General features: G+C 36.7%; 2 protein-coding genes across 3 annotated transcripts; one reads left to right on the top strand and one right to left on the bottom strand.

The window, feature by feature from the left end:
• The first annotated feature begins 12,532 nt into the window (after positions 1-12,532).
• Positions 12,533-35,490, top strand: LOC145663831 (uncharacterized). Of its 2 annotated transcripts, none has more exons than XR_014127279.1 (2): positions 12,533-12,646; positions 29,020-29,735. XR_014127279.1 is itself a non-coding variant. In XM_081729934.1 (2 exons), exon 2 carries the CDS (start codon positions 33,862-33,864, stop codon positions 34,378-34,380), a length of 519 nt encoding a protein of 172 aa, XP_081586060.1. In that variant the 5' UTR covers positions 12,539-12,646; positions 33,797-33,861; the 3' UTR covers positions 34,381-35,490. The 2 variants fall into 2 exon arrangements, 1 of the variants encoding a protein (XP_081586060.1); XM_081729934.1 differs by lacking the exon at positions 29,020-29,735 and adding an exon at positions 33,797-35,490 and having other exon boundaries at positions 12,539-12,646.
• A 7,563-nt stretch (positions 35,491-43,053) lies between these two features.
• LOC145663530 (neurocalcin homolog) lies at positions 43,054-57,850 on the bottom strand. The gene is made up of 5 exons (XM_081729638.1): positions 57,733-57,850; positions 56,024-56,141; positions 50,848-50,963; positions 49,794-49,982; positions 43,054-43,821 (listed from the first exon to the last, which is right to left on the bottom strand). Exons 2-5 carry the CDS (start codon positions 56,091-56,093, stop codon positions 43,618-43,620), a joined length of 579 nt encoding a protein of 192 aa, XP_081585764.1. The 5' UTR covers positions 56,094-56,141; positions 57,733-57,850; the 3' UTR covers positions 43,054-43,617.
• Between the last annotated feature and the right edge of the window lie 14,239 nt (positions 57,851-72,089).

Genomic DNA, 72,089 nt, shown 5'->3' with positions numbered 1-72,089 from the left:
TTGATGTTCTCCCAGAATAAGCCTCAAATCTGCCCGCCTCCCAATGTTGAAGAAAAATTTGCACCCATTATCATCCACAGCATTATTTTGCAACTTCATAAACGTTTTGAACATCGCTAAAAAAAAAAAAAAAAAAAAAAAGTACGGTCGCACCCGCTCTTCCCCCCTTCCAATGTTGAAGACAGACTTGCGCCGCTGGTTGAGAGACTGCAGTTCCTTCGTTCCTCTGCTACACAGAGAGTAATGGACATACAGTAATCCATTGTACGTGTGCAAAACATCGCCGGCTTACACCGATATTAACGGCCTTGTGTGCAAGGATCTGCTTAAAATTGAAGGGAAACTTCTGGTAGCTGTAGTGTTACAGGAAAGAAAAGAAAGGAAAAAGCGAAGGAGTGGTAATATAATGCTATTAGATATCTTAAGAAACAATAAGCAAAGCACAATATTTGATTGTTTAAGTGAACTGCATAGGCTACGTCACTGATATAAAGGTATCTTTGGGGTCAACAGTTAGTGGACGTATGACATCAGATAATGTTCTCTAACAAGCGTTGAGTGCGAACCGTGAAATTGTTTTCACACTTAGGTTTGTTATTGCTGTAGTCATGAAATCGACTTCTCAAACACCAAACGACGTAACTATATATATATTATAATGTCCCACGTGGTGTTGTATACAAACAACTTCACGCTTATGTTTTCAAACACCATCACATGGTTTAGCAAGAGGATTCTACACACCAGATGAATCCACTATCACCTGCAGACGACAGATTTCTGGCTCCTCCCACGAAGCAGACGACAACTACAGAGCAGCAGCGCCACCGCCGTCCGAGGACCCCTATAAATTTGATGGACGACAGCAGACCTGTACCAGTTTTCTGGTGTCCCTCCTACTGTTTTTAACGGAACATTAGGAGTAACCTAACACCAGGCCTCTAGTCTCCAACGGGACTCTTGGCTTTTCCTGTCTCCTGGCCTAGCCTGCTACGGGGCTCTGTGGTCATCTAACCAACCCCCTGCTTGCCACGGAGCATTGAGATCCCTAACACCACTCTGCTTAGAATGTTACGGGGCTCTGTGTAGACCCTGTCTGCGACCTTCCGGTCAAACACTACCTGTATCTCACCTTGCAAACTTAGAGAAATTATCTGTATAGTATTTTGTAAAATACTGTTTATAGTGAAATTTTTTTAATAAAAGCCGGTAGTGGGAGTCGGTTCTGGACGCTCTTTTTATTAACGCTCAACCTACAACCTATATGGGACAGAGTTTTATATGGTCGAGGCTTTGACCGGCTCAGTTTTGATCTGAATACTTCCCTACCGGATGGTATTTTTATTAACTGGAAGTGAATTTTTTTCATAGGTATGTGGTTTTCTTTATCTGTGAAATTAGTAACTCGGACTTGACTCTATTTTAGTGTATGCCTCATATTAGATCAGGGAAAACACTTTTCCGGAGGACAGTGCAAACATGGAACAGAATTCCCGCCCTTCTTTTAATATTCCACACCTAACTAAATACTCTGGATACGTTACTGAAGACCCTGATAAGTTTTTATGCTATTTGACCACCTTGCGATATTACATTCTTGGAGTGCAGAGAAAAAGAAAGAACTGTTACCTATGTGCATTCAGGACGTGGCTCTTGATTTAGTGTTGCAGTTAAAAGCACAAAACCAATTGAATTTACTCAATTATGAACAAAACTAATCGATTTAAGTAGGCCAAAATTGCCTGCATATAGAGCTGAACTTGGAATGTTTCAGATTCAACAGGGCGAAAACAAACCAATTGATGCATATTTTTAAAGAAAATTAAGAGTTATCCGTCAAGTTATGACTCATGCCATCGAGGAACAGAAAATAAATTATTTATCTTTGGGGTTAAAAAAAATATTTTTACAAAAAGTCGCATTAGAAACATTTACAAAAGTTCAGGCTTTGCAGTTACACTTGCATAACTTGGAAAAAGCGCACGATCTCATGAAAAAACGTGTTTATGTAGAGTTACACCAAGAATTACAGAATCTATTCACTTTGTGATCAAAATCCGCCGGCCAATAGTTTAAATTCGTCGCCAGTTGCTCACTTATCATCAACAGCCAGCTTATTCCTTATGGAATCAGACATCCAATTGCCATCACTACCAACAACCTTCAGCACCACAACTACAGGGTGCCTCACAAACTCAATTATCTTCAAATCCTCCCTCTCAAGTTGGTAATACGCAACCCCCACCCGACCCCCCTGCGCCTAGCACATTTAGTACAGCGAACAATAATAGTTCATTACAATTTACTAAATTAGCTAATCAAATTGCCGAATTATCATTTCTAGTAGCCCAAAATGCTATTAAAAATTCACAATTTAGACGGAGCGGCCGTAATAATTACAAGTCAAGAAATGCAAATAATGGCAACAATAACCAGCACAGAAATGGGAAGAAAAGCAATTCTAAAAATAATAATACACCTAAACCAGAAACAGTCACTGTTTGCGGTACGTGCTATAAACAAGGGCACTCTTCTAACATATGTTACAGGAATAAAAGCAGATAAACGCATAGGGGAGCCCCAGGACAATTTCTCACAAGAACATGTTCTGAGGGCCGTAGCGCAAGAAGTAAATGAACAAGAAGTCGCAAGTACTAGCTCTAACAAACAAGCATTGACATCACTTTATCATGTGGCTCCAGTGAGCGACAGGAGAGAGAGAATTAAATTATTAAATCAGGAGTATAAGCTGTTAATGAATGTAATAATTAACAAAGAAAAATAACCTGTAATAATTGATACAGGGAGCTCGTTGAGTCTGTGCCCGAAATCGATGATTCCTCCAAACACACAATTAATTCATTTTAACACCAACCTTCGAGGAATTGAGACTTCCATCGTAAATTTGCGTTACATAGCTTTAATCAAATTCAAAATTGGCTCAACATTTTCTTACTACTTCCCAATTTTAGAACACGGAGAATTCTTGCCGTTATCTGGAGAAGATATTCTAAATCCTTTGAAAGCTAAAATTGACTAACAAAGTAATACATTGTCTGTATACAGGAAACAACGGCCACCGCCGTATCCAATTCAAGTTAATGCTCAGGAAGAATTACCGGCAAGTGCAATTCATTCAATAAAACAGCATAAGTCAGCTGATGTATTTACTACTGGTAAAGTTACCATACCAGCTATGACACATTTCTTTCTACCTATTAATATCAAGAATCGAATAATGGATACGGAGTATTTCATTGTCTCTCCACTAGAAAATTTATTAGATAAATACGGATTACAGACTTTCCTACTAAAGTACCTAGAAACAATTTCACGCTCCTAATATCTAATCCGACTAACAGGCCAGTAACATTAGCGAAAAATACACCGATCGCATAGGTTGAGGAGGACTTGCAAGGAGTCGATATACAGGGAGATCAGCAAATAGACGAACAAAATGACGAAACATTTTATAGAACTGAACAGGAAATTCAGGATAGACTGGACAAAACTAAATCACTTTTTGATATTAAATGATTTAACATAAACCCGGACCTATCGGATGAACAGAAAAAGGCTGTGCATAATTTGCTTTTTAAATACAGGGATGTCTTTTCATATTCACCAACAGACATAGGACATTTTCGTGGCTATGTTCATAAAATAAGAATAAACAAAGGAGCTTTTTTTCATCAGACGTCACCTCCTATTCTTTTGGCGCTAAGACCGCAAATTGATCTGCAAATTAAACAGCTCTTAGAAGCTAATATCATTAAAGAGACCAGTGACAGCTCGTTTTCGTCGCCACTTCTCATAGTGCGCAAACCAAATACTTCAGAATTTCGCCTCGTTTTGAATGTACAGGCATGCAATAAATTTACAAAATATCTTAGCACACCATTCCAGTCCACCGGGTAAATCTTGCATTTCGACCATTGACATAAAATCCTGCTATTATTGCACCCTAAAAGCCAAAAATACATGACTTTTGAACTTAATCGTACTAGGAAGGCGTAACAATTTTTACGCTGCGTTATGGGACACTCCACTTCATTTGAAGCCCTGACTATAGCAGTACACATGCTTTCAGATTGTTTATCACCTCGTATAATTGCATTTGCAGAGAGCAAAAATTGGAAACAGCAATTATCGGACTTGGAATTACTCTTCAAGAGATTAAGAAAATACGATTTTAGAGCTAGCCCGAACAAGACTCACCTTTTATATTCAGAATTAGATGTATTAGGATTTACAGTTAGTGGCAAAGAAATCAAAATTTCTCCCAAAATTGCCAATAAAATACGGAACTTTAAGAAGCCAACTTCTAAGCGGGTCTTAAAGGATTTTTAGGACTGTTCTTATTTGAGGGCTCATATCAAAAATTTTCCCTAGAAAGTGGAGCCATTTCAAGTTCTTTTGGAAAAGAGTTCTAAATTCAAGTGCACAACACAGCAAGACGAGTTATTTGAGAAACTTGAAACGGATATTATTCAAGCCCCATCCTTGTTTCATTTCGATCCATGATTAGATTCCGAGTATACTCTGATGATCAGTCTCAGCAGGCGGAATTTTTGCATGTTATAACCCTAAAACTAATCAGGAAGGTGTTGTTTTCTATTGCAATAGACGTTTTACCAAGACCGAGCAAAGGGCCTCAACATGGCAGAAAGAATTATATGCCTTAATATACGTCCTTAGGAAATTTCGGTATTTTCTACTGAATAAAAAATTCAAGTTATTCATTGACGCTGAATGCCTGGCTTGGTTGAACACGCAACCAGACAAGGTAGGAAAATTCACTCACTATAAGATATTCTTAGCAGATTATAATTTTGAAATTCACCACATTAAAAGTCAACAGCATTCTGCAGATATTTTTAGTCATTTAGAAGGAAAACAAGACATACAACGGGACGAAGAACACGAATCTGATAACTTATCGGACCCGGAGGACGCTGAAGGTTTTGCTTCTCATTGGAACAGACCTTTCAAATTGATCAAGCCGTAACACTACCCAATTTGGCTGAAGAGCAAAGGAAGGATACTTCATTTTCGGATATTATCACTGTTTTGGGAAATAAGAAACCTAATAAATTGTCTACACTCCGTGCAGCAAAATATTTTTCTCTTAAAACTGGATTGCTATATGGGACACACAAACATCCTCAATTAGGACTACTATATTGGCTCTGTATGTCAAAATCTTTACTAAGCATATGATTTAATGCTATTCATAACAACCCGTTTAGGATATACTAAGACGTACCAAGCGGCACTGAGAAAGTATTATTTTCCTAACATGAAACCTTATATAGCGAACAAGATAAGACTGTGCAATCTGTCGAAAACTCAAAGTTACAAACCAAGCCATCGGGCCAATTACTCCATCATCCTCCTTCACCTATTGCTACTGCGTGGCAATATGATTCAATTCGGAATGTGCCGGTCGGACAAGGAAAATTTAAACATATACTGGTGGCTATTGAAATGTCCACACGTTTTTGTGTGGCGAAGTTCGTAGATAACATTGCAGCCGAAGAAATTGAACAATTTCTTATATATGAAATCATTCTTAAATATGGAGCTTTTTCCTACTTGTATTTAGATAGACACCCTGTGCATAACGCAGAGACTACATAACCTAGCAAAGTCCTACAACTTTGAATTTAAATTTTGTCTAGCATATGATCATAAAACTTTAGGTGTATGGAAACATTTCACAAAATTATACAGAATGCTCTTAAATTTTTCGTGGAGGAAAATCGAAACCAATGGCCGAAGCTTATTCCATACATAACCTTTGCGATTAACATTCATCCAGGCTGGAACCAAGTACTCAAGTTTTTTCTTAATGCACGGTTACGAACCTGACTATTTCTGATATTGCGCTTGCGTCAACTCCAACATTATGTATCGACAGAGAACACTTGAACAAGATACGGGGAATTGTGCAGGACAATTTAGCTGCAAGCTACAAGAAGCGGAAGAAATATTATGACGCAAAGTATAAACAGACTAGTTTTGACAAGGAACAGAAAGTACTTGTATTCTATCCGAACCGTTAGATTGGAATACCAGAAGTTTTCTCCTCTAAATTTATCGGTCCAGTTACGATACTCGAAAGAATCAACCTTTATAGGATCAAGTTTTCTAATTCATATCGCCAACCCATACAGGAAATTTCTGTAGACAGAATTAAACCGAATTATGAAAACGTAGACAAAACTCAGCAATAGGATAATTAGCTGCTTCTTACTACACGAACGAAGGCATTTAAACAACAACAACTACATGAAAAACAATGACGGCAGAACGCAAGGTACACGATAGGATCTGGCATTTACAGCTCATCTTTTAAATATTTCCCTTCTTTCAATTGGCAGCACGAAAAGAGAAGACGTTACTAGTCTTTCCACCATGGTCCATTCGTTGAAGAATGTCTTATTTTTTGAATTTTCTTTACTAAAGAAAAGATGTTAAGAATCGGTGGTGATTCGAGTTGATGACCAGTAAATTTATTGCCGAAAAATGAAGCGCAAAAAAAGACGTTAAGGCCTATTAAATGCTTTAAAAAAGACCAATAAACAAAAAAATGCCCAAAATGGGAAAAAAGTACATAAAATCCACCATTTTCTGGCCTACAATGATTCAAAATGAATTATATTGTGTTAAGCCTCGTCTTCGGGCACTCGTAGAAAAGTGGATTTTTTCTCAACTTCCGAGCCCTAATAATGATATACATTTTTACACAAACTCAAAGAAAACACTATTTTTATGCCCAGGGGTGTGCGTAAGGAAATTTGGGGGGGTATTAGGGATTTGAGGATGTGGGGAATACTCCCGGGAGATAATATCTATTTTTACAACAAAAGTTGTAAACGTAAAAAATAAAGAAACTACTGTGGCATTAAATTCAGAAAATATTTCCTCATGTCCAGAAACTTAATACAAACTATTCATTTACTTGTTAGGGAGAGGCCATACATACCCTCCCTTGTGGATTCCATATGTATCTGGTATAACAATTATGTTGTTATGTGTATTTGACATCCGAGAGTAGTAGAGCCATCTTAACGGTACCATAGCCAATTGACCGGGTGGCCCACGAGAAGCATGGCACATATTAATTACATGTATTAGGAGCAAAATTTAGTAATAGGGGCAACAACACATTTGATTACTCTGGGGCCTAATATGCTGTTAAAACGGCACCGGAGAGTAAAGCGGACAGCACTAACGCGGGGGCCCTCTTAGGTGCATAATCATAATCATAATCATAATTTATTGCATCCTTCATCGTCATACAACGAAATTGGACATGCCATTTATATATATACCAGTATACATAAACATACATACTATTATTACATATAGATTCTTATGGTTTCACTAATTTACTTACTATACATTTAATTTTACGTATACGAATTATTTTCTACATATTCTTCAACCGAGTAAAAGCAATGTTCTATCAAGTACCTTTTAAGTTTGGATCTAAAGCTATTGACAGAGACCTGATTTTTTATACATGATGGAAGTAAATTGTATAATAGAGTACCTTTGTGCGTAACTGATTTATTGTATATATTTGTCGTATGTGCATGCAAGTGAATGTCGTCTTTACTTCTTGTGTTATAACTGTGAATGTCTTTGTTAACAATAAATTCACTACTATGTTTTTCAAATACATTGATATTTCAAACAAATACATTGAGGGAAGAGTCATTATTCCAAGTTCCTTAAAAATATTTCTGCAAGAAGAGTTCCATTTTACTCCTGCAAGTATTCTTACTACTTTCTTCTGTAGCCTAAAGATAGCAATACTTTTGGGTGCATTTCCCCAGAACATCAAGCCATATTTTATTGTAGAATGAAAATTGAGTAATATATACACTTAGCTGTTTTTATATTAATCTTATCCCTTACACATCTAATTGCATAGCATAGTTTGCTTAGCTTACTTCTTACATGTTCTATATGTGGTTCCCAGTTGAAATTATTAGATATTTTAACTCCGAGAAAGGTAGCGGTTTCTACATATTTAACTGTTTTATTATTTATTTTTATTATTGCATTGGCTTGATTACTTTTACCATTGTTAAAATTTAAGGCACATGTTTTATTTACGTTAATGATTAGGTCATTTTCAAACCTTTTATTTGCTAAGCCTCTAATACCATAGCAACTAAGTTTTTCTAGCAATATATGATGATTTACTAAATCGAAGGCTTTTGTTAGATCTAAAAATATTCCTATAGATAATTTTTTCTCATCCAGTAACTTTCTGCAGTTTTCTAGAAAATGAAAAATTGCTGTCTCAGTAGATTTACCTTTCAAGAAACCATGTTGTGCGTTGGATATAATAGAATATTTATTAATGAAATCCATAACCCGATTGAACATTATTTTTTTCCAGAATTTTACCTGTAATGGGTAGCAATGATATCGGTCTATAGTTTTCTATTTCATTGAGTTTACCTTTTTTGTGCAAAGGTTTAACTTTAGCAATCTTTAGTTTATCAGGAAAGGTTCCTGTGGCGATTGAAATATTTGAGAGATAACATAATGGTTTAACTAAATATTTATAACAACTTTTTACTAAATTGTTAGATAATTCGTCCGACCCAGCCGAATTCGAATTTTTCATTTGTTTTATTATGATGATTATTTCACTCTCAGTTACTGGTTTCAAGAATATAGATTTATCACATTTTTTAATTTTAAGTTCCGATAAGTTAGTTTTACTAGTTCCTTTGTTTTTAATAAGAGTTTGCCCTACATTTGTGAAATATTTATTAAAAGACGTTGCTATGTCCTTTGGATTTGTCATGTTCACGCCCTCATAAATTATGTTATTTATATGGGTACTACGTGTTTGCATGTTGAGCTCTTCTTTAATTATTTTCCACATTGCCTTTGTTTTATTGTGTGACTGAAGAATTTTCCTACTGTTATAATTTTGTTTCGCTATCTTCAACAATTTTTTTATAACTAGTTTTGTGTTTTCTGTAAATTAATTCATTCATCCCGGTAGGGTAACGCTTCCTAGTTTTATTTAGTTGTATGTTTACCATGTTTGCTTTTAAGATTTCAGGTGTAATCCATTTTATTTTTTTCTTCTTTATTTTACTAAAATTATTTTTTATTGGAAATGCTACTTCAAAACTATGTTTTACAGTTTCATATATTTTCTCATATACGTCATTCACGTCGGTTAGTTCATAAATATCATCCCACGTCTCCAAGCTAAGCAAATAAACAAAATAACTAATATTATTTGAACTAAAACATCTCGTTATTATAGGTGTTTCATTGGGTTTCTCTATAGTTGCAGGTGTTTGTTTTAAAATGTTTACTTTTACAATTTGTGCTTCATGATCTGAAAAACCTGTATTTATAACTTCTGAATCATAATTCATGACTAATGGATTTACTAAAATCTGGTCAATGTTAGATACTGAGTTTTTTGTTATTCTTGTAGGTAATTTAATTTGTGGGATTTAAGTTGTATGTTTGAAGTAAAGATTCAAAGCTTTCATTGAGTTTTTCACTTAGAAAATTTACATTCAAATCACCTACAATAACTGGAAAGTATTTTTTAACATAAAAATACGCCAAAATTTTATCCATCTTATTGATAAATATTTCAATGTTACTGTCGGGCGTCCTATACACACAAATAATACATATTTTTTGCAGAGGTATCTCTATTATACAACATTCAAACTTTTTCTTCATTAAGTTTTTCAAACATAATACACTTTTTTACTTTCATTTCATTCTTAACAAAAATACATGATCCACCTCTTGATAAATTAGTTCTACAATATCTTGCTGCACAGGTAAAGTTTGGAATTGCAATATAGTCAATCTCATCATCTCTATGCCAATGTTCTGTTATGCATATAATATCAACATCTCTGTGCAAATCATGTAACTGTACTGTTAACTGGAGTTGTTTATCTGTATTAAAACCTTGTGTATTTTGATGGAACAGTGTAAGTGGGTTATTTTTATTAGTGCGGGGCCCGATTGGGAGCAATCGGTCCAATCGGGTTAAGACCGGCCCTGAGTCCAAGAACAAAATTGGTTCTTCAATTCTTCTTCTTCTTCTTCTTCTTCTTATTATTATTATTATTATTATTAGTAGTAGTAGTAGTAGTAGTAGTAGTAGTAGTAATAGTAGTACTAGTAGTATGAAAAGTATTTTTTGCTGTCTAGTAGGTTACTTTTCGTGTATAATTTTTGAAAGTGTATAGAGTTGTTTATCCTTTTTCTCCCACTTTTTGTGTCTGTGCTTCCCAGGAAGGGCGCCGATCCTGGGCGGGCCCCCCATAGCTCATGTAGTGCCCCTATTATATTTATGAATATACAATATTTGCCATAATTTGAATGCAATTTGTCTTAAAATCCTCATATATATATATATATATATATATATATATATATATATATATATATATATATATATATATATAACCTCTGCATCTGAATGCCCCTCCCCCCAAATTTACAGAGAAATCGGCGCCAAGGTGTATACACTTAAAGTGTGGTGCTTTTTTAAAGAGATCATTCTTTGCGTTGGCACATTCCCTTTATGAGAAAGTACAGCTTATTATAACAGAAATACCCAAATCTGACAAGATTCTATAGGGTCTATGTAAGCACGTAGACAGGATTTCGTAAAGAGGAGGGTCCGTAACATGAAATAGTATGATCATCACAAAAAGGGGCTCGATCATTCTAAACTATTTTACTGGCAACATATATTGGTTCGTTTAGCCAGGATTTCGTAATTGCGGGGGGGGGGGGTGACATGAATCTGTGGTTATCACACCAGAAGCTCGATCAATCTAAACAATTTTACTGCCAATATGTTGGTTTGTTAGGACAATAAAATGAGGATATGTTAGTAAGTATTTTAATAATAAAGGTTTTACAACATTTACGTTCCTTCCTTTGTTCATTCAAATATAACATTCGTCCTTTCATTATGACCTCTACTATTATACAAAGTACATTTCCTTTAATATCAAAAGTATATTTTCAATAATGCCTTGTAAAATATTTTACAATATCTGCGTTCCTTTCTTTGTTGAATCAAATATTAACAGAACTTTCCACATACACTTTTTTGTTTTCATTATTCCATCAACTGCGGTCTGTCCAAATAACAAGTTAAAGGAGCAGTACAAAACTATTTCTGAAATTACATGTTTGATACTGCGGAGAAGCGATTACGAAATATTATGATTAAAAATGTCCACAATGTTACAGAACGGCATTATGCTTTCGAAAGCTTGAAATTTCCCTGATTACTAGCAGAAATTCTGAAAATTCCGTAACTTTTCTAGAAATTTCAAATTTCCTGACTTTTGCAGGATATCCCGCTTATTAGTCACCATGTATTGCAAGTAATACACATTTCCTCATAAGAAAGAGTAACCAAAAGCTTGCTGTAGCTTTTTAATTTTAACATTGATTCTTCTTTTTCCCGTTTCTTTTTCTTTCATCGTTCCTTAAAATTTTCATTTCTGGTTTCGAAGGGGGCCCGGATCCCCGGACCCTCCCTTGGCTACGTGCCTGGTCTATGCTGTCATCCAACATAGTTGTCTACTCTTATCTATCTCAGAAGATAATACTAACTCAACCTTGAGGTGGTATGGAAACCTACTTTCATCTTTTTGCAAGTTTAGCACTGTCAATGATTCTGTTGAGGAGTTTGAAGCTTAAAATACTGTACAGAAAACGATAGTCATACCTGTTGTTCTGTATGGTTGCGAAACATGGCCGCTTACTCTGAGAGAAGAACGTAGACTGAAAGTATTTGAGAACAAAACCCTCAGACGAATATTCACACCTAAGAAGAACAGGAATGGGAAATGGTGGAAACTTCAAAACGAGGAAGTACATAATTTATACGGTTTACCAAACGTTGTTAGGTCTATTAAATCTAGAAGGCTCAGGTGGGCAAGTCATGTAGCCAGAATGAAAGAAAATAGGATCGCTTTCAACAGCTTTAGCAGGAAGTCCAATCGGAAAACCATTAGAAAGACCTAGGCGCAGATGGGAGGACAATATTAAGATGGATCTCGCAGGAATAGGGATACAAAGTTGAAACTTGATCCAGTTGGCTAAGGATAGAGGTCAATGGAGGGCTTCTGTGACCGCGGCATTGAACCTTCAGGTTCCATAGGTCATAGAGTTCGTTAGTTAGAACTTTGAACGTAGTCTAATACTGATTTCTACTTGAATAAACGCTTACTATAATATTGTCGTGTGTAAAAGTTGCACCGCACGAATACTGTTTCGATTCACTGTAAATAAGTTGTCAAATATAATTGTTCCTTTGTAAATTTACACACTTCTTAGGTTTCTAAAGAGTGGCGCCCATATTCTTAATTTGCATATATTCTTTCGTCGGCAGGCCTTTTGTTTGCATTACTTTCAAGGTATAAAATATGTATCGATTTATCTAATAAAACATTGATCTACAATTGTTATGCTGTAATAATCAAGTAGCTCATGGCAACGCCGCTATATAGCCAGGCAGTGTGAAGAAGAAATGATATTGAAATACGAAACAGACGTACAACAATAAAATTTAGTTCTAATAATAACTTTCTGCAGCTGGATATTGTAATCTGTAGGTATAAAAAATGTTAATTAGAATATAGGTAGATAGTTTCCACGAAAGCAACAGTGCTTACTTAGTTTTATATTGTCAGAACAATTACAGGTAAAATCATTTGCATATGAAAGGAATTTTTTGTCAAGGTATGACAATCATATCTTGCTCAGTAAATGGACTAATCCAAACCAGGGTGCTTGTTTATTTTTAACGCACCGCATTTTGGAAGATTTACAGGTAAAATTCAATACCGGTACTATGCATGAAAATACATTTATAAAGAACAAATTTCTGCAGGCGAGATACTACAAGAGACGAGTAGAGACCTACATAATATCCTAATACAAGTTGATGTGACGAAATTATGGGTAAACTATCCAATAGTCGACCGAATTTGATTACGAAAAACGTAAGTCGTTATTTTGTGTTCTTTCTTTAATTGAATATATCCAAAAAATGTGTATAGTACTCTGTGCACTCTCTAGAATCATGGGATTAGGTTAGTTTTCAAAAATGTTATTACCTTAATTTATTACACTTTTTTATTATAAATGTGACAATTTTTGCTGTAGTCGACCACCCAAAATCTAAGTTCGACCACTATGTATACCAGTAGTCGACCAGGACTTCCAAGTTATAAAATTGTCCAGCTAATCTCAGAAATTGATATAAAAATACATTTATAATTCACAATATTCTAAATAAAAATTGTGGCTACCATTGGATCTAAACCACAACAGTTTTTTTTAATAAATACAGGCCTATTCGACAAATTTGTGCAAATTATAGCTGAATGTGCGAAGATAGGCTATTTTTTAAGTTGAACAAGAAACTAACATAGAATATTATAAATACAGTTTATAACAGCAACTAATGACTTCTTCTCTATAGAGTAGTTATAGCCTAAATTAATAACAGAAATAGGTATAAATAGTCATTTCGAAGGACAACATTGAATCAGAAGAAAATCCTCATCGCTGCTGTCGCTATCTTCGCATTGATGGAAACAGCTTGAGCATTGGAAATCTTCATATTGTTCTGCAGTATGTGCTTCCAAATCAGGGAAGAACGCTCTGTGAATTTTGGGAATGCATGGAAGATGGGGTTTGCACAAGCAGTCTGCACAAGTTACACATTTGGGCTGTACTTTATTGCTTTCGTCGATATTTCCTTTGCATTGACTGCAAATTTCCTGTTTAATTATAGCACGTTCCACTGATTCAAGAATACAAGAATAATTCTCAGGGATATCAAAAGCACTGTTTTCGCATGGGTTGGATGTTTCTTGCTCTTGATTGCCACTATCAGGAATGCTTTTCCGGTTCTCAGAACTTGGTATCCCTTTGTGTACTTTCTTTCTATTGCCAGAACACTTGTTGTTTTCTTTCGCTGAAAACTTCTCAAGCCGAGCCTTTTTTCGATTTTCTTTTTCTTCCTTCCTTCGTTTCATTTCTTCCTTTCCCTCATAATATTTTTTTCATTTTGCTGAAGATATGGCAAATGGAATTTTGTTCGAAGATCTCGATCTAGTTCCCCGGCAACGTGTTTTCTCAGAGTCTACCTTTGTTGGCCACCACAGATGCTGCTCAAAATTTTCCAATGAAGCCTGATTACTTCCACATTCTGGAGGAACATCTTGCCCGCTGCTGAGAGGAGAATCATTAAATGTCAATGGACTAGTGCTTGTATGCCTAACATCAACTGCTAAAGCCTCAGGAGTTGAGAGTAAGGAGCATTGTTCATTCGAAGTTTCACTGTTGTGTTCAGTTTGTTTCTTTGCTTTGTGTTGTACTGTCAGCCAGAATTGAAATAACATTGTTTCTTCATCACGTACACCTGATTCGCCCTGCGATTCTCTCACCATCTCAAATTTGTCCAATGTTTCCAATCCTAGTTCATACTTCATCACTTCAAGAGTATTTCTATGTGCCGCAACTGTTGGCTCACAAGCTGATGGCGTTTCACTCGTAGATTGAGGTGGTGGGATTTCCCATACACTTACCACGTGACTGGATTGTGAGGCGTTTGGTGGGGCAATGCATTTTGTGTAATCAGCGGCATTTGGGTCAAAGGGAAAGAATCCACACTTTCGAAAGGCATTCCTTATGATTTCAGGGCTGGCACGATTTTGTATAACTTTAGCTAGAAGTGGACAAAAATCTAACTTGGTGAGGATCTTATACGAACTTTCGGCTTGCCATTCGTGGACAGCTTTCCGCCAAGCACTCTTTAAACTTCTAAATACACCTACATCTACCGGTTGTAATATATGGATCGCGTTGGGATACAAGGCATACAGAATAATGCCATTTTCAGAGCACAAGTTACTAGTGTTCAAGTTTAAGTGAGTTCTATGTCGTCAACGAGGAAAAGCACGGGAAACTTTGTATTTCTTCTTTTCAACCAAGGGAGCAAACCGTTAGCAATGTGTTCATAGAATGTTTCAGATTTCATCCACACACTATAAGATAATCCTAATCCCCATTCTTTTGGTACAGTATTTACCAAATCTTTGGGTGGCTTCACATAGAGGAACACTATCATAGTTGGCAAAATGCTTCCTGCAGCATTAAATCCAGCTATAACTGTGATTGTATCCTTTTCTGTTCCAGGAGCCACTTCATATAAGTTTTTCCAACCTTTGGGTCCCAAAATTACTCCAGCTCGAGGACACAGTTGAAAATTTGTCTCATTAGCATTTAGAATTCTTTCTGGATCCCCCAGCAAATCACGACAACTAACACTAGTTAGGTACTCCTTCAGTTCCTGAAACCAAGATCTGATTGCAGTCTCTGTAACACACTCACTTGCTTTAGATACTGTTCCCGCTGTTCTCTCAGTCACTTCTGGGTGCCTTCCCAAAAATGAATGATACCAGGCAGGATCAGGTCTTCCATTCCTGAACGGCGTCGTTCTGTTATTGTGCTGAACAATGAGTTGAACGGCATATAATAAATCGTCCTTCTTCCTTGTAAAGCCCAATTTCGCCACGGATATTAACCACTCAGCAAGCTTATTCTCCTCTTCTTTGGACAAGACTGTTTTGGGTCCCATTTGTCGACCTTCTGGATGTCGGCCACTGAGCTTATCGAGTAGCGTTGTTTTTGGCACACCGTATGATGCCGAAGCTTTACGCACACTCATGTGCCTTGATCGTACAACGTGAAGAGCATTTTGCAATGCTTCCTCATTATATTTGAACAGTTGTCGTTTTTTGAATGGAGCCATCACGTAAGCCTCTTGTAGGTTAAGTTATCTGTAATGAAAAAAGGAAGAAAAAACATAAGTGGACCCTCGGCATCTCACATAAAAATATAGCTACACTAATTCCGTCGGCTTTCATATCAGGCCTGCAAAGGAAGAAAACTAACAAGACTGGATATGACTTCAGCTTCTTGGCAAAAAATAAACAAATTAATGAATTAATCGAACAAGTAGCTTCATAGTGTGAATGAATCTCTTTCTCCCTCTTAGCAAGTCAAATATGGATCAATATTCTACAAGGAGAGAACACTCAACATTCTTCAGCACCTAAATCAAAGGCATGAGATCCAAGTCTGAATAGAATATTCAAAACTACAATATCAAATATTGGCACGCAATAGGTATTTACAAATATCCAATACTAATCTCTCTCTCTCTCTCTCTCTCTCTCTCTCTCTGTTTCTAGTTCAACTTTCTTCATGTGCCTTTTCAAAGTTCTTCAAATTCATTTTATTTCATTTTCTTATCACAAATATTACTCTTCTCTAAAGTCGACCACTTTGTTTCCAGTACTCGACCTCCCCGGTCGCCTACTGCTTCCGTTGCTTTAAATTGATTCTTTTGTGATCTAAAGAGCATATTAACTTCAAACCTTTCAAGCCATATACTTTGTTAATTAATTTCTTACGAATTTTCAAAATGGCATTAGTCGATCACCGTGGTCGACTATAGAAATTGATCGTTTGAAAGAATGCAGTAGTCGACCTCCCCATTCTTTGTCCCAAAAGAAACAAATTTTATTATATCCAAGCATTAAACTAAAGAACTAACCCAACACAAGCTATTTGAATATTAAAACCTGAATTAATAACGACCATGATTGTATAAACACATTTTTCCTACCTGTTGTCAGTATTCCAAAAAAATATGATTCTTCTGTGTTTCTTCCGTCTCCTGCTATAGTCCTAAACACTTTGGCGCGATTCAGGCTAACCGTGTCAAACAAAACAATATAAGTTTGCAGTGATACCAGACAATGTTTAAAGTTTTTACTAAGACATTCACTGGAATTCACAATGGAATATATTTAATCTTAACAATGGATTTTTTCCAAGTGGTCGACTACTAACCTAGGTCGACTATAGCCGGTTCCACCCTAGTATTGCGAATATATTGGAAATGAGTTGTCCAAGATAGATTATTAGCAAAAAGTATTGAAAAGACCTTCATCCAGCAATTGATCGACGGTTGTGATAATGGTGTTTCAAATATAAATACCCTCACCATTTCACTCATACCATATAATTCTAGTTCTCATTCTTGATATTTGAGAATCATTCTTGATAAAATTATCTTGCGCGTGCAAGCGTGTGTGTAAAAATGTTCTGGTAAAAATACTTTCCCTGTTCATTGCTTAGAGCAGCTAATTTTCAGAGAAATAACTCGAATGGAAATGCAGACAGAGAGTGAATTTTAAAATACATATTTCACCCTTGTGCCTCGCAACTTTTCAAGAAGGTTCTGTACCAATATTTCATAGTTTTCTTCTCTTACAAGTAAACCTATCGATGTCGAAATCTAGTTTCTTGACCAAACTTGGCAGAGAAGTGTTTAATATCAAGAAACGAGCGTAAGCAAAATTTAAACTGTTTCGATCCATAAAGACGGCCACAGTGGCCAAAAACCTGATTGATCAGGATAAGCCATAACAATGTGTTTCAAGTTTAAAAATTTTACTTTGTAAAACGGATAAAGAGATGAAAAACGAAAACATAAACCAACACAGGGAGGAAGTAGACATCTATTTGAGGCAGTGTTGCCAGTTCTACTGATTTTGCAGGAGATCTCCTGTTTTTTGTACGTTCTACTGATCTACTGCGAAAGAAAATGAAAAGTGAACCATCTCCTGATTTTTCCTTACTTCGAGAAGTTGAAGAAATATTATTATTATTAATATTGAATTTTCAACGTTTCCTCACATAAAAAATCGAAATTTCTCTGTTATAATACACAAAGCTCTGTAGAGCATATAGTTATGAAGCTTTACTGTATGTAATATGAATCCAAAGAATACAACTGTACGTCATTCTCTATATGCATTATGGTTCGCGTTTTTATGACTTTCTGTAAGATTTAGAAGTAAGTGTTGTTTAAATTGGGACTTGGGCTGGAAGAGTGGCTTAGATCGTTTCTCCGCGATCGTCAGCAAGAAATCGTCTTACGCCACGGTCACGTGTGACTGCACCATGTAGCTACGTTATCGCTACGTGCATGAAAAGACATTTTCCCACTCCACTTTGCTCTTTCACTACGTTTTACTTCACACATGTTTGTATTAAATAATATTAATATAAATCGGGACTTTTCACTTTCATTTGCTCATTGTAGTTCATCGGAAATGAATTCTGGATTGCTTGTTTTGACTACTGCCCCCTTAATAATGGCAAATTTTATTGCCCCCCCGGATTTACATTCAAACGCCACCACTGTATGTGTCTACTGCTTTCTCCTGTTTTTTATCTTCGAATCTCCTGCTTTTCCGACTGACTGGTCTGGCAACACTGATTTGAGGGGATGTTTATCATGGCCACCATCTTGATGTCGGCCATCTTGTATCTCGCTAGACTTTAAAATAGGAAGGTCATGTAATATGTCAAATTGGGCTAGGAGTTTACGGTAAAAACAATGGTGAAGTCTTTGTTTTCATAAGTTTATATTTGTAAGCCGTAATGAAATGTACGTTGATATGGATTCGTTGGTTCAAAGATTTTTAACAGCTACATCTTTTTGAAAAGAATTCAAGTCAGTAGAACCTAATGTACGCTTGTGAGAACATCGTAGGTAGCTACTTATGAAAGGTATAATCATCATGAAATCGTTATCGAAAGCAGATAAAAGAAAATGGCGATGAGACGAACACAAACCTTAAGGAACTGATGGAAGATGGATGACATATATTTGGTTTTCCTGACTTGATTTCTTTTTAAAAATACATCCACTTTTTTTTTTTCAGGAGCGGGCTTTTCTTCTCTGGTTTTATATTTTTAATATAGCTATAATAAGAGAAAGGATATGCAAAGAAGTCGCACTGACGCTGATTTACTTGATACTATCTCGATTTTCACGGGAAGTAATCAGTAAGAATGCCAGGAACTTTAGTTAATGGTGTTCAAAATAAAAGGGAGGGTGGACCCAAAACAATGATATACATTTTTACACAAACTCAAAGAAAATAATAATTATTTTTACGCCCAGAGATGTGTGTAAGGAAATTTGGGGAGTGTTAGGGGTGTTGAGGGTGTGCACAATACTCCCTGGACATAATATATGTTTTTACAACAGAAGTCATAAACGTAAGAAAATAAAGAAATTTTTGCAGCACTAAATTCAGAAAATATTTGTTTATGCCCGGAAATTTAATACAAATTATTTATGTACTTGCTAGGGAGAGGCCATACTCTCCCTTGTGGAGTCCATGGATGTACCTATAGTGCAATATGTTGGTATGTGTACTTAACAACCAAGAGTAGCAGATCCAACTTAACGGTACCATACGGGCTAGCTGAATGGCATGTATTAATTACACGTATTAGGAGCAAAATTTAGCCATAGGGACCACAACACACTTGTTTGCTCTGGGGCCTAATATGCTGTTAAAACGACAGCAGAGAGTAGATTAGACTGGAGATAGAGTAGACGGCACTAGCGCGGGGCCCAATTGGGTGCAATCTGTCCAATCGGCTTAAGGCCGGCCCTGGCTATTACTATAAAACCACGACAAGTGCTATTCTGACTCATATAATTGCCAACGTCCACTTGTTTTTCACACCACTCGAAATAATTTTTGAAAAATTATAATTGCACTAATTACCTTCTAATTTTCCTCTAAAAAATTTGTGCTGAACGACATTATCCCACGGGACACCAGAACTAATTGTTTGAAAAATTACAATTCCTTTACAGTTTACGTATAAATACATCGTCCAGGCATACTGTATTAAAACTACAGTGTAATAAACACAAAGTAGCCTTTGTTAGGTGGCCAATAAAAAGCATAAATGACCTCCAACCGAATCAGGGCAGGGTGAAGTTGGTGTGCCCACGCAGATTCCGAAAATAATAGGCAGTCCTGATATGGTGGGTACATGCGTAATCGATGGTAGTAAGAGCACGTGAATTTTCGCAATGATACGCGTTTCAATAGAACATGTAATGATTTCAAACAAATAACGATACACTTATAAATTACAGCTTTTGTATACTGTGCAGAAATACTTGGACAGCGCAAAATAGTTTCTAACAAAGTCAACTTTCATATTCACTCACTCACTTTAACCATTGTAAAGCAATTCTAATGATTTTACACTATTAACCCTACACTTGTAAACCTAAAATACATAATGTCGCTGTATTATAGTATTTAATTCCGTTGCGTGCAAAATTAGGCTACTTTTAAACATGTCTTTCAATGCAGAGTATTGAATTTTACTTGTAAATTTTGTAAAATGTGATGTATTTAATCTTGATCAGCATCCATAATAAACATTATATACCTGTAATGGTATTCAACATTAGTTGGGAATAAGTCGTAGCCATATTGCACCGTAGCGTTAAACTCACAATCGGGACAGGGCTTAGTAAAGTATTAGGGAAATCTTGACAAATATGAAACACACAGAATACAAACACACGGGTCTATTTACGTCATGTTCGGCTCCATGCAAAGTTATGTCTAGCGTCGTAATAGTAGTTGGACTATGTATGAGGGTAACTTAGTTTCCTCAGATTTCAGCCAAGATGTTTTGCGCTAAAAATTGCTTAACAATCTAATTTCCCTCCTTTGGTACTCTTACTCAGGTTCAGGGGCGTCATTTAGGGAGGGCAGGGAGGGGCAATTGCCCCCCCTGAGTTTGAGATCTTTATAGATTTTATCAATAGAATAGTAGAAAGTTAGTGAAAAACGCGAAAGTTTGCTTATATGAAGGGGTCTTGCCCCCCCCCCCAGCAAAATCTGAAACGACGCTCCTGCTCAAGTTAGGTTATGTTTTGGCTGATATCTTCAGAAACGAACTCATACATAGTTTTGGTTTAGATTAAGGATACGGGGCCAGTTGTTTGGTATTTGGAATTGAATCTCTTATGTTCTGAATGCCCCATACTGTCGTGTTTGTAAAATAAAGAAATTGATAAGAAACTTCCTGGATGGTGGTATTTCAAGGTTGTTAATATCTCAGACTTATTTTGGTAGGAAAACGGAGTCTCACAACGCAGTGTTCTCAGTATCACAATGTTTGCTGTAATTACTAGTACTCTACCAGAGATGTAGGCTACGGTTTGGTCTCCTATATGTTGATGGATTGTTATTAATGATCCATTCACATACTTTTAAAATATCACTGGACCTGACTTGTGTGATGGGCGAACAACACAGGTTCTCGGTTTTCTGGCAAAAACCTCAATGTGTAATGGTGCCCAACGAAAATGCCTTGTTTCAGTCTAGTATATCAGTGGCAGTCATCTCTCGTTTGTTGACACAGTCCGATTTTTGGCTTTAACTTTTAATCTCTGCATAATGAGGACATAACATATTCGTACTGTTAAGTATTCTTGTTCCCGAACTCTGAGTTTGCTTCTCAGAGTTCTGCTACTATACCACGGCTGACCGTGTTGTTCTGTTACGCACTTTAGCTCGGTCCAACTTATTAGGTATTCATGAATCTGCTTCAATGTTGCCACAATACTCTCTCTGGAGTGGGCTGAAAAATAGTACCAAATTGAAACAAAAAGGGCTGAATTCATTATTTTATACCAGTGTAATACCTGTCTCTATAGCGCGAAACTAAAAGAGGTAAAGTTCTAGAACACTTCCCCCCTCCTCTTCCAAGAGTCCAAATCAAGAAAGTGCTCTTTTTAAATATTGTTTTTTAAGAACATCCAAATAGGAGGACCCAGTGGCTTAACAATGGCCTTTGGCACCCCTAAGCAAAATACCTAGTGGCGCTCCCTCACCCATTTATAGACCAATGTATGATCATCTGTAACTTACGCGTATGCGCCACATCCCACATTTGACTAGCTTTGGGCAGTGTTGCCAACATGAGATTTTTCTTTCCGCTAAAACAGGGCTAAAAATTCGCTAACTGAAAAAAAATATCACGTCTACAAAAATACTGTAAGTAATGTTGCAATCGGTATTTAAGAAGATCAGCTAATTATTACTCTCCAATAATGTTGAGATTAGAGCCTAAATAGGTCAGTATCGTCCTCATCCATTTAACACTACGTCATCTCAGTCAACGTCAGGAGCGGACGAAGGCAAAATTTTCACCCTGTCAATGAGACTTTGACCGCCCCCCACCTAGTCCTAGCCTATATTAATATTAGTGATGTTAGAAGATATGTTAGAAAAATTAATTTTGGGGTGCTCGTTTGGGCGCCCCTGACGTTAGCGTCCTGGGCAGTTGCCCGGTTTGCCCAACCTTTGGTACTTGGAGAATTTGTCGTTATTGTTGAAAGTCTATTGCGCAGAGGAATTTTATTTATAACTAGTAAGCCCAGTACATTAGTATAGGACTGGTATCGTATTAATACGGTAATAATTAATTACCAGGAGGATTAATTTCTTAATCATACAGTGCTGTAACCTCGACGAGTTTACAGTAATGCCAATAATTTGATACGCAAATGTAATAAACTGTGAGAGAGGGGGGGAAGGAATTTTTATTCTTGCCATGTTTGAAAATGAAGACCACGAAAACTTGGGGCTCCATTTATATAATTTGTTTCATTTTTATTAAAAACCTGGGGCTCCCCCTAATATACAGAAACGTCCTGCGCCCGTAGGCAATGCCTACCCTGCCTACCTTATTGCTACGGCGCTGGGAGAATCCGAAACATCCGGGAGAATCCGGGAAGTAGATGAAACTTTTCCCACACGTAGGAAGTATAACAGAGGCTGCAAATTGAAAGAGAAAACAATTATCATCTTCGGTATGTATTGCAAGGAAACCAAACGTGTCTCTATTTGAAAGTGGCCATAAATCAATACGGTATTATGGCCATACATGAATATATATAACGAGAAACAAATCAATCATCTCCGAGTTCGCTCCTCATGACATCACACAGTATGAGTAACGTGAGATGTAGGAAAAGTCTTACTGACATTTTTGAAAATTTGTTAAATAGTGCTGAATTGGGTAGAATTGTACCAAATTTTACACAAAAGGGGCTGAAAATGCCACCGTGGTACCAACGGGCCGATGAATGGCAAAAAGGGCTGAATTTGGTACAATTGTACCAAGTGTGGCAACAGTGATCTGCTTATTCTTCCCTGCTGAAAAACTTTACCCTACTTACAACTTGGGCATTCGGCTGCAACTGGCGCTGTTCGTACTAGTCCTGTTGTTAGCTTTTGTGGAGAATCAAAAGTACCACAGTCAGCTTATTGTCGTGAAATACTTCTTAGAAGTTATACAGCCCATATTCATTGTAGTTTTGGGCATTTTGTAACTGGTCAGAATTCCGAGCGATAATATACCCATACATAGTACATTCAAGTTTATGAGGCTTTCACTGCAGATGATTTTTATAGCTCTTCGTTTGTAACATGTTTTTCGTATTGTTGTATTTTGGCTATTGACTTCCCCAACGCTCAGCCTTTGGTTATCATCACGCACCGAATTACAAACAAGAAACCAGAAATCATAACAAGAGCGCTAGGGACAGTTCGCAAACAGAATTGTTTTGGCTACGTTTTGTCACACATGATGATTGTATGACCTGCGTTAAACTTGATCTCGATTACGAGATTCAACCTTTGCTGCATCGCATGTTTATCAGCATCGACTCACAAAGATTTATTATAACCTTGCAGAATCTTCTTTCTAAGCACTTCCTATTGTAAGGAAAAACATTCATAAGTGATATCGTCAGCTACAGCAACGGAAGTGTGTGGTCATTGAGTACCGGGACGATTCTGCATTTGGGGAAAGAGCGAGGACTAGCTCGGGAGAGTAATACACCCGGAAGTAGAAACTAAATACGGTTCTGATTGGTTGGCGTTATCCGTTTCTTGCCATGTAACATACATATAGCTGAAATCAAACTCTGGCTGCTGTCGGTCCTCGTGACTGAGCCTGCTAGTAGAAATCATTTGTGGCGTGGGTTCAAACCCGGTACCAGAAAGTTTATATTTTTTAAAAGATTTTCATAACACTTTTTTCATTAAAATAAGATGAAAATAAAACTCAAAAAGTGATCTCCTTACTTTTGTGCAGAAAAGTGGTAGTAGTAGTAGAAGTAGTAGTAGATGAAGCAGGAGTAATAGTAGAACGGGTTTGAAGCGCCGCAGGGCTCGTTTTGTTCCACCTTAACCCACATGACAAATTTTGTGACGAACTTAAAACAGCTGGCTAGGCTAGCGCGCAGAAAAAAACGTACTTCCGGGAGTATTGTTCTGCCGAGCGGGTCGTAAGGAGCATGGCGACGCTATACAATAAAGCCACATTGTCACTTGTTATTCTGGAGCACATTCTCCTGTGCTCAGATTTCCGTAGCTACTTCGTCCACCAGATGCGCTAGAGACTGGCAAGCAGTTTGGAACGAAGCCTACACTCTTAACAAGCCACAATTGATCTATTTACTAAATATGTATTAATGACACTCATGTAACAATTTCAGTAACGTAGCGTGGCCATATTGACACACGTTATGAAAGACTAATCAAAGACTAACAAGGAACCCCTTGAGTGCTAGGTCGCAAGTGCAACCTCTAATAAGGCTCCTTTGAAAGTGTAGTGTGAACAATGATGACAGGAAAAATAATAGCTGCTAATGTCTCACCATGTGCATCAGGAGGATGGCAGAAAATACGTGTCCGGGAGGTGCAGAGATCAACCTTCTATGGGATATAGTATGTATTACACTTAAGCAAATGGACATCGTCGACATTCACGAAATGTTTAAAACAAACCATTAACTTGCACGATGAACACCGAATTAAAAATGACGCGCCACACTGATCTCAAGTGTTCGCACCATCAAGATTGAAAGCGTACTTCTTGGGAGTTATAAACGGTTCAGGATGTTCATCTGGGTATCAACTTTTAAAGAATGCATATTCTCATGTCGGGGAGATAACTGATGGAATGTGATGACACCCGTTATACCAATATGATTTTATATGTATTCTTTAAGAGTGGATACCTATCTGAACGCCCTCAACGGTTTGTATCTTCTAAGGAGTTCGCCTTCGATCTTGATGATGCGAACATTTGTGATCACTTTGGCGCGTCATTTTTCATTCGGTGTTCATGGTGCAAGTTAATGGTTATACTCCACAAATGCGATTATACCCCACAGAGAGTTGACTGGTGTTGTATGGTCCAAGCTTTGTGGAGGCCATTTCAATTGGGATGGAGATGTTCGAAAAACCACACCAAATCCGAGGGCTTGGAAATTGTTCCATAAAGAAATCACGCCTCTGAAGATCAAAATGGACTGGAGACCCGTCCTGCTGTGAACTATCTATGATTCCATTCTTTTGCAACTAAGTTGACTTTGAGTGTACGTCTGATGTGTACGTCTGATGAGGATCTTGGCTAGAAGATCGAAACGTCACGTGTAAATGTGTTTTTATATTAAATAAGTGCAGTCTTGTTCAGAAGTGTGTTTATTTTCCTGGTTTTATTCGCAAGACGTTGACTATGATTGTGTGTCAATTCAATTCAGCTGATCTTTTGCGAATCTACATTGCAATTGGTTGACTGACGGCAGCACATGTTTTCCTGCTGCTTCTTCTTCCCTCTTATAAACACACACTGAAGCAAACGCACATTTCTTCCAATCAAGCAAAGTTGGGTCATTAACAAGTCATTACCTGTGCCATCGTTCGAGCACCCACATACATGTCCATTAACCATTGTGCAACTACTCACATCAGCCATGGCTTCATGTGATCTTCAGCAGGGGCACCAGAGAACACGAGAACAGACCACAGATTAGAATACATATTCTAGTCTGTGGAATAGACAGTACTCGAAAGCAGGAATACCAGACACCACTGCGTGCAAACTGCTTGTGACCATGAAAGTAGTGTTACCAATGTCAGAACTTAAATTATATTCACGTTATTCTCAATAATACTCAAATTTAGGGGTACGACGAGTTCTTAAACGCCCTGCATACAGCGAATTATTAAAGACTTAATATTTTACGAGGTTTAAATGATTGATAACAAAATTTAAGTACAATGGAGAATGCAATTACAAGCGCTTTGCTTCATCTCCACAGAGACATTAAAAATTTTCCGGCAAGCAACATAATACTCCATTCACAGGATATAAGATCAAGTGACCATGAAGTACTGCATCAGCACGAACTTTCAGATAAGAATCGTCTTAGGAACCGTCAATCTTGTATTGAAGACTTTGGGGCAAACATCCGCCAAGTTCAAAAAGTGAAAGTGTAAAGGAGATAACTTCACAAGGATTTCTCCTCATCCGATTTTCTTCAAACTTGGCACATATATACTAGACCGAAAATAAATCGACACGTATTTTCTTGTTTCTTTCGGAAAATAGGTTAAGAGGGCAAATGCCTCTTTTTCAAAAAAGGGTCACTCTAAAGAAACGAAACTCTCACGATGCAAAGATGACTTCAAAGTAGGAAATAGGGTTTTCTCGTTTTTTGCAAGAAAAGGGTTGCAGGGGCAATGCCGCCTTCGATATGAGAAAGGACCCCGCACAATCCTTACGGAAATTGGATTTTGGTGGAATTGCTTGAAACCGTGTTATGGTGTAGATATGGTGTTCCTAAGAAAAAAGTCTCAATGGGCACAACCACAAATCACTGACCGTTTGGCAACTACAAGGCCACTTTTTTTTTAAAAGCAGCCGAAGATAACATTCTGGATTTCGGTAAAAATGACTGAAATTGTGATATGTTGTAGATATTGTGATCCTGATAAAAAGTCTAAAGGACACAACCACTAGTCACTAATCGTTTGATCACTACAGTTCTACTTTCTTGAAAGCAACCGAGTATGATGATGTTTTGGATTTCGATAAGATTGAGTAAAACTGGGACATGTTGAAGATCTTTTCATCATGAGAAAAAGTCTTAATGGACAAAAGCATCAAATTATGACCCTCTGGTCACTACAAATCCAGATTTTTTAAAACAGCTGTATGTAACGATATGATTTCAGTGAAAATGAATTAAACTGTGATATGTTGTAGATGTTGTGATTCTGAGAAAAATTGTCTAAGGCTTTCCTTTGTCTCGTAAGATGAACATTTGAATGTTGTCTATGCTTAAATAATGTTGGCCACTACTCTCTCCATTCCTTTTCCGGGTTGTGGGATATGATTATTCAGACAATTGTGCCAAAATTTCAGAGTATTCTTATCTTCTGCTGTTTTAAAAAATGTAGCCCCACAGCTGCCAAATAGTCACTGATTGGTGGTTGTCTCCGTTGAGAGTTTTTCTCAGGATCACAACATCTGCAACCAAGGGCGCCCACGTTGTAGTTTCCAAGGGGGGCAAATATAAGCGAGGTGTCAAATGTAGTTTCAAATTTTGCTATAACTAACGTAAAAATTCTATTGGGCTTTCGATATTCCCAAGTACGATTTCCTCTTAGGGGAGGGGGAGCGAGCGTCCCACCTTGCCTTCCCTGATGGGCGCCCTTGTCTACATCATATCACAGTTTCTGTAATTTTAATCGAAATCCACGATGTCGTTATCTTCGGCTGTTTTCAAAAAGTGACCCTGTAGTGGCCAAATAGTCAGTGATTTGTAGTTGTGCCCGTTGAGATTTTTTCTTAGGAACACCATATCTACAACATATCACGGTTTCAAGCAATTCCACCGAAATCCAATTTCCGTAAGGATTGTGCGGGGTCCTTTGCCATTTCGAAGGGAGCATTGCCCGTGCAACCCTTTTCTCGCAAAAACGAGAAAACCCTATTTCCTACTTTGAAGTCATCTTTGCGTCTTCAGAATTTCGTTTCTTTAAAGTGGCCCTTTTAATCAAGTGGACCCCTTTTTGAAAAGGGACCCTTTGCTCCCCTTAACCTATTTTCCGAAGGAAACAAAAAATTACGTGTCGATTTACTTTCGATCTAGTATATATGTGCCAAGTTTGAAGAAAATCGGATGAGGAGAAACCCTTGTGAAGCTATCTTTTCACTTTTTGAACTTGAGAGTTTTTGTCCCAAAGTCTTCAATTTTAATAAGGGTTTTAGGTATGTGTCTTGATGTATACAACATATTGGTCACGGTTAGCTTAGATTTGTTTATTTTAATAGAGTCGAGTTGACCGCAGCAGTTGAGTAAGAAAGAAAAGGAGTTTTTTTTTTCTTGCACTAAGTTCCATTAGAGTGAAGCATGACTTAAACTTCTGTATTCACCCTGTTGCGGTCCGTTGTCGTTTGCATGTTTTCTGGTTATTATCACGCGGTTAGAAGGATAAGAATCAGAGAACGGTAGCATCGTCATTAACCACATAATAGACTCTTCCTTCCTCTTCTTTAAAGAATACATTATTATTTCTGAAAATATCATCTCGTTCCATACGGTTAAGTTCTATATGTGTAAATACAAAATGGACTGAAAATTCATGTTTTAGCTTTGAAAGTGAAATGAAATTTCTGGTTTTACATCCAACGAGTATGCCCTACAGGTAAAGGAATTGATTATTCATGAAAGTGAATTCTAAACACTGGAATCGAGTCTTTACCTAGTGATGAATAATCAACCAATAGACGTCAGAGCTCGAAGATTAGAACTTTGTCCGAACAATACATTTCCAATTTTAAAAGTATATACGAAAAATACTCTGTTATCATTATGGGGTCCTTTGTAGCTGTATGGTTGGCGAATGTAACTTCGGCGAAGAAGACGAGGGTTTGATTCTCAGCAGAAGCTCATGTAGTTCCAATCCCACATTAAGGTGTAGGTCCACATTTCATATAAGGTTGCTACTGAAACCGCAACTCAACTATCAACCATTATTCGTCATTATGGCAACATCTTTAGACAAGTCAGATGGATTTTTATGGATAAAACAGTTTGGCCGCTGTTCTCCTCTCAACAAAAGTTCTTTCGCAGTTTTAAAACATTTGTCTCTCCTTTAATGTCCTAGCATTATCCATATCTTCAGCCTCTACTTCTATTTACAGAAAAATCATGGCTTAGTCTGGTCAATCAACTATTTGATTGATCGTAAAATGGACGAGTAGTTAGAATCTTCAAAAAATGAGACCTGACGGTGAGATCGAAGTATCTGCAAGTGAAAGCTATCCATCCCAAAAGAGGAATCCATGTTGTTGTTGCTGCTGCTATTGTTGTTGCAGAAGAAGGGAAGTGAAGCTCTACACCTTGCAGAACATATACAATGATGAAGTGGAATATGAACCTTCTGAGTCTCCCGAAAGCAGACCATGCTGCAAAAGAGCCAATCAAGACTCCAAGCCCACTGGTCAGAAGAAATGTAGGTGCTGTCACAGTTCTAAGCAAAGACGCTGCTGCTTCCGTGGCCGCCAAACCTTCGACTGGTGGGAGAAGAGTAAAACTTACAGGGAGAACAAAGGACAGCCAATCACTGTAGGCTTAATGACTAAAATCAACCAGGAACTCAGTAGAGATCATTCTCGCAGAGCAAGGCCACAATCCTCAAGAGCAGAAGGTGCACAGACCAGGCCATCAGGTGAAGGCAACTGATATACAGCATACAGCAAATAACATGGCCGAATAGAAATGGTTCAAAATTATCTATGCCGACAGTTTTCTTGTTTTAACATATATAAATTGATTCAAAGTAGCCTACATAATAAAATAACTAATAGTAACCGAATGTATGACTGAAAGTATGGATATTAAAAATCTTTGACTAAAGATAAAACCTTCAATATGTCATTCATTTACGTATTTTGAATTTGGACAAGTGATTTGGAAATATGAATGTGTTTAGTTCTAAAGAAGCTAAGTACCAAAAAATAATTTTTTGGCTTTAGTAACTTCCAAAAAATAATCTTAGGTTAATAATTGTATATAAAAATGATTTTCATCTACTGTCAGTAATTAAACAATATAATTGAAGGGCTTGATGGAAGATGGGCCAATCCCACCCGCCCCCATGAAAAATGAGTTTTGTGGCTGAAGTGTAAGCTAGTGTCATGTAGTGTTTACTCACTGAACTAAATGCATTGTCGGATATGCCCAACACCTTGCAATAGGGATCATAACAAGTGATGGCGAATTCACTGTTCTAGTTCTTAATGGAAGAAGGGCCAATTCATGAATGCCGTCTTAGCTCACCGTAGAGGAGTGTAAGCGTGATTCTGATAGGCTCTATGGACCCAGCTTGTCGTTTAGCTCCAATGAGATGTTTGTGTTCCAAGTGGTTGCTAGTAAACAATCATAGCGGATGTAAATGGTGCGTCTGTGAGTAATATGGAACATAATGATGTTGTGAATGAAGGAAAGTCGAAAAATGAAAGAGAAATCGTACAGAATGGAAAGATAACAAAAAAGAGTTTGAGGGCTCAGAGTTTTGCAATAGAAGATGAGAGTGGAAAACGAACAGTGCTGTGCAAACAAAATATTAACAAATAGTGAGAAAGATTCCGTTCTTCCTGAATACTGTAAGTTGAGTGATTATAATAGTCAAACAACGTGTCTGTATCGACTGATAAAGAAACTGCCATGCAAGCGGATGTACAGAAAAGACAGAGTACAAGAGCTTATTTCATGCGTAACCAGAGAATGGAATATTATGTAAAACATCCTGTTGAAGGTTACGAAATTGGGTTATTTAAGTGTGCATTTTTAAATATGTTCAGTATTTCAGCCAAACGGGTAAGGCGAGCTGCACAAGGTTCGAGCAGTACGCAGTGTTCTCCTGGAATGGATAGTAGGGGTAAGCATACGAATAGAACACATGAAATATCTAATGATGTTATGACAGCGTCATAAAGCATACGACATCTTTTTCCAGTTATAGACCACATTATAGTCTTCAAGATAGTCCCAACAAAACGTACACCACTTCATTGAATAGTGTTCAACAGATGTACAAGTTATACTGCAGAATGTTCCAGCAAAATAATATTACACTGCAAAAAATCTCGATGTATCGGTTTATTTTTAACACATAATTTAATATTGCATTTAAACTACCGAGGTCCGATACCTGCAACCGGTTTGATGAATTTCGAGGGTTTGCGACAGATGAAATGTCACTCAGACATAGGGTTTATTTGTTACAATCACAGAAGGCCTGTGATAGCCTTTCCGACGCTAGAAAAAACACGTCAGAATGACGACACGAACACACTTGTTATTGCAATGAATCTACTAAAGGTCTGCACGGGCCGGAGTTTTTAGCACGGGCCCGGTCCGGTCCGTGAATTTACAATGTGAGGCCCAACCCGAGTTCGAAATATGTTTTTGCATTTAAGCCCGAGCTCGTATGTTAATCAAATGAGCCCGAAATAAGCCCGAATTACAGAAACTTAATAATTAACTCAAAATTGTATTTTTATTTACAGCAACTAGATGTTTAATTTCACGGTTGTGCAAAAGTTCTCCAGAAAGAACGATCCAATAAATATTGTTGTACAGTATTTACAAAGTTATCCCCGAAAAGGCCCGAGAAATATGGTTGTATATTTAAGTTTATGGCCCGAGCCCGGTCCCGGCCCCGGCCCGAAGTGATATATGCTTTGTAGGCCCGAGTTCGGCCCGAGCCCGTGCAGACATGTAGAATCTACAACAAGCTCTTCCTACACCGCATTTAGCTACAGAGACTGTGTTCTACCTGCGTCAGTTGTAGACGTATAGGTTTGGAATGCATTTTCTCAACAATGAAACTGCAACAATGTGTGTGTCCAGAATGTACAGCAGCAAGGGAAATCGGAAGCTGTCTACATCGAGTATTTCATAAAACAATAACTGGAAGGAATAAGAAGTACGAAAAATCTGTTACTTTTCAGTGATCCGTGAGCTGGACGAAACAAAAATTCTGTAATTATGACTTTTTTCATCTACAGTAGTTTGAGTTGTTTGAACGACAGTAGCTTCAGTAGTTTGAAGAAATTGAGCATCGCTTCATGATTCCAGGCCATACTATTCTTCCCTATGATGGCGATTTTGTTGTGATGGAAAAACTAGAAAGAAAAACCCAGTAATTGTTCACATTACACGATTGGATGGTCCTTATGAAACCATCTCGTACGATCAAGGCATTTGAGGTGTGGAAATGGAAAGGAATGATTTTGAATCTAGTTTTCAGCGGCGAAAGGGACGGGAACCTGTGCTTTAAGACCTTGTTTCCCTAATTAAGTATCCTCATGGAAGAGAAACAAAACACAAGAAACTTCAAGACCTTCTTTCTCTTTTGAAATTCATTCCAGCTAATCATCATAGCTTCTACCAAAAGTTTCAGGCAGAAGAGGATGATGACGACAGTAGTGATGTTGAGTGTATGTAGACAACTTTCTGGACATTACACGTACCATTGTGAATGTATGATGTATTAGTTCAATTCCTGTTTTACATTTTTCTTGTACATTTGCAGGAATATTTGCAATTGTGTTCTGTATGTACTCCTACAAAATAAAATACCTACGTTATTTAGATTTCCTCTACATCAAAAACACTTTAACTGCATTTCTCTCCGAATCACAGAATTGTGGGATAGACCCTTCTTCCACTGACCCCTTGAATTATCTACTCGAGTTATACGTATAAAGAAAATTCGTTCCTGAACTCTCCTCAGTAACTTATTTTGAAAGTTTTTTCGTTTATCTATTGACTTATGTTTATCTCCGAACAAGAGAAGTTGCTAATTGAAACTTTTAATTTGAATCTGTTAATTGGATTGGATAATTAACTAAATCAAGCGATTAGACTAAAAAAGTACAACAGAAAGTATTAGCATTCCTTCACTTTATATCTTTTGTTGGTTTATTACCTTGACACATGAGTGTTTGTAGAGGAAGGACATTCAACGTTGACTCTTGAGATAAAGTGAAGTCTTCAACGTTTGAATTATTGTTGTTGCTTTGGAGTTTTGTCAGCACCCAAGCTATGTGAGGTATGCATCTACAATTTAACAAGGGATTTCCCTTGGGTAGGTACAGGAGAAGAATGGTTTAGCTAGTAACGGTGATAAAGTAATTGGGATAATAATTGAAAAAGGAGAGAACTACACAATTTCACATCACCTGGAGTCGAACCTTCGAGTTTCACATTAGCAAAAGCACCTTATCACAGAACATAAACTCATATATATACATCATTCATACAAGTTTTCGTTCAAAATCTTGTTTCTTCCGTGACAAAACACGATTAGCTGTTTGCATTAAAAATTACGAAAATATATTCGATAATCGAAAGTTAACACTTCAAATCGGCTTCTAACTCTAATACTTGCAGAGTTTCCGTAATCTGTTTTGGATATTTTTCTTTTCCTTCAATATGTTTATTTTTTGTCCATACTTATGTTGATAATGTGTGTACCATATGTGTATGCTGTCCAAAGTCATTTTTGGGTTTCAACCGTGGGAATTTTCGTAGTCTGTATAGGATAAGTTGCAGTAAAGGTTGCAATGATTACTTAAATCAGTTATGAAGAAGCATGGGCCCATGAAACGTAATTTTGAGAATAGATTAAAATTATTAATACAACAAAAATATGATAGTTAATGCAAAATTTCGGTAATTGTGTCAGTGTTCAAGATTTTATGCCTAAGATTCTATTGTTCCCATAATTTGTTAAAACCTACAGACATATCACTTCTATTAAACATATTAATGTGATAAAAACTGTATAGTCCGAAAGAGACCGAACGCTCACGTAATACAGTTATTCATCATACGATTCCATTTTATTAAGTAAGTCATTGTTAAGTGTGATACGAATAAAAATAATTACATTTAAATGTACTTTTCCAGAAGTATAACTATTGACGGAATAGGAACTTGGATATATTGGTGAAGTGAAGAATGCTGACCAAACGATGACTGATGAAAAGGATCGAAGAACCTCGTCACCCGAAGAAGAACAGGCGGCTGCAACAAATGAGGAAATGGGAACAGGATTAGCACGGAGTGCCTCCAGTTCAACCGACAAGGAGAAAAGTGATGTAGTTGGTGATAGCGCAGACCGTGGCTTCGGAAGGTGTTGCTCTGCAGAAGAAGATATAGTGTTAAATACTTTGCACAACATATACTATGGACGGGTAAAGCATAATAGTGTCAATATGGGTGAAACTCCATCGCCGGATAAACCTACAGCAACAGGTGACGCGAATGTTCAATACTCGCAGTCGAGTGGAACGAATGCTTCCCATGGAGCAAGAGCACAGTCGCCCATTTGGTGGAATCGTAGTGACACATATCATTTAGTCAAAGGAAAAGCAATCACTTTAGGTCTGTGGCATAAGATCCACGCTGAGGTGAACAGATCGTACGCTGCTTTAAGTAGAAAATCTAACCGTCTTCCTCCACAGAGTGACCTTCCAGCTGGGAAGTCGTGAATTTTGTAAAATGAAAGAAGTCAGATGTTCGATAAGGATTCTTCGAGAAACTGTATTTCTCTGCTTAATGTTAGAGCTTTGAATCATTACGCTTTAATGTTCGATTAGTTTTATTAAATATTATTAGACAAGTCACAAATTTATATAAGGATAAGGAAGCATTTCATGAGCGTTAATTGAATATTTTCATATATAGAAACGTTTCGCTATGAGTATTGTAAGTATGTGTTGCGTTGATAAAATATAGTTATTGTGAATTTTCTAATCCATTATTGTATCACATCCCGTAATCAATGTATTTAGGATATTTTTTTCTTTTCCTGCAATGTTTGTTTATTTTCTGTTCGTATATCTGTTGATAATGTTTGTACCATATGTGTATGCTGTCCGAAATCATTTCCGGGGTTTCAACCTTGGGATTTTTCGTAGTCTCCACAGTTGTTATTTGTGATCCTTCAATATTAAAGTTGGTTATAGGATAAATTTCAGTAAAGGTTGATGTGATTTCTGGATCCATGAAACGTAATTTTGTGAAACGGGTTAAAATAGTTTTCGTAAATATTAATACAACAAAAATATGATAATTAATTCAAAGTCTCAGTAATATGAATGTATCAAATATGGTGTCAGTGTTCAAGATTGTATGCCCAGTGGCATATACTGGTTTGAAGGCATGTGCTACCTTGTATATTATTATACCTTGTATATTGTTGTAATAATAATAATAATAATAATAATAATAAGAAGAAGAAGAAGAAGAAGAAAGAATCAAAATATGCATAACAATGAACAAGAAGTGGTTGGTGTGTTTTATTTGAACTTTTGTTTTGAGACCATTAATGTTTTCCACCGTAAATGAAATTACATCATACATTTCCGCAGTTAACTTTTCGTGGATTGGATTCGGTAATTTTTACTCACTTCTCTCAAGAGTCGCCTATGTTTGCTGACGTTGGTTGTCATTCCGTAAAAGTCTTCGCAAAAATTCTGAGTGTAGCAACGTAACGCAGAAATGCAGACAGTCATAATAATTGTTGTCCATTATTTGTACCTAAATCGCAAAGTTTGCGTTGTGTTTACGTTGTGTTTACGTTACGGAAGGTGCTCTGTTATCCCATACAATATTTTTCGTTCATCAATTTGCATCTCGAAAAGTGTGTAGTGATTTTGCTATTTGGTCTTAAATCCGTTAGTGTATTGATTTTAGCCTTACAAAAAATGTTCTATAATCAATTCACTTTGTAACAAAAATAAAAATCAGTAATTTTCTTCATAGCATTTCATTTTCCCGCTAAAAATTACTCAAAATGCTCACCAGAGTGATAGAAGTTAACATATACTCTAATCTACAATACTGTCTGCTGGCCTCATTTCGTAATGGTTGGCGCAAAATCAGCGGATTCATGTCATGCTAATAACGCAATAAGTAATTATAACTACAATAACAAGAACCACAAAGCAAAACACAAATTTTGCGTTGCGTTGACGCAAAGCGCTACGAAATGATGCCCCGAAATTCTCAGATAGATCCAAAATGGCTGCTATATCATTGTTCTTAACTTAAATTTACTGGCTCCGCCTACAGAAACCGCTCCACAGAGAGGAACCCTGTTTGGTTGTCATTCAGTGCCTCGCTAGTATACTGTTACGAACGAAGTTACGTGGACACGCAAGCAGATACATGTTTCTCTCTGCTAGAAGACGACTGCGATTTCCCAGGAGTTGTCAAATCATCAGTGTTTACGAAAGCGAGAGGGATTGCGTTCTAAGCGTTAACGGCTGCTTAGTATGTATTCACGTTTGTGAAAATATAGAGAAACTAGTACCATGAAAAAAAGATAATAAACTGTAATCGTATTTATTTAAATTAATTTATACGTATTATATTAACTTTCTTTATTAATGTTGCAGGGCTACTGCCGGTAGCCTCGGTTGCCCATAAAATACGCCATTGTTCATGCCTAAGATTCTATTGTTCCCATAAATTGTTAAAACTTACAGATATATGACTTGTATGAAATATATAAATATGACAAAACCGTATAGTCCAAAGGAGGCCGAACGTTCTTGTAATACAGTTATAAGAGAATATATTCCAAACCCTTGGTAGTAGTTGTAAAATTGTGATTTTTGAGAAGTTGTATTATGGTAACATAGAGTGTGCTTACAAAGGGAATTGGGTATAGCGCAAAAGATGTCAATAAAATTATAGGTGTCATTTATAAAATGACAGTGTTTAAATGAAAACATTTATATTAAAGTTGAGTGATTTTGAAAGTATACTAAAGTTTTATTCGGTGAACATATGATGAGAATTCGGAGAAGTTCTTAGAAGAAACAGCTCAAAATGTGCTTATTATTATTTGTATTACGAAATTCATATTATTATTACGTATTACCGCAGAATTAAACGTTTTTATAGTATGGAATCGAGCGGGACTAGCAAAAATTTCCGTTAAAGACAGGCTTCTGCTTAATGGAGGTAGACCTTTCCGTTAAAAAAATATATATGCTTATAACGGACATAATAAGAAAGTATATTGATGTACGCAACTTGCTCAATTACAGTACTTCTTCCTTCTACGGATAAGAAAAAACTTAAAACGAACTCAAAATATGCTGTGCACACTTTCCTCTATTTTTCCCAATAGCTAAGCAGGATTTCCTGTATACATTGGTATTACTTGGCTGTGGTATACTTCAGGACAGAGGAAAGGTTTCCCTGGAATTTTGAAAGTCCTCTGAACTCTTTCCTCCTTGTTTTCACGACACGTGACAGAGATATATATAACTTCTGCTTTGTTACCTCAATTCCTTTTTCCCAGAAGCTTGTTTTGTCAGTTTTCTTCTCATTTTTGTTGGCTGTCATTAGTCGCTACACAAGCGGAACAGAAGTACGCCTACAAAGAATAATCACATAATTTGATATGACAAATTTAATAACGTCACAATTGTTTATTTGTCATGGTAAATCTAAACTTATACCTGTTGTATTTTGTCCTTTCTCATAAGCACTTAATTGACCCTCGTGAGAATGGCACTGATATACTGATTCACTTACTGGGATATCTTATCAAGCATACATTTTTAACAGAATAGTAGGAAAATAAGTTTCTTGTTTTATGATAAGAATTAATTGCATAAATAAGATCATTTATGTTGTTTTTATATCGAATTGAAATCATTACAGTCTTCTAGGACGTCATGCTATTTTATTATTTTCATTATGAACGTTGAAGATGGATAATAAACCTCCCCAAATGTGACGTCCAATTTTGTTAGAAGTCTACACTACGTTGTAATTTCTAATGTATGAAGTCATAGTATTTTCTGAAAATAAAACAATTAATAGGAAGTCCGATGTGAAAATTTTGATCACGCTGCATCAACTAGTACTTTAACAAAGAGACAGGTATCCGCGAAATAAAGGAGGTGGGATAAGACAAGATAATCCTTTCTGCTATCTTTGACTCATGTTCGCACTAGATCATCGTTTAAAAACATTAATTGTTTAGACACGGCTTGCAGTTCTTCTCTCTGAAACACTTTCGATTGCTTGTTGATTAAAAAATCTAGGTGATATGCAGATGGTTTTCTCGGTACAATGGCCGAAGTACCCCTTGTCATAAATGCATTTAGTTTTACTGTCACAAAATTGTATTATCACAAAATGATAAATCTATTGCTAGATTTGAACATTAAAAGTCTTGGTGTCTTGAATGTATCATACCTCAAGTAAACTGTGTTAAGAGACTTTAGAGGTGCTATTTTCGTACTGGAATGTGTCACAAACTATCGATATCACACTTTACTACCACCGTAATTTGCAACCAACCAAAAAACGATTTACCTTTTTCTTTGGTTTGATTATTTAAAGAGCGAGTGACTTCATCCGAAGCAGTACCTCTCAGCTGCACCTGTAAACCTCCACAAAAATAAACTTTTTCACCTATTCCAATTAACATAACTAACTTCATTCAAATTCAGACTAAATTATTCAGGTAGAAATAAAATTTAGTTTTCGATTCAAGACTTTTAATAATTAATTTTACTGCTATATACAAAATATCCGATTTAAATTTTTATTCAGAATTCACTATATATATATTGAATTGAATAATCTAAAGTACTGCGCACAAATTATCAAAAATTGTAAAATGTCTTAACTCTGAATTGAAGTAAATTTCTTCTCAAAGACTTTTAAATATAATAGCGCCCTGAAATGCAATACAGACTGCTCTAGAAGGTATAAGGTATAATAAATTCTGAGTCTCATTTTATTCTTCAGGCATCACTATTTCTAATTAATGGGAAATGGGAAAGTTAAAAAAATACTTTTATCTATTTTATTTCATTGTTTCTTTACTTGTTTAAACTAGATGGCAATCTATCGTTTTTTTAAATTTTACGAATACTATTAATCCACTTTCAGTTACCCATTGGGTGAAGCGTGAGGTGAAATTCAATCACTAGTTAATCTACTTCTACTCTACTCAACCATAAGCAGTAATTTATAATACTCACCAGATTCAAATATTTCTTATATTAAAAATCCTTACGCTTTTATCCTGATACGTCACATCACAACCATAGGTTTGGAAATTGACCTTCTCAACAAACTACCAATTGCCGTACAGAAATAAATAAGTACAAATTATTCTCAACTTTAAATCTTAAATGTGTAATTCACAATTTTAATTTCAAGAAAAAAATTAAATCTTCATAAAGAATTACGCAAATATTTTCTGAACTCAGGAAAGATATTTGGTTTTAAAATATTAGACACTTTAAACAATGTAACAATACTACTGTTCAGAGCTCTCACTTTATCAATTCCTGAATACTTCTCGATTTTTATAACCGAGATTACTGCTTTAAAATATTAGATACTTTAAAATAGGTACTAACTATAACTGTTCAGTGCGATCACTTTATCAATTCCTGAACACTACCAGACTTTATAGCCGAAACTAATTTTAATCCTACTCTCAAGAAAATTCAGTATGTTTAATGAACAGAAAAAAATACCACTATTTTACTTTATTTTAATTGATTAATCAAACAAGCTAACCAACTTTAGTTGTTTAAACGTCAGAGCAATGTAACTAACTGCCTTAACCGATTTTACAATACTATTTTTAGTTTAATCAAAACTCCTGAGCTCCCCTCTGAGAGTACCCTAGATAGGCACAACTCGACTACAAAAATTAACATATCCAGTTAATTTTACGTATTTAATTAACATATCTTAACCGATAGTTACTACCAAAAACCATTTTCATTTTTAAAACAAGACTAATTTAGAAGGTGCTTTGAAACTCAACCCTCTTAATTCAATCTATTAAACTCTCGGATTATTTAACTCCTTAACGTATCCCAACTGATTTTAACATAATAAAGAAAAATGAATTAAACTTCTATTCACTCCCAAAAACTCAAGTTGTTCGTTTAGTAATTTAAACTTTTTAACTCTATCACTTTGGTATCATTTAAACTTCGTACAAATCAAGTCACACAAAGGGAAAACAAAATCCAGCTGAGATGCCTCACTTCTACGTTTCTTGAACAGTAATGACTCAGCCGTCGCTTGCTCGAAGCCTGGTGCAGGGAGAAGACTCCGCCCACTCACCAAGACCAGATCAGCGCAACCGACAACCACGTCATCACGCGTATACCTCATGACTTCCAGAGCAATTGTTTACACAATACCTTACTTCGAAAGACTACTCAACAAAAGACGCTATTTTTACAACGCTAAAAAAAGCAAAAAAGGAGTGACATTTTTGGATTTCATTTCGAACACCTTTACAATGCAATTTAAAAGTCCTTAGATTTTACATTATTTTTCATTTCCTTTTCTTTTTATTACTTTAAGTCCATAAAATCTTGCATTTCATTTTCTTTCATTTTTTAAACTTGGAACGTGTACACGTTACAAATGTTAACTTTAATTGTATGCTTTTACAAACAATGACAATACCGCGAGAGTGCGGTACGTTATATATATGGTGTTTCCACACGAGATATTTAAAGGTGTGAATAAATCTTTCTGCGACATTGGCTTTAACATCTGGATTTTTTGTTGTTAAAGGTTGTACATTATTTTTCTTGTGACACGTTTACATTTCTTACCGGTAAATTCACTATCTTTATCACTACGTAAAATATTTTTCCCTTGTGGAAATTCATCTCAAAGACATTCTCTATACCATCAGCATTTAAATACTTTAGCAATACAGCCCAGCCATAGCAACAAAAAGATCACTGTGAGTGTATAGCAGTAGTTGTCATTATACGATTTGCACGCCTTGAAAATAATTTAAGTCACATTCCAATTGATTGTAAATATTATTGACAAAATAAAAGTCTCTAGTAAAACGAAGATGTATTGGTCGGTATAATATGTAGGCTGTTTCTTTAACCAGATATTTATTTTTCTAGCAATATAAAATTTTTAGTTGTCAATTACATTTTTTTCGGAGTAGAAAATTTATTGGATGCATTGGATTGTAATAAATTGTTTCCGACATTTTGTTCACGGATTGTAGTCATACACATAAGTGTCCCAACCCTTGGCTGCTAAATTGTATTAATTGAGGTCTAGATTATTTTTTCAAACGCCTGAAAACAAATATGAATCAGCACAAACAGATCTATTATCCGCGAATTTAGTTGTTAGTAGTCCTGGTTTTAGAGGAATGCTGCACTAATGTTTTTTCCATTCTAAATTGAATCTTTATTGTTTGGAGCGTGTCATTCAATAAGCATCATATAACAGTGACAACGTGTGTATAATCTATTCTTTCACTATATACTGCGTGTAGGAAGAAAGAAAGAATATTGATAATACTTGAGTCAGAAAATGGTTGAAAGAAACAAAATATCACTTCCGGTTTCTCCTTCAACTATTAGCATATTCTAATTCCACATTCTCACCATTCGAACATCTTTTTTCTTCCACTCAATATGGAATGATATTTAAGAATATAAAAGGTTAGGATTCTTCCAAAACAAAGTTCAATGCAAAGTAAAAATATCTACTTCCCTTTCAACCAATTTCTATTGCCTTTTTCAATTACTTTTAATGTTTTTCCCCTCAGTGTTTCATTCTTTTCCCATTCAATCCAGATATTCTTCTCCGGCCAACATTTCAAAAGCTTTTTCGTCGCTCGGAAATTTGACGCAACGAAAAATTCCCCATAAATTCATGTGAGTTTCGTGACATGTAATTGGTCATAACTACACTAATTGTGAAGCACTAACGAAGCTGTTAGTGTTTTCCAGAAGTACTAACGAATGGTACTATTTTTTTCGTTAGGACTTAAAGTTTGCGGGCTAAGTTCCACTGGCCCCCAAAGGTTTACTTGTACCACCTACACTGATGAAGCACTAAGGTTAAGTGTTTGTACACTAACAATTGCACTAGGAGAGGTAATTAGTGCTTTTGAATGTGGTGGGAATTTGACGCAATGAAAAATTCCTTATGTATTTCTTATGTAAGTTTCGTAACTTATAATTGGTCATATCTATACTAATGGTGAAGCACTTACAAAATTATTTCTGTTAAATAGATGCACCAACAAATGGCACTGATTTTTTTCGTTAGTGCTTATAGTGGGGGCCAAGTTCACGCTATTTCCCAAGGGTTTTGTACTTGTAGCACCTACACTAATGAAGCACTAACGTTAGATGTTGGTGCACTAAGATGCAGTAATGATGCGCTAACGAATGGCATTATTTTTTCATTAGTGCTTGAAGTGGCTAGGGCAGCGTGAATTTGCTCACAAGCTTTTACTTGTAGCACCTACACTAATGAAGCACTAACGAAGTTTGTGAACTTTATCCCCCCACAATACGCCCTAACGATAAATTTAGAGTCAATCGTTAGTGCATCGTTAGTGATTCTTAGTGCATCAACGCCTAACGTTAGTGCTTCATTAGTGTAGATGCTACAAGTAAAATATCTTTGGAGGTCAGCTTGAACTTGCCCCCACTTCAAAAACTAACGATAACATTAGTGTCATTCATTAGTGCTTGTAGAAAATTGTATGGAATTCCATACTAACAATTTGTATGGAATTTTGTATTTCTTAAGTTGACTCTCACCAAAAATTTTGAATAAATCCCAAAATGTGGTAACACTAACGTTAGTGCTTTCAAGTGCACTAACGATGCACTAACGATTGCAGTTAACTCCATGTTTCTACGTCAATTTGTATAGATGTTGATATTTCTGAAGTTGGCGCCCACCAAACATTTTGAATAAATCCCAAAATATTGTAACACTATAGTGCTAATAGTGTGCTTAGTGCGTTTTAGTGCACTAATTATCCACTATGTGATAAGTTTGGTGAAAATCTGTCTGCACAAAGATGGGGGGGATGCTCCGCACCAAAAATCTATATCTCGTAAACGCTGATAGCACTAACGTTAGTTCTTACTGCACTAACGAAGTACGGCGTTTGGCGTAATTTGGGAGAAGTGAGGGGGCCAACTGAAGACACGTCGAATTCTTGCGTAGGAGCAAGGGGTGAACTTCTTTGTGAACATTTCATTTTAAAAGTAAAAGGTAGGGGGGGAAATAACAAAAAATGTCGGTTGCCAACTTAGAAATTATTTCTACATAAGAAATAAACTTTGACGTGGAAAGCTATTCCTCAATTACTGTGTATAAAAGTTGATTTATGAAATGTATATTAGCATCTACTTCACAGTGACTGTATCTCTTAATCACTGAAAAACCAAATGGGGTAATCTTCGTCACTGAAAAAAACACTGAATGTCGTCTTACTTCGACCATTGTGTTAACCGGAAATAGGCATCAAGTTTAGTCCCAAAACTGTCAGGAATTATTCCTACATCTAACGTTAGACTCAAGACGAAGTTCTAAGAATTTTAAGATTTTAGTTTGCGTTATATGTAAGGAAAAAGTGTTTTTATTATTCTAATTAATTTACTGACAGTTAATAATATGAAATACGTCTTATTTTGATACAGCAGACCATTGTATATTTTAGGAAACCACTTCTTGTCATTTGCTTGCTATACAAAGGCAGGAAAAACATTTTTCTCGTGATATTGTTTGCTCCGGATTAAGTGAACAACTATTGTAGTACTTTGTATATAAAAAGTTCTAATGAAATTTCAATCAATAGGCTTACAACGATTCATCCTTCGATTTTATTACTGACCCTCTCAGGTGACCACGTTGCTAGAAGCACTGGCATTGGCGAACCTTCATTTGTAAGGAAAAGCCTTTCGCCCAATGTTGAGCAGCCGCTGAATATCTGTGTCGTCCCTGGCAACATTGATGAATTCCTCTACAGTCACTCGCTCTTCGTGGTCCTTCTTCATTTTCGTGAAAAGCCTTGTGCTGATTCTTTCCACGTGGAGGCACGCGTGGAGGTTCGGAAGGTGACTCCATATCATTTTGTACAGGGTCTAAACAGAAAATGTCCATAGTTAATTAAAACTAGCTCCTTTGTTGTATTGACAAGAGTAACACTATGACTTCAGCAGAAGTTTAAAACAAGAATGAAAACTACAAGCCATACTAATAGGTCCTATTATTATTATTATTATTATTATTATTATTATTATTAAAGGAAATGTGTTTTGAATATGTTCTGAATCAGAATCTAAAACTAAAATCACATTTCTACAGTGTATCTCAGAAATTAGATTAAATAATAATAATAATAACAATAATAAAACAGTGCAAAGCGAATTTCTCACTTTTACACAAAATGGTAGTAATTTTTGTGATCAGTACCGAAAGATATAAAATCTGAATATTATATGTGTACACACACAAAAAAACTTATGTGGTGTACGTAAAATGTGTTTTACATGTGTAAATCCTGTAGTTTTTGGAATTAACGTTCAGCAAACGTATAACTGAAAAAGTGTATTTCATACGTATTTTCCGTATAAGTGTTCTGAATAAACGTACTTTCCGTAAGAACTAAAGATCTGTATATAGGTATTCAGGATCTCACGGATGAACGTATATAACATATACCTGACGTATGTAAAATACGTATGCGTATGCAATATACGAAAGACTGTTACACTATAACGATATCGATAGACATAAACTTTTAAATCAACCCTCGTATTTCCTCTACTCCGATTCTTAGAAAGGAAACGCAACCAGTTTACATTTGGAGGAGGACAATACTCAGGAATTTGTCACCCAAAAGGTGCCTCACTTTTCCAGACAGCCCTGCTTCTCCCGTCAGTCCAAACAAGGTAAAATATTTTGCTACCCTTGTGCTGAACGCCCACGCAGTATGGACTCATGTTATGATGACAGATTTTACGTGATAATGTTAAATCTATCAATAATCATTAATTTCATGATTTATTGAAGTTATCAGTGCCTTTATAGTGATTTTTATTAACCTATGGATTATCCATTATACATTATTAGTAAAATAAAGAAGCAAAAACTTAATGTTTTCTACGAACTATATTTTAGTCTGCTAGTGTATTCTTACGCTGTTTAACTGGCAACGATGTGACGCGCGAAGAAAAGGAGGAGCGTTGACATCTGCTAAGCAAATTGGACGTATTCAACATACGCTCTCAAAATAAGTTTGATTTTAAAACTTCAGAATTAAGATGGATAGTAATTAAGTTCTCATATATATAAAATGCATCAAGAAATCTGGAAGTAGTGATATGTGTATAAACAATGTTTCGATAGGAAGAAGAGAACATGTATACGTGATAATAAGAGTTATTCTTACGCATTTCTTTCGCCAATGTAACGAACTCATAGAAGAATCCTACTGTACATCAAGGAATGGGATATTAAACTCATCGCTATCCAGCAATGGAAGTCAACTATTCAACAGTGCAGTAGTAAGTTTTTAGCATTATATCCGCCGATCGCGAATATCGTGCGCGTTAACGGTATCGTCTCGTAAATAATTGGGCCACCGAATAAGAAAAGAAAATTATGATGATAAATCAAAAGTGTTTTGTGTTTGTGCTTACATGTAAATATTTCAGTGTCAGTGATGATAAATCAAAATATAAATGTCTTACGACATATTTCTTTTCTTTTTAAGATTCGTAGAGAGTAATATCCAATAATATTAAAGAGTGTAATTTTACATTTCCTTTCATAGTGAATCAAGGATGCTAAATTTTTAAAACGTATGCAGTCTAAAGTAGTATGTCACAAGGTAAGGTATTTATAAGCAGGGAGCTGCAAACATTTACTTTCGTTTCCCACTACTCGTCTGGTGTTAATCACGCATGGCTGTCCCACCTTGTATTCTTTTACAGGTATTGACCAGTATATCGTGGAGCTGGCGCAACAGCGACGGTGGGTATACGGCATATGCCTCTAGTTTGTTATAACGCCCGAATCCTAGGACCGTGGGGGGTGAAGTTATTTGTTTTGTTACCAGTTTCTCATTATAATTCATTAATTTGTGCAATTGAATGATGTTATAAAGAAGATTTTTAAAGAGATCCAAGGTTCGGATCCCGATAGTATTATTAGTTGGTCTTCTCGAACTGGAACAAGCAAGTATCGAACGCAATCCACTTACCCTTATATCTGGCTTTCCGTCACAGGAACAGATAATGAACGAACCCAATACCATTATATCTGACGTCCTGAACAGTAACATACTTGAATTAATAGTAAAATGTGTTCCGACCTCCCAAACTCCCATTATAACATGTCATACATTCAGCAACGGCATGAGCATATGTATAACGTATGCTCCATACTGATTTCTGTAGTAAACATAATTATTTCGTATATTTGTACAATATACTGCTGTCCGGATAACGGATTTTCCTCAATGTAAGCTTTCTTCATGAGATGCTATCTCCTAGCCCAGTGGTCCTCAACCTTTTTTCACTGACGGCACACTTTACTGGACTTCCAGGACATCGCAACACACTTGTTTGATATTATTATTATTATTATTATTAATAATAATAATAATAATAATAATAATAATAATATCTATTATAATAGTGAAACCAATTAGTTTTCTATATTGCAGTGATTAAACACTCTATATAGTGTTTAATCACTGCTATATAGAAACCGTGCTCAGTGCTCAGTGCTCAGCGATCAGTGCTCAGTGCTATATAGAAACCAAACTCTATATAGCACTGAGCATTATTTCTACCGTTGTTATTGTATAAAACTTAGATATCGATGTATAAAGGTAACCAAGACAATTCTGTCGTTTTTCCTCCTACCACCTTCGAACATCGATATGTCACCTAAGACTTGGTGGGTCCTGGAGCGAAGAAGGTATCACTTGCATTTTACACCTCTACTAGGAATTTGAACGGGCGTCCTCTGAGGTGATTGTCCAAGGAATAGAACAGGTGATAATCGGACGGTGCAATGTCTAGGCAGTATGGCCGATATAATAGTGCTTCCCATCCAAGGCGTAGAATGTTGTCCCGGGTGATACTAGCCACGTGGGGTTTAGCGTTGTCCTGTAAGAGGAGGACCCCTTTGCAATTCAGAAGTGCTTTCAGCTTTTCTTGAACACGGCTCAACTGCTGACAGTATACATTTGCATTGATACTCTGACCAGCTGGTAGCAGTTCCCGATGCACGATGCCGCGAGCAGTCCACCAAACACACAAGAGAACCTTCTTCTGGTTTCGGCTATTTTGGAACCGGTTCATGGGATGCTAATCAATGACGACGGCGCCATGGAGCTTCGTACAGCACCCGCTTCTCATCACATGTCAACATCCTATCCAGAAATGCCTCCTTCCTCAGAAGAGACAGCAAAGAAATACACGTGTCTGCTCGCGTTGCCTTCTGGCTTGGAGTCAAATCATGTCGGACCCATCGACCCAAATAATAGTGCTTCTCAAGTTGAAGAAGGTGCTGCCGTATGGTTTTTCCACTCACACTGAATTCTGGTTTCAGTTCCTCACATGTCTGGCCACTGTTCGCCTGAATTGCTGCCTGAAGATCTTTATTTTGTACGTACATGTGTTTGCCTTCTGGCACGTGGTGTGTCTTGGAGTGTTTAATCACTGTTCTTCAACTTGTTAAACCACCGCTGCACTGTTCGCATAGTCACGACACCCTCACCAAAGGCCTGGTATATCTTCCGCCCCGTTTCAGGGGCGATTGATTCCAGTTAGAACTCGTACAGCATACACGACCTTATGACACTCTGTGGAGGTCCCATGTTCACTCTGTCGTTACGGAAGTTCACGATGTAACTAAACTGCCACACCCAGGTAGTATGTTGGGCAAAAACAACTGACCTTCGGCGGTTTCCTGCAATCCATTAACCCTTTTAGGACTTTGGTAACTTTTGTTACCATGGCATAATATCTACCGTCTTTGACCGCTTATTTAGGTTCTATAACAAGTATTTAAGCCGGAGGGTTTTATTAGTCAAGTCAAGGATAGACCGAAGAACGCCCCAGATGCGTTTTGGAACCGGATGGTTAACTTGGCGGCGCGAAGTAAGAGCGGAGGGGCGTGACGTTTTTTATTTTTTTCTTAAGGCAAATTTCAAAAAATTTCTCGCCTTTAGTTTTCATGATATCAGATTGGAACTTTGCATACGGATTGTGTGTACCTTTGGGTATTTCTCAAATTTTTCTGAGATTCCTACGTGAAACCAGGGCCGGGCCCGAGTGACGCAAGTGTTCCAAGAGGGTGATTTTTTCAGAATAAATTCCGGTTTTCCCAATTTTTCCGATTCAGGTATATGATACGGAAATATATGTAGTACCGTTGGAAAGGACTCCTTACACTAAAGAAAACTGCGTTTAAACCATGCCTCTAGGCCAACTAGTAAGACGCAATACATTTTTATAATATGTATATATATGTGTGTATATATAGAGAGAGCCTGAATTCAGAATTTCAACAATTTTTCGCCCTTTGTTTTCAATATACAAGATTGAAATTTTGCACATGTATTATGTACATAAGAACGCATTTTTAGAAAAAAAAATCAGATCCCTATTCAACCCAGGCCCGGGTCGGAGGGGCAAATCGTTTCGGTGGGATTTAAAAAGCAAATGTCGGTGTTATCCCTAATTTTCCGGTTCAGGTGTGTGATACGGTCATGTGAATGGTTCCGTTGGAAAGAGCTCGTTATACTGAAGGAAACTGGGTTTGAACCATGACTCTAGGTGAAATATGAATAACGCAGTACACTTTTTAAGTATATTTTGCATGTATGTATGTATATACATATATGAAAAAAATGGGTCACCTTCAGACTCAGAAATTTCTTCCGACCTGTTTTCAAGATACAAGAATGAAATTTTGCACATGTACTATACATATAACAGTGCTCTTTTAGGCCCGGGCCAGAGGGGCACAAAAATTTCATTTTTTTCGAAAAATCTCCCGATTTTTTACGATTTTACTGTTTCTAGTGTATAATACGGACAAGCGAGTAGTACCGTTGGAAAGTACAATCTATCCAGACAAAAAAAAAAAGAGGTATGACTTATGATTTTACGATAAATAGTGAGGAAGCAGTAGCTGTTTAAGTGAAACTCTAAAATTTATCTCAAAAAGAGGAAATCCTAACAGGGTTATGAGTCTCAAGAGAATATACCATCAGAATCCGCAACACTCTGCCAATAGCAGAAACGATAAGAGACATCGGGATGTGGTTTTAGCAATTGATTCGGCAATCCAAGAGAAAAAAAGATTCTATATCCTCCCTTAACCATCTATTGAATCCGGAATATGTTGAAGGTACGATTTCCCGTTTTAACTTTTATCTCTATAGAAGCTAAGTAATTGCTTCTTGATATGTGTTCAGCGTCCAAGGAACAGGTTCTATGTTTGATGCTTTTACTCTATTGTAACCAGTAGTTATAGATATACTACAAATTCCAGTATTGAACTCTCATAGTTCGGAAGTCTTCAATAGTCTCACACTGTGAAACGTAAGTCACTTGTTGATTAATACAAGAATGAAGGTGCATTTCGCCAGCCCAACCTTGGAATTTCGAAACAAAATCTATGCCAATGGTTTCTGCTACGTTTGTGCCGGAATGTACCGCAAAAATTTTCGTTTGTACCAAGGTTGGAGGCTGCCGTTTCCCCAGGCCCCCCAATTTAAAACTCTTATAACTTCGTGCCGGAAGTGGTACAAACGAAAATTTTTGCGGTACATTCCGGCACAAACGATTGGCATAGGTTTTGTTTCGAAACTCCAAGGTGGGGGTGGCTGGCGAAATGCACCTCAAGAATGATTGTGTACGTCGTTTTCTGTAAAGCAAATTGTTCCTGTAATATGTTGTCTCTATGTTCAATCTGCTGTAACATAGAAAAGGCCTTTTTGGGACTAGAAGTACCTGTGGAACGTGGTAACTGCATCTGTGATGCTTTTATAAAAGGAAATCTTGAACGTTTAAAACTAAAAGACAAAACCTACCGCTATTAACCTCAATATTTCGTCCTTGGTGAGGAAGCCCGCCTCCTCTTCGTCGTACATTTTGGCCATCCAATACAGTTTATCCAGAGTCTTATCATCGAGTGCGGCTAGCATCAAAGTGAAGAATTCTCGGATATCCAATTTCCCATCGTTCGAGAAGTCATAGTATTCGAACAAGTCATCTGAAATCTAAACAACGCTCCAATCAGTTAACAACATCAACTAAACGACGAAAGATTTCTAATATATAAATCGGGTGTTCTAAAAATGGCACCCACGGGCCACAAACACGGTAGGGGGTGTTTCAAACCAACAGCGACAACGTTTAAGGAGGTGATTCCTCCTGACATCAAGATAAGAGAAAGTGCACAGACAAACCTGGTTGCACAAATGTTTACTTTTGGAATTACAGGCTGCCGAAAACATGAAAAAATGAATTTTAAAGGTCGATAGCCCCAAAACTATGGGACCTACCGTACTTGGGTCAATACTTCACTTATTAAGTAATACTTGCCCTATCCAAATATCCAAGTTTCACAATCTTGCGGTCCTTCTGCAACATTTTTTATAGATGCAGTTTGTGAATACTTCAAATTACATATATGCCCGTAGCCAAACTCCCTCTTTAAAAATTGTTCTGTGAGACGTAAGACTTGGATGAACTAGTGTTGTCCACAAGATTGCAGAAATTTGTCATACCGACTCAGAAATAGAAGAGAATTTTTGTTTTTAGTCTCAAGTTTGTGCAGTTACCGGCAAAAGTTGATAACATTTATGTTGGGAATAAGGTTGATATGACTGGAACGTACAGAACATTCTTTTTTAATTTTTACTGAAAACTGTGTCAAAGTGTCCTTCCATTCTGAAGTTATTTACGAAACTCATTTCATCAAACGGAAATAACTTTTGTCGCTGACTGTACAAGTATTTCTGGTGTCGTTTTTGAGTACGTATTTCTATTTGACATATTTCTAGTCTCGTGAGTAACACTAGCTATGATGAGAATGTCTCAATATCTCATAACAACTGAACGGGATTATCTAAAGCTTCTTACCTCTTCACTTGCTTTGGGAAAAAGGTAGACAAAGATTTCATGAAAATTATTTTTGTTCACGTGCTGTGATGGGAAGGCTTTCTTCATATCTCTGAAGTATTGCTCAATGTCTTTGGCTGAAATTAGAAACAACAAAAATCAATATTTACTACAGCTTTACTGCACCAAAAATGCTATCTACAAAGTCAGTAGGGAAGCATCTCCAAGGCTTACGAACAGATCCCTCTCGTCCAAAGGTTAGCGTTGCAGCCGAGTGTCTGGGGTCGTTGTCTTATTACTGGTTTGGTTCCATTTTATATTGCCATTTTACGAATCCACTTATTTGCACGACTCGTTAACTACAAGAGAAGCAGGATAACAGATGTCAGAAAGTGTCATAAACCCAATAATAATAATAATAATAATAATAATAATAATAATAATAATAATAATAATAATAATAATAATAATAATAATAATATTGAAACGTGTGATCCAGAGTTCGATTCCCCGTGGAAACTGCTTTTCAGGTATTGATTTACCGGTTCGCTTTAATTAATATTCCCGCTATTGTATTACGCCAGAACTATAGGCCTACCTACTGTATGCCTTTCTGCAATTGAGGCATTGGATGTCAAAGTGGCGTAACTCATTAAAAAAAAAAAACAATCAGATTAAGTCTTTCCGTAAACTTGAAACCATAACCTGTTGGATGGCAAAGTTGCGTATATTAGGGTAAAAGAACCAGGTCATAGGCCAAAAGATGGCAGCACAAAGAACCGATTTTGTCCGATTTTTCTATATCGATTCTGATAAAAGTTTCAATGTCTGAACATGTCTCAAAACTGACTTACGCCATCCAACGCCTCAATTGTCTTTCTTAAGACTTTTCTCTCAAGAGTGGACTCCTGTCGTAAGTTAGCTATATTATATGTCTTCAATATAGGCCTAGTAAATTATATAAAACAAAGTTGGATACATTGTAAGAATTGTTTTCCTGCCTTCTACATCAAAAATCAAAAGTACATAGTGAATCCACTCTTTTTCGAGGCTTCTACTCAATAGAACGTAGCCATTCAGACAAAGACAATTCGGGAAGCAAATTTGAGCAAAACGCATACACATAACAGAGCGGCGATGCAAATCTGTCTTTAGCATTGAGGATGTATAAGGAGTCGTTATCGACCGATTTCGGGTAAGAGTTATTTAGTTACAAATATAATCACTTTCATTTTTATATATATAGATAAATAAATATTTCTATTGTTTTGGAAAATTGCGAACTATAGCCTATATAAATTGAATCATACAGAAGGTATTTGAAGACGCACTAGGCACCAGCATAAATGGTGACGAATCCTTGTATTCCAATACAATAAAACTCCGTTTTGTGGCTATCTCAGAACTGGATTTAGGGAACACGCTTTTCCGGAGTTAGTTGTTAGTGATCGTAACCGCTGCCTGAAAATGTCCTCATGTTCCCACTCGTATTGCTATTTTTAAGAATGTTATCTGAAACCTTTGATTTGAATCATTACTCACTCTAGTCTTCTAAGGGGTTTTGCATGGGAAACAGAAGCAATTCTTTTTCGTGGAATAATATTTTCCGCGACGGAACAATCCACGATTTGTAGATCAAAATTAAAAAAAAATTAAAAACCTAATTCCGTATATTCACCCCGTATTCATCCCGTACTAAATTTCTTATTTTTGAATTTGAATATTTCTGAAGAAATCGACTTCATTCGCATTCTCGTACTGATTTAGAACAGGAAGAATTTCAAAAGGGGTAAACTGAAGTCCAAAGTCCAAAGAAGATGCTCGAAAGCTTGTTCACAAACGAGATGTCCCTGCTCCTTCGCATGTGCAGCCACTTCGAATCTGTGCTCGAGAAGAAAGTGACGAACATCAAATGCACGAAAGATCCTGGTTTCCTGAAAAAGAGGTCGATGTCAGTTTTTTTAAGATCTTGTTTCACCTGCATCTTTCGGCAGTAATTCCTCTTTGTCATTACCGGTGACCGAAAAGGATGGGTGCGATCTCCTTGGGAAAACGACAGTATGCAGTTTTGAAGAATTAGGACTGGTTAATTAAGAAATCTTATGGGGTTAAATATTCTTACCGTCCTACCATTTTCAAATACGTAATTGATTTATTGGCGAAAAACAGTACAAATATATTCAGAATAAAAGCATTTTGTAATAAAAGTTCTGCCATTAAAAATAGTTGTTTTTTATTGTAATAACCCGCAAAATAAGGAAAATTGATTAAAAACAAAAATTCAAAAGTGTTACGTAACGAAGGGAGGAGGGGTTTGGCCTTGCGTTATAAAGTGTGACAAGGGTGAGAGAGGGGGTAAAAATTGGTCCAAAATAGCGTTACGTAATATGTGGACGGCCCCTAAGACCGTTACCATATATTTTTTTAAGCGATGTTCAAAATATTTATGAAGTTGAAAAACAATGTGTGGAGGATCAGGGAGCAGAGTTATATTCAACATTGGGAGGCGGGCAGATTTGAGGCTTATTCTGCGGGGGGAGGGGGAAACGAGACATATTACAGTAGATGAATCTTATTTCTGATAGGAACCTGTGGTATATTATATATCAGGCGATGTAGATGAAGTAGTGGCTCATATCAGTATTACAAATCAGTGCCGTGAACGTATTCTGAAATCTGAATACGTGCATGTTTATAATTGGTACGTTTCTACTTAGGCATCCACAATGATTCTCATGCCCAATGTAGATGAAAATCACATTTCAAATGGGATTATTGGGGGAACAGTTTCCCCAGTTCGAAGACTAGGGGGACATGTCCCCCCCGGAATTTGCTCAGAGACAGGTTCAGTGAGTGATTCATTAATCCTATTGAAACCGTTCAAGATCTCTGCTCGAGTTGTTTCGCAGATTGGAGCAACTCACCTGATTATTTTCATATAGTTAAAGAGCGATCACTTGATTATGGCGGATATTCAGTTAAGCACGTGCTCTCTCCAGCGTTGTGATGGAGACAGAGGATCAATAAACAGAAGCATTTCTCCCTGCATCCTTTGGATCGGCTTGGCTGCTTTGCCTATGGTCAATGTCGGCTGGCCTTATCAATCTTATAACTAACTTTATAAATGTTTAAATACATTGTTCTATGGGAATCCATTGTGGTCAGACGAAAGCAGTGTTCACATTCAGCACCATCGGCAATTACAATGACTTCTGGGGGCTGGCGATCAGCGGCCTAACTTGGAACTTTTTATGGGAGTGAAAACATTAATATTTGGCCCCCTTAGAAAAATATGTTGAGTCTGCTATTAATATATGAAATTAGGACCATTAGAATTTAAAAACTTAATAAATATTTTAATTAACTCTAGAAGATCCCAGTTGGGGATTTATTGAAGTTGGGCCCAGATTATATTTATGCTTCGTCTTAGAAAAATATATTTTGTTGAAATGATTGGGCATCAGCAACCCTAAATAACCTCTTTTTAGTTCTTTCAAAAATGGTTTTGTGGGCCCACAAGTCAAGTTGAGGAAACAAATTTGACAAACTTTACGTCTTAAGAAATATATATTATTACTGTTATTATTGGAATCTATTCCATACTTCATTTATACACTTACGTTTGAATCTCGTCATACGAAGTAAGAAGGTTTCATCTTAAAGTGATCCTCCTCGGACGGCGGAGAGCAGTTTCAATCTTTTTACGGTAGGTCTACTGCTGGCGATAAATCTTGCTTTTGCGCATTGGAAACAGTGGATAGTGCCCCATATTCTTCTTTTAAACTGCGTTTCAGATGACGGACTACAAAGTATCTACGCTAGACTTAAGGAACAGGCCTACACTTCACCTTTTTAGAGTTACTTGTCATATTTTCTAAGTTTGTAATAATATTAATAATTTAAGTAACTAGTGCGAGCATTTTGATAACAGCTCTTCTGTATGTGATAAAGAGCGAACGCCGCTAGTACCCGAATCAGCAATGGACACAGACTGTCTACTATTACGAGGGTAATTCAGAAAGTAATGCATCCAAGATGATACTTTTATTTGTGTTTGACAGATAGCACCGATACAGGTATCAGTGGAAAGCTTGCAATGTCAGCTATAAATAGTGGCGTCCTTTTTCAACATAGCCTCCATTACGGCCACCATTGCTCCAACGTGAAACAAGGTTTTTCAAGCCGTCGTCGAAGAATTGTGATGGCTGCTGGCAACACCATTGACGAACTGCTACTTATACCTCTTCGTCACAACTGTAGCGTTGGCCCTTAAGCTGATCCTTAAGTTTGGGAAAGAGCTAAAAGTCACAGGGCGCAAGATCCGGACTATAGGCAGGATGAGACAGAATGTCAAGAACACTTTGCCAGCAGATGGGACAACATTGATTTTTTTTGGGGGGGGCGGAGAAGAATACGTGTGGCAGTACTCCATCGACTGATGCTTCGTTTCCGGGTCGTAATGGTGTATCCACGACTCGTCGCCGGCGATGAATGTTCCTGGGCGCACAACCTTCCGCAGTCAGAAATTCAATGACAATCTACCGTTCCAACCTTACGTCACTACTGGATGTCATGGATTGCTCCATTACTCTAGAACGAGAAGAGATAGGAAGGTGAAACAAGTGACATTCTACAGTTTAAACATCAATGGATTAATGATAAACTGTTCAGAATGTTTGAAGTACTATTGATCAAGTAATGGGCTCGGAGGCATTACTTTTTGAATAACCCTCATATATATTAATAAATAAAAATATGTCTGTCTGTCATCAGATATTCGTATAAAACGAAGTCACCTATAGCAACCAGATTTTGGGCACAAGGAGATCTTTACCACATCTAATTGCATACTTTTTTTTTTTTTCATTTTTGACTGGACGAGGGGGTGAACATTTACAGTACGTACTGTTTATGTATAGTGAACCATAGTAGTTGCGTGGTAGGCAACCCACACTACTCTACTCTGTTGCTGGCTCGAGAATTGATAGTAGCAATGCCGCCGTCATAGTGTATATTTCACACATTTCTTTAGTTTCAAAGCTTTTGTATACACATTATCCTTTTCGTGCGAGGAATGGGGATTTCTGCTAGTATAAAATATAGTAATGTTGTAAACCGACCCCCTCACATTCATTTGTATAGAATACATACAAACTGTTACCTCCATGTAGGACTGAAGTAAGAGTTTCATGATTACCTGTCAGCCCCTTTCGAAATTTGAGAGTTGGAAAATTATGGATCTTGAAACTTGAGCTCTTGTTTCCCATGACGTTGAACAATTAGTTTGGGACATCTGGAAATCATGTTGTAACGATCTGAAAGTGAACAACAGAACATAAAACTAAATGAAAATGTATTTCTGATCATAATTTATTTTAGGTCTTAGAGAAATATTAGTCTGTCAAATTGCGATTAGTACAATAAAAAGCACATCGCATACTATTACTACGTAGAAATTAATGTTAATAAAATACGTAAAACATTTTTTTTTTTCATTTTTCATATTTTCGCCAGATGCTTTGATTGAAAGTGATCTTTTCTGCAAAAAACTTTAAATTATCTCTATGTAATAAAATAAACTGGTTAAGTTATATTGTTGAAAAAAAAATAATTACATTCTCCTGTTACATTTTGTCTTCTTTTCATATTGAAATCAGAACAAAATGTATCAACGAATCAATATAACAATAATAAGATAGATCCTTTCAAGCAAAGGTGCCGATTTCTCTGTAACTTTGCGAGAGGAGGGGGACATTCAGATGTTTGTTGCAGAAGGATGAGGATTTTAAGACAAACTGAATTCAAATTATGCCAAATATTTTATATTCATAAACATACATAGAACAATAAAAATACATATTCATAAAAATATATAAGCGGCCCATATGAGCATTGCGGGACCCGGGCCCTCCAGGATCGGCGCTCTAGCTTTCAAGTTCGGAGATGGATTTAAGTTTCTGGAGAATAATTAGATTCAATTTACCAACTACAATGATTTAGATAAGTATTTCAAATATCACTGAATTCTTTTGTCATTAGAATAGAAGTAGCAAGACAGTTCCGCTTGAATACACGGCGGGACCCAGAAGCTAAAAGCTGTGGGAGCCAACCAGAACCCAGACTATGATAGGTATATCATGAGTTTACTATAAACTTTCAAAAATATATAAATAATAGCTTAAGTTATTTACGTCACTCAGAAAATTGAGGGGCCTAGGCGCCCCCGGCCCAGACCTAGATCCGCTACTGGCGGGACCTGTCACTATGTGCTTTCTTCCGGTTACTGTTCCTCTTCATTTTGATTTTCCCGAAGGGTTTAAGTCATTCCCTTGGACACTGTCCCATCCACACTTGACACTTTTGTGATGATCAGAGAACATAACCGAACCCCAATAATTTTCTCTCTTTGGAAACAAAATAGATCCTCCATTTTACACTACTACTGTCTGCTTAATTCGCTACACTTTTCTGTTTTACTGCTCCTGGCGTTGGATTGGATTTGCATTTGTCGTCGCCACGTGACCATTGCCAACTCAGATATCTGATGCGTTTCGAACTCCTGGTGTTTCCATTAAATGTATCTGTAGATAACTGTAGATATATATATTATAAACCTATAATTATTAAACCATGCTCTCCCATTTTGTGGGAGCATACTTATATTCATGTAATATGAATTTGTTTTAGCAGAAAATGTACTCTTACTGCCTTAGAAAGTGTTTCTTAAAGGAAGAGTTGCACTAATGTGTACAGATTGACATTAGAAGGGTTGAATATGACTATAGAATATGGACTGGACATATGGCATAAAAGCTACAGTACACAACCATGAAACAACTTAAAAACAAAATTTAGGTTAATATCCAACTTGTCAACAATCACGAACTAGGAAACAAAAATCTCTACCAGATAGCCAGTTTCAGGAAGAAACATCAAGTTCTGAGTCGAGTAAATACTGGCAACTACGCCGATTCATTTAAGAGCATAAAATGCTCTGTCAACATTCCTTTCTTTTGTTTCTTTTCCCTCATTAAAGTTTGATATCTTGAGGTGCATACCGACGCCCCAATCACCTACATCACTGAGTTTTGTTAGATTTTCGGAGGGATTTTGCGATACTTTTAAATTTTTTAAAAATATAGTGAAAAATGTTAGAGCAATGAAATATTTATTTTCTTGAAATATGAACTTAGTACTACAGAATACATTATCAACATGTTTTCTCACTGTTTTCTCTAAACCATCAGCATCATTTCGTAACAGAAGTCCTGCATATAAGTGTAAAATGAAGATAAGAATACTTTTAATCAAGGCTGCACTATGAAAGTATTCTGAATATGTCGGGAGAAGTACTGAAACGCAGTATTGTTTACTACTAGTTCTAAAACTTAAACCCTATAATGCATAGCGGGACAGGTATGGGCCATAGTGGTAAATAATCTGTGCTTTCCTACATAACGGTGTGTAATTGCTAATGCATATTGAACCAGATTGGGAACGTTTGAAGCTAGTTGTAATTCCACAGTTTCCGCATAGATGGCACTATTAAGTCTACCGGTTGTAACCATACTTATATTACGCTAATTTCGGTATCTTAGTATTTTCAATTAAATCAGATATAACCTCAGATTCGAAAATTAGCGCATATGTATGGGTGGGAGAGGAGAACACATCGATCGCTTCCCCCGATATTAATTTTAGTGGTTTCGTAATTCCACACTGAAATATAGAAAGGATACGTAATCTATTATCGCTACTAACAAGCAATACTATAAAAATAAATCTCTGAATAGTAGTAGGAGTAGGAATTGAGTTCATAAAATAATACTCGTACAACCGATCTCCTTTAGAAATTCAAACAGTATATTTAAACTTTCAAGAACCCAATAATCAACATATATTTAACAATTCAACAATCAGTATTGCATTATGGTCTTCGTGAAAATGGAAAGAGAATTTAAATAGATTCAATCTTAGACTATTGTCCAATTAGCAGCGTAAACTATTTGCCTCAGTACCAGCTAACTTGTTCTAATTAGTCACGCCGATTGGTAATAATGCAGGAATCTAATTCAATTGAGAAAAAAGTAGAAAAGTTATAGGCAAAGTGCCTAAAACTAACAAAATGGCAAACGGCCCTTTAAATGTAAGAATAATATAATGAAGAAAGGAAAAGCATGAAACTTACGTACCTCGCTGCCTTATTAAGCCAATCCGTGCTATCGAATAGAACAAATAGCCGACATGAGGTTACAGCACTCCACTTTAAACTTCATGATTACATTCGAACTTTAAACTTCAGCAGAATTAAACTGAATATCACTCGTAGATTATGTATATAGAATAAATTTTTGATACAATAACTCGATCACAAATTATGATAATAGTAGCGAAACAACCATTATACTTCCTCCCTCGGACGCTCCAGCACAACTATGGCTACTATAGAGAAAGCTCATCCGTCGTGCTAGTACGTCCCGCCAGGGGGCATAACCAACAAAAACAAAAGAATAGGCAAAAAAGAAAAAGCTTTTTCGGTACAAAATAATATAATAATATAAATTATTCCTAGAGACACCTTTTCTATAAATATTTAATAACCAGTGACATAAAATCCATAAAAACCATGGATTATATGTTACACGGTACTTCCGTTACTCGTATTTGTTTTCTCTTGCAAAACAATTTTTTCACAGTAAATAATAAAAAATAAAAAAAAAACTCATGCAATGGGTTAATCTAAGAAACATTTCACTTATAATTTGGAGGAATCTAGAACTCAAAATACAAGGATATCTACGTTTTGTTATATTCAAAGTTCTACAATATTATTAGAGTGTAACGAAAATAAAATGTCCGAAAATGAAACACATAGTAATCGAAACATCTCACTGAGCTGAACAAAATGATTGGGAGGGTATAAACCCTTATGCGTAGTTTTTGAGAAAATCTGATTTCTTGGAAACATAAATTTGATGCTCTACGGTAACGACACTATCTATGATAAGTTATGGGTACTAATGTTGCCAAATCTCACGTTTTTCCAGTAAATTTTAGGTTTTCATAGCATATTTTCCATTATATGTTGTATTTTCCTGGACACTTTTAAAATGGTTTTATAAGTTAGTGGGAAAGAAATACTTAAAAGAACTGATTTGTCACACTCTTAATGACCTAAAGCAGATCTAAGTTAGTATTCAGAGAGAAAATGCTTTGTTATCTCCTATCTGACCAACATCCAAACCTTATGTTTCAGAACAATTTGATTCAACACCCTAGCCTTCCTCTGTGAAAGTTGTCTCAGTTTCAATTAATCGTGATATATTGATGTGAAGAACAGAAACTACTGTGAGCTAATAAAAGCAGATCTCCAAGTTGTTGTGAATTTTGATATGGCCTCGAAGGATTGTTTGAACGTATAAAAATAATGTGTGACTGTCAAAAGATGCAAAGACTTCATTAAAATGTAAATAAAGATAACAAATATTTGAGTAAGTTCGAGATCTCCTTCAGCACCGATGCTATAGTCTATCAGATCTATATTTTATAGTGAGATCACCTCATTTCGTGAATTGTAATATACTTTAGATATTTTATGTCTTGCAGTATTTTAAAATTAAAACTGCTTAGTTACCAATTAAACTAATTCTATATTACTATGTGAAACCATTACCGTACGAGTTTGTTTTCTATAGTAAATTCTGAATAATACCACACAGTTTATCTTACTTTCTTTTCCTTAACATTTAATAAAATCTTCCTTTTTTTATCTCAGAAAAACCTGGCAACCATAATACCGTAATTATGACGCAGCTGACAGATGCGTAGACTGAATGAGAAAACACTGCTAGGCTATATCACACGCGGTTAGGTGTAGTTTACAGCTGATTACTAGCAAATATGTCAAGTCAGTCTATCAGTTTTATAACTTTTGGAAGTAGTTAGAAACTATAAATGCTCATTTGAGGAAATCTCTATCTCACAAACATTAAGCTAGTGGAGCAGGAGTAAAGTGGACAGTTCCTTTCCCTGTACACTGACAAGAAAAAATGTATGTGGCGTACGTAAAAACGTAGGTTACATGTGTAAATTCTGTAGTTTTTGGACCTAACACACAGCAAACGTATGACGGAAAAAATATATTCTATACGTATTTTCCGTATAAGTGTTCCGAACAAACGTACTTCCCATACGAATGAAAGAACTGTATAGTCATTCAGGGGATGACCGACAATTGGGGAATACCAACACATCTAAGCTTAAAGCGCTGTCAATCCTTCCTGGAAGTGAAGGAGTTTGGCGTAATCAGTACTAAATGAAACTGTGGGGTTTATAGAATGTATATTTCTAAAACTTTAAAAATGAATAGAATAATTTGACGAGAAAGGTGTAAGTGTAAGAGACGAGTGAGAAGTGAAAGGACACTGTAAAATTTGAGTTTGTTTTGTTAAGCTCTTGTTTAGAAGTAAAAGTTCTATTGTTCAGCACTAATGGTGGACAACATACAGCTGAAAGTTGTGCAATCACATGTAGTTGGTTCATCAGTGTGCAGTGTTTCTAACTTGTAAGGATTTAGTTAAGTGCAACATATAAATTCGGGGTACTTTTGATACTCACATTTGGGACACTTTTGACAGATGCTCCCCCCTTTCGTTGTGATTTTTAATAACTATATATCAAAAATACTACATTATGATTAACATATAGAAAATAAAAGATCTGAATCCTTTTTCCATTGCATGAGGTGCTCCTGGAATTTGAACAAAATGTCAGTAGCCATAGAGGCCGTAAAGATTGCAATGCTACTTGCAACGGGCGTCTCTGACGGGAGGACGACGGGGACGCGTCCGCCCCAATATTTGAAGTACAAAATATTCAATATTTTATTCTAATTTAAATTAATGGTAAACGTTTAGCAGAAGGGATCAAGAAGTATGTAAAACATGCAAAATTAACAGGAGAAATGGTAGATTCAAGTACTTAGAGCTAACATAATCTAACTAAACCTAACCTAAACTAGCCTAATAATAATAGAAATAAGACAAATTCTATCATTTTTTGGAAAATTATGCTGGACCCCTACACTAATATAAACTAACCAAACTTAATCTAATCTAACTTAAGCTAACCTAAACTAAATTAAGTTAACCTAATGTGAACTGAAACTCCCGAAATTGTAACAATTTTTAGAAAGGATAGCTGGACCCTTTCTGCTAAACATTACCAAATTACTAACGACAGAATAACATATAAATAATTATATTTATTTAGAATATAATATTCAGGTTGTAAAATGATCGTAACAGAGTTCTTAATATACGTCAGGGGGTCCGTGAAGGGGATAGGTGCTGATTGCCACGGGTGCTGACTGCCACAGCCAATTATTGGTGCTTACTGCCACGACTGTCGCTGATTGCAAATATGAAGGTGCTGACTGCCACGACGGCGTGCTGACTGCCACGAGCCTGGGAGAAACTGTATTTGGAAAGAGAGAAATTAATCCCTCATGCTAAATTTATGATTATTAATTAATCACTGGGGTCCTGATCACTGCATGATCACTGGGGTCCATTCACAGACAATTTGTCTATTACAAGTTGCATGACGGATGGCAAAGACCTAATGGTTGAGAAGATACCAAAGAATTGCACACGATTTGTGCAACCATTTGATGTGTTTTGATTCCGATCAATCAAAGATTATGGCAGGAGATTTGTACATAGTATGAATCTTCTTCATCTGGACGTTATAATGTACCAACGAAACAATCAAATAAAGTTCGTGTCCATACGAATCACTTCCGATCACCGCGATACATTGGATTGTTTCAGTTTGCGTTCTGCAAGGTAGGTTACGAACAAATTATAGGCCTATAACTTTTGAATCACTTGTCGAATTTGCTTTTTGCTTTGGTTCTGCGAACTGTTCTCTTGACGGATGCAACACAATTGCACATATAAAATGTTCATGGTGCAAGGGAGTATTTTGCCTGTGTCATTTCTTCATAAAACAGAAGAACAACAGTGATCAATTTTCATCTCTAACCTATGATTATTGTGAACAATGTAATGACTAATTGTATCTAACAAACCCGTTAGTTATTGCGAAACACTTTTTTTTTCTGTTACTTCCGATAGCTTTCAATTCGTATGTCAATATTCGTTACTAATTATGTTGTACTTAACGCGTATAAATGCGTATATCCTCATTTTCTCATATAAACTTCCAAGTTGAATATCTCGAACCGTTCTCAACCGTATAGGAATTTTATTACCTTGTTATAATCAGCATAAATTGGGACTTCAAATGGCATGCTTAGTTTCTCTGCAGGCGAGTGCTTTCTCCTGAACTTCCCTTGTTAAGTTCAGCCAGCAGTGCTTTTTTGATGGAACTTTCAAGAGCTGCTCGGAACAATTTGCACAGCTGTACACAGTTCATGCTGACATAGGGAGTTCAAGTGAGAATACCTTAATCGTACCAATTTTGTACGCAGCACTCCCTGACAAAACTGAAAGTATACTCATGTCCAAAATTATTGTCGCATATCTATAACTGTCTTCTTGTAAGAATATAATTTGATAATTTTGCAGAATACTTTTAATACTTATATTATGTGTGTAATCAGGAAATTTATATTTGTGATAAATTTCATAGGAAAAGAATTATAAATACGAAAATCATAATGAGTAAAATAAAATGTAACTAAATGGACAAGAAAATTTTATTTTCGTTTTATTGTTCTTATTTACTACTCTTTTGAAATGAAATTTACCACATACTTGTCTTTGCCGACTATACACATACTAACATTATAAGAAATACCGGGCGAATTCGTTATCAAATTATATTACTAGAACAACATATTTATAATCATGTGACAATAATTTGGGACATGAGTGTACATACAGAGACCTGTTTACCTTTGTTAGGTGTTGATCTGAACAACACGATCCTAAGGATCATCTAGTTTCTTTCATGCTTCTTGGCGTCCGGTAATGTTACGTCTAACAACTTTCTCTCAGGCTCGTGGCAGTCAGCACGCCATCGTGGCAGTCAGCACTTTGATATTGGCAATCAGCGCCAGTAGTGGCAATCAGCACCATTAATTGGCTGTGGCAGTCAGCACCGTGGCAGTCAGTACCCCACCCGTGAAGGTAACCAGAAAGATAACAAATGGAATCGAAGATAATAAACAGGTTGGGCTAGGTAGTAACATTTAAATCACTTTCTTTGATGTCTCCTCGCCCCCAAATGTTACATGCCAGAGACGCCAGTGCTACTTGCTATTGTTTCAAGAGCTTTTCAAGTCCCTCGGATACATTACGCGACAGGTTATTGAAAGTTAACTGCAAGAAAAATTTTGATGAGCATGCAACATTTACTGAAGATGACCGCGCACTAGAAGAAAAGTTAATTATATTAGATGGGTATGGGTTCATCCAAGAAATGAGATGTGGTACTGTAAAGCGAAAGACAATAGTGTCAAACTTTTAACATCTGCACAGAAAAATAGTAAGATAGAAAAATCAAAAGGAAGTGACATATAAAAGAATGTACAGACATGAAAATGTTGCAAAACACAGAAACAAAAATGAGAAAACACAATATATATATTTGAGTTTTCTCATTTTTGTATATATGTAGTGCTATCTGCCGAGGTTAGTTTACGGGAAAAACAATTCCGCTGATTAAATTCAATGTACAAAATATTTTCATCGGTTAAACAAGGACTGTGTTCTTCATCCAGACGATCCCTTCCTTGTGTGTCAACCATGTGAAATCTCAGACAAATATGAGTACAATGTTTGCTATTTCCTGCATATGAAGCTAACACTAATATTTTAATCTATAACCACACTTTTGGTAACATATGATTAACATAAATTAACAAATATTTTATCACGAAGTACAAAATTTTTCTGCTCTCTGCACTAGCTCACATTTAGTACATTATTTTTTAAAGAAATTTTTGCTTCATATATTTCTTGTAATTGAACAAATTTTGTGATTATTCTTTCCCTCATTTGTAACTCACTGACATTTTAAAATATTTTCCGGAGCTGTAAATAAAGGTATTCTACTTTCCTAAACTTATAGATTTCCGTGTTTGTTTAAAGTCCATGAACTACTTTACGAACAATAATGTACGTTGTGGATAGTGTTGCCACGATACGGGACAGAACCCTTTTAGACGAGACACGAGACGAGACAGACTACTTGTCCCGTCTCGAAAACGAGGCGAGACGAGACGTCTCGTTAAATGTCTCGTCTCGTCTCGTGTCTTGAAAATGAAAACGCTGGCGGGAATGGCCAAGATTGAAATTGCCAGTGGTCATATATATTGCAAAAGGAAAATCCCCTTTGTGAGAAAACATGTTGAAAAGCCTTTATAGAAAAGTGTCCTCTGTCTATTGAATGAAACAATCGTGATACATGAGCTTCCAGGAATATCATCCTTAATGTCTTGTCCCCAATTCCCCTTGCTGTAAACTGAAGAATTCTCAGTTTTTTTTATTTCTGGCTGGAATGATGACAAACAAAATCAAAGACAGGGAAGATTTTTACAAGGTCAAGAAACCGAACTACCACCACCATCTATTCACTTTGAAAACTGGGTAAGGTCTACACTCATTACAGGCTGTAGTTGAAAGTTCTGGCTGAGATGGCGGAAGAGAACAGAACAGACTACACTCGTCTTTATTCTCTGGTAGCGGTATTCTTTTTGCTATATGAACCGAAAACGGCAATTGAAGTATGTCATCTTGCAACTAAAATTTTGTCTTCTCTCTCTCTCTCACACACACACACACACATACACATAAAAACATACTTTTACCATTTTACCAATCGCTCGCTTATTATACAGCAGTCATGTTGTAAAATTCACCTCTTCGTTTGGAAGGGGGAGAAGGACAAAGAAAGCAAAGATATTATCGACGAACCCTTCAAATTGTTTGCTTTCAGCAAATTTATGATACTAACAATAACACTTTAGGTGAAGTGGTTTTACAGGGGGACCTTCGTTTTGTTACGCGGAAATGTTTGATCTGACCAGAGTGCGAAATTGCCCTCTGCTTTCATGTTGAGAGGAGGGGAATACTTCCCTTTCCTAGTGAATAATATTCATTAGAACCTGAATTATCTTCAGAAATTGTTTCTTACAGGCATATAAAACCTCTCGAACTTGATAAGTTTAAAGAACATTTGGTATAATATTCATGGAACTCCGTTGAAAGCAGAAAATGTCATGAGAATGATCAAAATTCGAACATTGGAGAACATAATTAACAGAAAAGAAATAGGATACCCAAACCATATTTTTAAACCTGCTATAAAATGTATATCCTATATTTTTACTAATTTTTTTACTAATTCCTTACTCCCATGAAAGTATCCTGGGGAGGATATTCTCTCCAATTTTTTCAGACTGAAATCCTTTTATCCCGTACGATTTCGCCTCCTGACACAATACGAAAAAACAAATGCTGTTAAAATCCATACACATGACCCTTCCAGGACTCAACCCGGGGCCTTCAAGCCATGGTCTATTGCCGCAGACCGCTCGGCTTGGTATGAAGATGTACGTTGTATGATTGGGAATAGATCATGACAATATAAGAAACTTTAATCCAAAATGGCCAACCAAAAATCAACTTTTTTTTAGCCACTACCTAATCTCATGAGTTTGTTACACAAACGGGGCAACCACCACATAGTAGTACACACCTCGCGGTTATGGGAACAGATTTCAACCATGGAGGTGAAGTCTAGCCCCAAGCATTCTTTCGTCCGATGTGTCGTTCAGCTCCCATTACTATGGCACTTTAAGTAGAGCTTACTGTGCAGTAACATATAAAATTTCAATCAAATACTTTCCATTACTCAATAAAATTATTTGGTTCCGAGCTTTTTTTTAAAAAAAAAATAATAATAATAATAATAATAATAATAATAATAATGCAAATCTAAACATGCTAAAATGGAAAGTAGTTTTTCGATTGTTATGGGTTAACACTGTGGAAACTAAAGGCTGGAATATATAAAATCAAAGTGTACACACATATCTATCTCTCTATTTATCTATATATCTTTCCATCTTTCTCTCTCTCTCTCTCTCTCTCTCTCTCTCTCTCTCTCTCTATATATATATATATATATATATATATATATATATATACAGACACTATACAGAGCAAGTGGGCTGATAGTATACGATAGTGTCGGGGATGGTGACACCTTTACATCGAACTTTGCCGTGTAAACATTATTTGGCATTAGTGTCTTCATCTTCGACGTACCTATGAGCAATTTGCTATATATTCGTGTATTGAAACTGGTGAAACAAATTTCAATGTTTCAGAATGTTAAAAAAAAAGCCAGGGTCGAGAAGCCTCAGACAACTAAGAGCAGAGATATATTATCTTGTAAACTATTTGTCCTTGCCTTGTGAGCTTATTTGAATTTATTTTTAAGACCTTTAGGCAACTTTGGCCGAATGGATGATGATGAGAAAATTAGTGGAATGAAGAAAGTGGTAGGATACTAGACAACTTCGAGAAAACACACACATTCGAAAAATGAAATGAAATGAAATGAAATCTTTGAGTTTTACGTCCCACAATGATGCCGGTTAGGCTAAAGGAGACAGTGATGATGAGTAATGAATGAAATGGTGGAATGAAGAGAGTGGGAGGAAACGGGAGAACCCCGAGAAAACCCACACACACGGTGTTTGTCCACCACAAAGTTCACTTGGCGGGGCTGGGATCGAACCCGAGACCCCAAGCACCAGAGGTGAACGGTCTACCACTGAGCCACCGCGGTCCCCACACACATTCAATGTTTGTCCATCACAAAGCTCACATGGCACTAACCGAGATCGAACCGACTACCACATACACTAGAGGTGAAGGCTTCACGGTGTAGCTACCGTGACATGTCTTGTGTGTTCTGGGAAATACTTGTAACTTTGTTGTATCTTTATTAGCATGGTGCAGCCTGCTACATTTTACTTTCGTTTCCATGGTATGCTGCTATATTTTTTACGAGACAAGACGAGACAAACAAGACGAGACGAGACGAGACGGGACAGAACCTTTCGAGACGAGACACGAGACGGAACGAGCACATTTTTTCGAGACGAGAAATGCTTCGCACGAGGCGAGACGAGACAGCCTGCAGTCTCGTCTCGTCTCGTGGCAACACTAGTTGTGGAATTATTAGTGACACTATCATAGTACGTAAGGTTTTTAATGTTGATGTCGATATTACCCCAACAACCTGTCGGTCTTCCCCATAGAGTTGGGGAAGACCGACACTTCATCGTTAATTTTAATTGTGCCTCCACAGCCACACATTGCTTTTGTGTAACATGTATTGTATCTGTCAACTAGCTGAAATAATATACTTAATCATGGGCTATAATTCGTTTCTTTAATAATTCATTACAATCCTGTAGTAGCGTTAATGTCCTTAGGGTGTCGGTATTGCCCCAAATGACCATATATTGGTGGTCAGGATTAGTGCTGTTGAATTTTTGTGACATTTGCGGTTTTCGGTTTTTGAGAAAACCGATTTTCTGAAAACCGAAAACCGCAAATGCGGTTTTCAAAACCGAAACCGCAAATGCGGTTTTCAAAACCGAAACCGCAAATGCGGTTTTCAAAACCGAAACCGCAAAAGCGGTTTTCAAAACCGAAACCGCAGATGCGGTTTTCAAAACCGAAACCGCAAAAGCGGTTTTCAAAACCGAAACCGCAAATGCGGTTTTCCAAACTGAAACCGCAAAAGCTCTTTTCGAAAGCGAAAGCCGCCCGAGACCGTGTTTGCGGTTTTATAAGGATTGTCCTTTTCAAAGCAGAAACAATGTTTGCTGTTTTTAATTACACCTTTTAACAATTGTGAAAGCATCTATCGACCGAGACAAATGTATTGATGTATATGTGTGTTTTAACTTTTTTTATTTGCTCCAAGACTATTATGGTAATATGTGCAGCACAGTGCGAAAGGGATAGTTCGATGGTTGTACGAGTCACAGCTAAATTAGCTTTTTCCTTAGCTTTTTTTTTTTAGTTATTTCTTTGACGACACTTTCAATGTACTTTTCGGCTGCAGGGAAGCAAACTGGACCCCACCTGATTTTCATATATGTTGTAAATTAGACCACCAGGAACACGAATCTGAAGGAATTTTGACATTTCGAATGTCAGAACTCGAGATATTCGAACATAAATTGACCATGGAAGCAAACTGGACCCCACCTGATTTTTATATATTTTGTAAAGTAGACCACAAGGAACACGTATCTGAAGGAATTTTGACATTTCGAATTTCGGAACTCGAGATATTCGAACATCAAATGAAAACGGAAGCAAACTAGACCCCAACTGATTTTTATATATTTTGTAAACTAAACCACGAGAAACACGAATCTGAAGGAATTTTGACATTTCGAATTTCGGAACTCGAGATATTCGAACATAAAGTAACCAGGAAGCAAAAAGGACACTATTTGATTTTTATATATTTTGTAAACTGGACCAAAATTAGCAATTATCTGAACGAATTTTGACATTCCGATTTCCCGATCTCGAGATACTAGAACTTATACAGTAGTTTTATGTAATATGTATAAAAGTAACGAAGAAAGTTCTGTCGCTTTTTTACCTATCACTTAGAGCATCGATATGTCACCTAAGACGTACCTGGAAGATCAAAAATAGTACCCATCAGTATCAATGACCTTCTGCCAACGTTCGGGATGGGCATGGATTCCTTCGCGGTAGAACTTGGTTTGCCGTGAAGCGAAGAATTTATCAAGTGCATTTAGCACCTCTACTACGGAGTTGAACTGGAGTCCTCTAAAGTGAGTGTCCAAGGAAAGGAACAGGTGATAACCGGACGGTATAATGTCCGGACAGTATGGCGAATGCAATAATGTTTCCCATCCAAGGTGTAGGATGGTGTCCCGGCTCATTCTAGCTATGTGGGGCATAGCGTTGTCCCGTAATGGGGAACCCCTTAGCGATTGAGAAGTGTTGGCTCCAGGGTTTTGAGTTTTTCTTGAACACGGCTCAACTGCTGACAGTAGACAGTTGCATTGATGTTCTGCTCTGACCACCCGGTAGCAGTTCCCGATGCACGATGTCGTGAGCAGTCCACCAAACACACAGGAGGAATTTCTGCTGCATTACTGATTTCAGTTGTTTTGGAACCGGTTCATGGAATTTTAACCAATGATGACGGCGCCGTGGAGCTTCGTACAGGACCCAGTTCTTATCACATGTCAACATCCTGTCCAGAAATGGCTCCTTCCTCAGACGAGACAGCAAAGAATCACAAGTGTCTGCACGCGTAGCCTTCTGGCCCGGAAACAAATCATCTGGGACACATAGACCCAACTTGTAGTGCTTCCCAAATTAATGGAGGTGCTGGCGAATGGTTTCTCGACTAACATTGAATGTTAGCACCAGTTCCTCACATGTCTGTTCGGTTCAATTGCTACCTGAAGATCCTCATTTTGTACATGTGTTGGTCTTCCGGCACGTGTGATGCGTCTTTCGTGAGTGTTTCGTCACCGTTCTTAAACTTGCTAAATCACCCTTGCACTGTCTGCGTAATCACGACATCCTCACCAAAGGCCTGAGGTATCTTCCGCCCCGCTACAGTGGCGTTTGATCCAAGTTGGAACTCGTACAGCATACACGCCCCTATGACGCTCTGTGGAGGTTTCATATTCACTCCGTCCTTACATACATTTACGTTGTAACTGAACTGCCACAACCAGGTAGAATGTCGGATACACCCACACCAACAACTGACCTTCGCCTTATCTCCATTCGCATTCAACTCACGGTATGAGGGTCAATTTTACACAGAACTCCACAAAAAGCGACAGAACTTTCTTGGGTACCTTTATATATCTCACAGGACATAATATGTTTCGTATAGAGAATATTGTGTTTTTTTCATATAGCGTCTATATTAAACTTTAAGTTTTAATATCTCGAGTTCCTGAGGTCGGAATGTCAAAACGCCTTCAGCTTCGTGTTCCTCGTGATCTAGTTTACAAAATATATAAAAATCAGGGGAGGTCCAATTTGCTTCTCTGCATCCTACTTTTCAAACGAAACAGTTTTCCAGAGTATACATTTTGCTTCAAACTGAGTTCTGCCCTGGTTAAGAAACGTAAATTCGCTTCTATAAGAGTCTTTAAAGTTACACTTGAAATTGTCGTTCGGCATTCTTGTAGCTTGTGAAAGCATTAATAATTCAAGTATGTTCGTTACATCATCTACAAACGAATATTCATTCGTATAGAACCTCCAATACATTACATAGAAAACACATGAACTATACAAAGAAAACCATTGTGCATTAGAGCAGATCTTTTATTAGCAAATGATTCTGCACACGCGCACTGCTCAGACAGCCCAGAGCCTGAGCCTGAGCGCGAGTCCAAATTTAACTCAATCGCGATTGAGATTGTCAAAGGTGTAGTGGTTTACGTTGAATATACCATGCCAACACTTTATCAATTAAGTCCTCTTAGATTTTTCTCCAATCCCAAAAAGCGGGTGGTTTTTCGTGATTAAGATATGTTTAAGCGGGGGACGAATATATAACCTGAAAATCGGGTGGTACCCGCTAAAATAGGGTAATAAGCCAACACTAACCTCAATAGAAATAAGGTATATCCCTATTTAAGATCACTACACATGCAACTCATGAAATTCAATTTGAAATATCATCCACTTAGACTGACATCTTTTGTATTATTATTACTCTTTCCCCATATTTTTAAAAATAGTACTGCCACTCTTCCTTTTGTTAACAAAAAGGCACCACCTCTCTTTCTTAATATAAAGAAAGAGAAAAGAAAGAAAGAAAATCTCTATCGCAATACACAATTTTATTGTTGATTTGTTGCCACTCCGATAAATGTGAATGTTGTGGTTTTGCATGTGTCGACTGGCTTCTTATCGCAAGTCCCAGACACCTGCAATAGTTTATACTAGACGGAAACACCGATCATATTGTATTCTGTATCTTTTTACTTCCCAATAACGATAGTGTGCCTCTTTGAGAAATTGCAACTTTTTTTTTTATTCTGCCAATTGTAAAAGTATAGAATTTCCCTACACTTTAGGACATTTAAAAAAAAAATACCTTCTTTTCCTTCTGCAAATTTTGATCATTTTTCCCTACGCCGCCGAGGGAAATTTCCCTCCATTTGGCAACTGTGAGCCGGTGTAGGGAAAGAT

The sequence above is a fragment of the Thermobia domestica genome, chromosome 11, assembly GCF_964235325.1.
Source record: "Thermobia domestica chromosome 11, izTheDome1.hap1.1, whole genome shotgun sequence".
NCBI lineage: Eukaryota > Metazoa > Arthropoda > Insecta > Zygentoma > Lepismatidae > Thermobia > Thermobia domestica.
Note: the sequence above shows the minus strand (reverse complement) of the source record. Positions and strands in the feature narration are given on the sequence as shown.

What these genes read in the sequence shown, in the direction of transcription:
- LOC145663831 (XM_081729934.1), top strand. Translation starts at nt 33,862, where the DNA reads ATGACTGATGAAAAGGATCGAAGAACCTCGTCACCCGAAGAAGAACAG.
- LOC145663530 (XM_081729638.1), bottom strand. Translation starts at nt 56,093, where the DNA reads ATGGGAAACAAGAGCTCAAGTTTCAAGATCCATAATTTTCCAACTCTC. An exon ending in ATTTCGAAAGGGGCTGACAG is followed by an intron (nt 50,964 to 56,023) that starts GTAATCATGAAA and finishes TTCTAATTTCAG; the next exon opens with CCAAAGACATTGAGCAATAC. An exon ending in TTCCCAAAGCAAGTGAAGAG is followed by an intron (nt 49,983 to 50,847) that starts GTAAGAAGCTTT and finishes AGCGTTGTTTAG; the next exon opens with ATTTCAGATGACTTGTTCGA.